Source organism: Falco peregrinus, chromosome 1 (genome assembly GCF_023634155.1).
Source record: "Falco peregrinus isolate bFalPer1 chromosome 1, bFalPer1.pri, whole genome shotgun sequence".
Classification (NCBI taxonomy): Eukaryota; Metazoa; Chordata; class Aves; order Falconiformes; family Falconidae; genus Falco; species Falco peregrinus.
The window spans coordinates 114366406-114427353 of record NC_073721.1 but is presented as its reverse complement, the minus strand read 5'-3'; the positions used below and the strand labels follow the sequence as shown (position 1 = coordinate 114427353).

The 60948-nt window shown below is 36.5% G+C and overlaps 1 protein-coding gene across 1 annotated transcript; it reads left to right on the top strand.

Annotated features, from left to right (window-relative positions):
• The first annotated feature begins 21971 nt into the window (after positions 1-21971).
• LOC101920378 (aromatase) lies at positions 21972-37204 on the top strand. Its single transcript, XM_013302440.3, has 9 exons — positions 21972-22330; positions 24082-24232; positions 26657-26811; positions 28593-28769; positions 29460-29574; positions 31439-31553; positions 32217-32379; positions 33812-34053; positions 36953-37204. The coding sequence occupies exons 1-9, from the start codon at positions 22186-22188 to the stop codon at positions 37202-37204; spliced, it is 1515 nt and encodes a 504-aa protein (XP_013157894.1). The 5' UTR covers positions 21972-22185.
• The last annotated feature ends 23744 nt before the right edge of the window (positions 37205-60948 follow it).

Here is a 60948-nt window from a genome sequence, read left to right as displayed (position 1 = left end):
TATTACCACTCCGGGAAAATGGGGTACTAAGACCTTATTCAGACACATTTCCTAGAAGATTGTCTCTATCTTCAAAGATTTTATAATCTCAAGGCATGACACAACACAAATGGGTACCAAGCAAGGAAGGGAGATGGAGTCCTTATATACTAGATTTGTATTATTAGATTAGACTTTAAACTTAAGTAGGTGTTTTTATGTAAGTTATCTAGATGCACAATTTTCAGGAAAGCTGCACATATAAGTCAATAATAGAATGTAAACACATAAAACTGTATTTTGAGTATTTTGCCCTATTGAGGGGAAAAGTGTGGAAGGCACTGAGGTTTTTCCAGGTGGAAGAAGGGACATACTCCCTCCTCTTCTCCCAAACACCTTTGTTTCAGAGCTGTGTGTCTTAATTTGCAGAGCAGAAAAAGTGTAAGTCTGTGCAGATGTCAAAATGGCACATGGCTATGACACAACATTCAAATTGTTCTGGGAATACACGATGGAGGGGGCACTCTGGCAGAATACTTAGTTCCTTTACAGGCATTGTAGCTACAGCCCACGTAAACAAGCAAGCAATTGGGCACATTCCGTGTCTGGGAAGAACCCCCTCAGATTGCACTGTCTGAATTTATCTTCCTTGTCTCCACATTAAAAGATCTGAAGATACCACAAAAGGATACAAAATGCCACAAACTGTGACTCAAAAAAAAATATTTCTAAACAAGTAAAACAAATCAGAAAGATTGCACTCTGTTTTCTATTACTATTTTTCACTCGGTTTTGGATTATGTTCTACTTGTCACTTCTTACACACACAGATTAAAGTAGAAAAAAAAGAAGAAAATCATTGCATTTCCTTTAAAAAAGTTTTCGCTTCTCCTCCATAACAGAAATGATCACAAAATTTAGTGTATTTCTTATCTGTATGTAAATACAGATTTTACAACTAATGTTAGGGCAGGTTTAATATCAATGCAATTAAACATTATTATACAGTTCCTTCAGGTGGCAAAGCTGGATATTAGTACTTAAGTTACTAGGTAAAGGAAATATAGCAGTAAGGAAGAAATGTAGCACCTCCCCAGCCAAATCACCTACATTAAAAAAAAATTAAAAAATTGACAGTTCTAGAGTGATTCACTACAATACATTACTCTTCCAGCAGAGATCAGATGCAGCCCGATTGTGGGCTAATCCTGGGATTTATTATTATTATTTAAATATTGATTTTTTGATACAATTTGGAGGCTGATGATTGTTTTTGCATACCTAAGTGACTACGAAAAGCTGCCTGGGTCTACTAGATACCAATTTTAAAATTCATGCTCTTATGCATAAGTGATTATCATTTATATCTTATCAAATTAGCTCAGCGTCTATTACAGGTATGTAGGGAGTCTGCTGACAAGCAAAGATGGGGATTACTGAATGTATAAATTTTTATATGAAGCAAAGCCACAATGACAGGTTTGGTTACTCACTAAGAAAGAACATTCATAATCTGGACACTCTAACCTGATTTTCCTGCTTATCACGCAAGTCTTTGACCACTTATTTACTTGGTTTTTATAGAAGATCTACTGGACCTGGCATCTCCTCCACCTAAATATATAACCTAAATCATTAAGAAATATACAGACCAGACTTCCTCTTGATTACATATACCAGCCATTACATCTGGAACGGCAAAGCCAGTAGTTTCAGCCATCGAACCCCAGCAGAGAAACTTCCACGTAAGAATGTTTACCAAGGAGAAGACCCATCACAGGCAGAGAGCACCCAACTAACACGGTGACTCTCCTAGCAGCTGCCAAAGTATTGCCTGATTCTTACCGTGCAGTACTGCACTGTGCAGTGATGTCGTGAGACCATTTACAAAAGCTTCATTTAGAACTGCTAAAAATCCTGAGTGTTTCAGGTATTCAAATTGACTAGATTCCAGCAAACACTCTGCAGAGAGGATTTTGCACTGTTTCCGTTATGCTGCTTAGAAATAATTCTCAGCAAACATGTCTCTTCAGGTGAATAAGTTTTAGTATTGCTTCTTCAATTTGGGTTCAGCTTGTTATAACTAGGTTTTTAGAAAATACGTTGCATTTTACTTCTGTACACACACCACTAATTGTGAGCACTTTTGTAATGGACAGGTTAACGTTCGTTGTAGGACTAGCTGATCAACACAGTTCCAGGAGATTCAGAAGTCATACCTGTGCAGGCTGCAATAAATCCTGCTTTGTTTGCATTTCATACCCTGTCAGAAAGGACCAGATGAAGCATACTTGCCTTAGTAAACAATTCTACAGATCACAGCGTTTGGGATATATTCTGGGTCACAAACAAAAGTATTCCCTCAGAGCTTGTGAATTCTGTGCCAAAGGGCAATTTTGGTTGTTTTGATAATCACATCTAACTATTTTGGTTTTGCCATCAGCTGCTTCTGCCAAAAATTGCAATTATTGCACTGTGTTGTATAGCATGAAGTTGTAATAGTCCATTAAACACTTATATGAGAGGGCCTAAATACACAACATGTGTTTTGGCAAAGCTGACTTTCAGCCTTTACGAGGTAAAGGTAATACTGAACCTCTGAACAATATATTTCAACACAGAGGGAATTAATTTAAAGGAGCATTTGCAACCTGAAATTCATTAATGTTTATGGGGTTTTTTATCTCTCCATAGACCATTTCAAAACATCTGCTTCTTGTAGTCACTAAAACAGCACAAATGGAAAAAACCTAGCACTTTATGAGAAGCTGATCAGTCACAAAATCCTTTATAACTTGGACTGATGTACAGGCATTTATATAACAGTAAAAACTACTTACTGAAACCCCTCTTACATAAGCAGTAATTCCTGTCTGCAGAAAATGTTTTTGCAAACCTGCTATGACTTCAAGCAGCGCAATGGTTAGAAAGCGGGTGTAGGGGCTTCTCTGAACCCTCTCCACTTCAGCTTGTGCAGCCAAGGCTGCCTTGACAGAGAAATCAGTACCATTAGCGAAATAACCCACGGCACTTGAAGAAGCAATTTAGAGGATTCAGAACAACTAAGAGTGGTTGGCAGCACATTCCTTTGATTATTGCATACCTTCTTTCCAAGCAAAACATGAGTATTGTACTGATTGTTTTAATTCTACTGAGGCAATGCCTCCAGCACCTTTAGCACTGAAAAAGTTCTGCTCTGTAAGCACTCTTACAATGACTGCTTTGACTGGCTGAGATTATATGCACTAAAGGTTTGGCTATACTTTCCTTTTAGCAAAAAATTAACATTTTTGGTTTGACCATTGGTGGAAAGCAGCCCTATTTGTTAAAAAAAATGCCTGAAACATCCCACAATATATCCAAGTGACCCATAGAAAGAATTCTACGTGATAGAACAAAAAAACTTCTGTTCCCCCTATAATGGCCAAATAACAGAAATTTGCTTGGGAACATTAAGGGGGTACTGGAGCATTTCTCTAAAAGTGGCAGCAATAGACAGCAAGTGTATTCAAGCTGCTGAAGTCATCCCCACAAGAACATTAAAGGCCAGTGGCCTCTAGTGGATCCATTGCCTCCTACCATACCTGGAATGATCACAAGCAGTAGGAGGGTAGGGCCAGCACCTGGCCAATACACAGCAATTATCTGGCCAAACAGCAAGAAACTACACTTCAGTCTTCCTTCGAGTCTGCAATCCTATCCTTCCCTTTTAAAAACAGGTCAAAAAATTGGAATTACAATGTAAAGAATGCTCAGTGGCAGACACTCCCAACCTTCCCTAGTTTTCTACAGGATAAAACTGATAGGAGTTAGGGGAGGGAGGTTTGTTCACAAGTCCACCAGGTAGGTATAATTAGGGCAACATGAAGAGTGCCTAGCAATTTAAACTTTTGAAGAGACAAGCAGCAACAGACAAGATCCAGAAATCAGGAAAAATCTTAAAAATGGAAGACAGACGTGCCTACCAGCACTGCATACTATCTCTTCAGGAACTTCCCCCAAAAGAAAGACAGAAGAACCTGAATCCTGCCAACAGGCTGAGAAAAATATGCTCAAACTACATATTATAGAAAAAGAAGCTCCAGCCATTGCAGTGGGCCCACACATATACGCTTAGTTATATTAATGTATCACAAACAAGCTTTTAAACATATACGTTCTCACATATACACATACCTTTCTATAAATGAAAAAGTTGACTATAAGGAATGAAAGTTCTAAGAAAAGATTTTTCAACTCTTACATTTTCCAGCTTTCTGATGAAGAATCATTTTAAACATCATGTGCAAAAGAGGAAACAAATTTACCGGCATGAACTGCTCAGGCATTCAAGCAGTTGCAATGTAAAGTAGATAATATTAACATTGCATGAGTGTGATAAAACCCTGAGTAAATCAGGTTCTTACACACTATAATAAGAAATACTTGTACAGCACACATATTACTTTAAAGAAAATAAAGTGGAATAAAAAGGCAGAAGTGGTTTAGAAGTTCAATAGAATGTACTCTGCCTCTGTGGCTGCACATTCAAGTACAAGTTCTGTAATCACTTTTATTGCAGTCATCACATAAGAGAATGCTGCACAAGACTTGCAGAGGTAGTAACTCAACTGTGGCAGCAGAGCTTACTCAAAAAAAAAATATCAAAAACCCCAAAACCCAAGAGTATTTAGCGGTCAAAGCAGCCTGTAGCAACCTGAAGATTCATCCTAAATTACTTTGAACAGCCTGCGCATTTTTCCATAACAAGGGAATAAATTGTCTGTCAAAGCACCTTTCCTGACACCCAAAGAGCTGCTCTCAAATTAGTCTTATATCCATGGACAAAGAGAAAATCTGAGATAGTCCTCACTAGTTCCTGCACATCAAGGACAGAGTAGTCTTCACACACCTCTTCCTTTTTCTTGCCAGCTGCAATACCAATTCAGGAGAAGGAAAAAAAACATAAACAAGTTGAACAGCTAACAAGCTGAAACCGTAGATGCCCAGACACTTAATACAGAGTTAGTTTTAGATAGCATATGCCTGACCTGTTCCTGTAATACTTCATTACAGCTGCTTCTGTCTGTGACAAGAACACACTGTCCCCATCTTCAAAATAAGCAGTACTTCTTGAATTAACAAGTGTAGTCTACCATAGTCTGAAGATCTGAACTTATATGCAGGCAGACTAATAGCAGAAAAACATCCATATTGTTAACTCTTTCTACTTTGACTTTTTTAATGCTGTTCTACCAACCTGATGTGGACAGAATGAGAAGAGTGACTGGGAGTCACCAAGAAAATACAGCTTAATTTTATTACAAGGTTTAAACCCAGCAAGCAGAGTGCTGAATAACAGATATCTAATGCCTGCTGCAGAAGACAGTAGCAACACAAGCCTGCAACAACCCTTTTTTTTTTTCTTTTTTTTTTTTTTTCCTTCTTCAAGGAACTCAAAGCCCAGTACATCCATTCAGCCCTAGGACCCCTTTTGATCATTAGAAAAAAAATACTAACCTTATTAGATGTATTTGGAAAACATGGCAGATAAGAGATATTGTTTTCTATATAACCATGAATTAGTATGAATTATAAATTAACACATGCCACTAGCGCATGCTTTATTTCTGAGAGAAGATTTTGAGGTAAAAATAGGCAGAGATAAGTCAAGCCTTAACAATCAAACTTCAAAATCCATTTCCTGGAACCTTATCATCCCTTCATATACTTTAAAAGACACCTTATCCTATTCCCACTGAAGTTAGGACGAAAATCCCATCATTTCGAGTGGAAACTCCATTGAACTTTACTGTCTTTTTAGTGCTCCATTGAGTATACAGCCTTTTATATTCAGTATAGGGAAAACTGTAACTACAGGGCGAACAGCATCTCCCCAGCAGAGAGTTTTTACCACATACTTTAGTCATACGTTTTGTGTGAGTGCTGCAGCAAAATGCTTTAAAAATGGCAGACAGGGACCACAGCACACACAAATTCATAATCTTTCCTTTACCCATCCTCTCCTTCTTTCCTACCATACCATTTCTCCTCAAAAGCTTTCCATTAATTTATCAGCCTATTCTAAAACAATGTATTTTTAGTGTTAATAAAAAGCTATTCTGCTGTTAACCGCCAGAAGCATGAGAAATATAACAAAACACTATTAACAGTTACCCATTAGTCAAGCTCTCGAAAGTGTGAAGAAAAGTCAAAATTATCTCATTCATTAAACAAAAGAGAAAAGGATCCATTAATCTGATAGTCAAACAGTACACACCAATACAACCTTCATAGGTCAGAATCTGGTGGTTTTGTATCGACTAGCAACTTGTCCTGATCAAACACTGAGGAAACAGCCCACCACTTCCATACCGTTATACTGTAGCTTCAGAAAGGTTTTCATGTTTTGGGAGACCTGACGATCACCACCTCCTACAAACAACTAGATAACCATGAATTAGTATGATTATTACCAAGCAAAGAGATGGATTTCTTCGTAAGTATTTCAGTGAAGTATTTTCACTTCACAATGAATGCCATTACTAGCCCCTTCACAGAAGGGCTGTTAAATGTTTAAATATTTTTTTAAATCTAGTCAAAATATTCCAAAGTACAGTCCAAAACAGTAATCTGTTCATGTAGTAGTGGTTGAGAGAGACAATTCTCAAGTAACAGCTAACATTCTGATATTAATACCATGCCACAGTGAATTATGTATTTTTTTTTTTTATCAGTAACTAAAATACCTATTCACCAAAACCGCCATGTGGTGTGTGCAACTCCTCCTTCAAGCTATGTGATGTAGGTTTGGGGTGAAAATGTCCCTCAAACGAATAGGCAAATTAGCCCGCTGGCTCCTGTGCAGCTACACACAGGCATATTACTTGGGGAAACAATGGTTGTAATGAAGCACAGAGCACCCGAACACCAAGTGAGAGCCATTCTTAAGAAAATAACATGTACACAAATGGCTCCTAAAGAAGCTGCGTTCAGCCATACCACCTACAGTTTTTCCTGCATCTGTTCCAGATAAAAGAAATTACTGAAGAAATCTTTTCGAGTGTTCACGCCCACGTAGAACTTCTTTTATAAAGCCCTTTTCATCAACAACAGAAGCAACCAAAAAGCCCAACAAAAATATTAACAACAAAACTCCAAGTCCCCAAAGATGATAATCTCTGATGATTTGTACCTATCCTCCAGGCAGTACAGGCAGAAAGGATTTCAAGAGGCACTTACTGTTTTATACCTGACAGTATAATGACTTCTCCCAAAGCTTTTCTTTCTTTTGGTACTCTTTAAACATCTCTAAAGATTTTTCAGCAGGAGAGATTCTGGGGAAGCATCCTGTAGCTAGTGGAACGATGTGGAAGGCCTGCTTAAGAACACTGCACTGAACACACAGATATTTTGATTTTTACATGCAATATATTAACAGAGTAGCAGCCAGCACAAATATTTAGCTGCCACATACAGCAGTGTTACATCAAGCTTATGCAGAAATTTTCTCTTTGTCAGTTACAGAGTAGGAGACGGTAGTCAAAAGTCTTGGCAGAGTCAAGTGCTGAATTATGGATGACAGAAAAATGGGATATAAAAACCTCTCCATCTCTAAGCCACTGGTATAAGGTTTAAACAGGTTGTTGGACTGAGACAAGAGAAGCTGCTGGGAAAAACTCAGATGAATAGGGCCACAAAAAAATTAAGGTTGAAATGGACCTCAGGAGGTCCTTCCTCTAGCCCAGCCTCCTGCTTAACTCAGGGGCAGCTATTATCAGAGGAAAAGGTTGGTCAATCTAGGATGATTTGACACGGAGAAGTGTTCGCTTCGCAGAACCCACCACTGCATAGAGTGACTTCCTCAGGTCGGGAAGCGAAAAGCAACAGATTCTGGATTGCCTTCTTGTTCCACTATGGTGGTCTTTCCATGCCATAGTGGATGCAAATTACCTGGGGAGCCGCAGGGAAAACTAGGATTGTTTCTTCTGTTATTTATTATTCTTCAAGGGGAGATGAAGATACATATTATATGACTTTTTTGGCTGATTGGACTTTTTTCTAACCTGTTTAAATGCGAAATAGAAACTTAAAAGGCAGAAAGCAGTTTGGGCTTACATGTTATGGAAAATACTAGACCTCCACGGAAAGAGCAGAAACAAGTGCCTTTATGGCGTGCATCTAGCCCGTTCTTTGTTGATCTAATTTACAGGATAGACTACTTTTATTACAATTGACAGAGTGTATAAACCTGGCTAGCAGTCACCACACGCAACAAATCCATTGTGTATAGTGTAGACAGACCAAATGACAAGTCTAAGTTACCCACCTGTGATATTTTTCTTAACTAAATTCTATAAAAAGCTCACTTTCTGCATTCCCACCAGAAAGCTTATTTGCCCAGAGGGCCAGATAGGAGGCGAGTACGAGTGACTCACAGCTAGTTTAGTAAGCCAGGCAGAGAAATTCCACCAAGAGTGTTTTCCAGTAGAATTTCTCTGTCAACATTACAGCAGATGGTTTGATTTGCATAAAGTCTGACAAAACAAGAGGAACTATTCTGGCTTCCCAACATATCACCTGCTCTCCTTCTCAGGAATTGATCTTGTGGGTCAAAGTGAAGTGATATAATTTCCTGATCAATAGTAAACGACCACACGACCAGGCCTGGACTCAAAGATCCTAATTCTTTTTAGCAGACCCCCAGATAGGGATTTTAGAGTTTACTGGGAGAAATGGAATTCCTTACACAACTACATTTTGCTTTAAAGTATGTGTATTTTCTGCCATTATTAGTCTGTTCACCCAGCACTAAAAAAAATAATAATTTAAAAATATTCAATTCCTAGTATCCAATATCCAGAACAACAGGTAATGTACTTTACTGAAACAGGGAGCCCAACGTGCCACTGTAGATGTTGAACATCCACACACCCCACTTTCCCACACCCTCTAAAATTTGAAGGTTTAGGAAGATAAGGTAAAAAACGAATTACAAAGATCTGAGAAACAGAATTGCCAAATCAGCCTCATTTTAGAATTGCAAACAATATAGATCCTTCTAAAGCGGGGCATTAAAGAAAAACTGTGGGCAGTATAAATGGATTTCAGCCAATTCTGTGTTATAAGGGTCCTTAGGTGATCTTTTTAAGATGGCATTAGCTAGAGAAGCCCAACTCTATTAAGAAAACTTTGCTGGGGAGGCAAAACAGAAGATCACCTCTGCACTGAGCGTAGTGTCAGAACAGCCAAATAGACCAGCTCATTCCAAGACACTCAGTAAGAAAAATTCATGCACAAAGTGTCAAAGTAATGATTTCCACTATTGTGTGCTACTAACTCCCTCAAAATACATCTGCATAGGTACACACTGTTCTTCGAAAGGGTGAATTTATGACAGTGAATAGATACGTTATTGTAAAAAGATGGAAGAGTAACTCACAGAAACACCGAGGGAAGAGAGATAAACATGTTTCAGAGTGCAGTAGATGCCAGCCAAATGAAGGAGCTGCTCAGAAGCACTCAGGCACCTAGCAAGGCAGCGCTGCAACTCTTGACTGGAAATGAAAACCATGGATAAAAGCAGATTGCCTGCAAACATTCACCTGTACTTTGCGCTTTACTAACATTTATTACTTTAACAGTGGACTGAAAGAGAATCAAAACAAAAATTTCAAGCAGTTCACCCAGTACAATTTTAAGGGCATTATACGCTTTGACACATCCAGTGTACGTTTCATTGAACTATTTTCCTCGCCAGTGAGAGAACCTGACAGTTTTAATATTAGCTATTCCCACGGCTGATACACACTTCTAAATTATAAAGTAGCACAGGAAGTATTTGAATACAGATACTTGCAGCAGTCTCAGCTTTCTTAGTACTTGACAACTGACTTGTTTAGGATAACAGGAAAAGAGTACATGTGGGAAGGTAAGAGAAAAGGTAGGAGTAAAATGCCTGGTTAAATTACTACAATGTCTTTCTTGAAGTTCCTAGAAAACACAGGTAGCCATTATTGCAAACACAGGGGTGGCTAAGACTGTCACTTTAAATTCCATTCTCCTTAAACAGTAGAGGGAAGCTAGGAAGAGGAAAGTATATATATTTGCCCAATGCTTATACTCTCCCACTGGGCAGCTGGTTTTGGCCGATATCTGAGATGGAGCACTGGGCTAGATGGATTTTTAGCATGACCTTGTGCTGACAGTCTGTTGTTCATACAGATGCCTTCATTTCCTTTTATCCTAGAACAGCATGGAGTATCCTGGGGACAGATTTATCAGTGGCTATCCATCCTTGGGGTAAGGTGAGCATTTATCTCATAGGCTAATGACTGTGGTGAAACCATCAGGACATAAAAAGAATTAAGATCTGAGCCTGATCCCATCCTTCTAGTTTCACAACACGGATTCTTATAGTATGATATGGAAATTATTTAATTTCCACTGATTTAATTGGAATTATTTCATTTCTACACAGTTTCTTGATCAGATTCAAGCCCTTATTACTAAAAGAGAACTCTAATAAATTTTACCATATGAGCCACAGGGTCCCCACAGGGTTGTGTACCCTTCTGCTCAACTATGAAGAGCATTTTACATCCTTTTTCCTCAAAAGTCTATTGTAAAATATTTAGGAAAAAAAAACCCTGCCTTCTTTTTAATGGTATAAAAAAGAACTTTGTTAATTCAGTGAATGCCTACTCAGGCTCCGAAGAATTTGTAGTATTCAACCATAGATCTTTGTAGTGAACAACAAGTCCAATCATTCTGGCTGCATTATACAAAGTTCCAGGAATTCTTTGGCATGGAAGAACTTAGGCACATTTTCTCTGGTTATATAGAAATAATATTTTATTTAAAGATATATCCCACAGAAGCCAGTCTTGACAAAATGTATTTTAACTATAAACAAGTATTTTCACATTATTTAACTCCATTTGTGACTTCTTCATGACCAGCTCAACTGGCTTCTTGCCTCTGAATTACGATTCATGCACAAATTCTTTACACCAGTAAGTAGATACATAGCACTGACAGGAGAAGGAGCTCCAACAAAACTTCATCAGATTTTTCATTTTTAGAAATCAGTGCTTTTGACTAAATAAATGATCATGGAACAAGGAATCAAAACATGTTTGTGTTGTAAACTGGCCAGGTGATTCTTGGACTCCCCTAAACCTCAAGCAACACATACTGACAAAGAATGAAATTTTATTGTTTTTGCATTCCTTGTATTAACTTCTTATTTTACCAAACTCCTCATTCTGAGGATTTTAAAAATAATACAAGTAATTTATTCTTGCCATTTGCATGTATAATAAAGAATATCTAAGGATATAGGTCCTTTCAAATTAAGCTAACTTTTGTTTTAATAAATAAAATAATTCAGTAATAATGAAAAGGCTCTTTTTCCAATACCCATGTTATTCTTTAATGCTACAGCCTGACCCAACAACTATCAAACAATACACCATTTCTGGTCAGTGAGTGACAGCTGCAATCACATAAGGGTTTGAGGTATCATAATTTCCCTTTATATCCTAGACAGAACACAAAAGCAAAGATGTATGTGCAGTGGCAACAAATACTGAGTTTGACTTTTGATTAAAATATATGGGGAATTCAAAATAAAACACAAGGCAGCTAGCAACCAAAGTTCAACACAAATTTACTCTTCCCAGCAGCTGAAATCAAAGCAACACTAAATGCAGTAAACCTGTTTCTAATCATGGAAAAGAGCTGGAAACGTTCTATGGTAACTTTCTTGTACTGCTACATCAAGCTTTCTTAATTTGGTATCCATGAAACATCCACCTACTTCAGAACTGATCATTCATATTAGTTTGTCCACATTAACAGCATATAAGAAATATGCCATGAATTAGACCAAAACCAGTCTCAAAATCTAGCTCCTCCAGAATGTAAATATCCCCAATCTACAAGCAATAAAAACATACAGCTGGCTTGTTAAAACAAAAAATATTAATGCATGACTTCCCCAAAAAACTTTTAGGTAGGTTTAAAAATTAAAGCCACCTATCATCTCTTTTTGAAATAATATAATTTTAACACTGTCAGAACATCGGATACTATGCAACAGGTTTTAACCCTTATTGTGACCAGCTCTAAATACAGGACACAAAAGAATTGTTCACTGAAGTTCTTCCCATTTCTGCTTGTACTGTAAACAAGTCTCTGCATAATAAACAGATATGGAAGAGCGCGTGCACGTGGACTAAAAACAAGAGTTCAGTTCTCAGAATGAAACTGTTGGCTTCTGATTGTGTAAGCTGTGTATCTTCAATGAGGTTGCAGTAACGCCGGAAGCATTTCTGGGTGAATTCAGCCCTTATTCTCCTCAAACTGTCTGTGTTCTTTATTTACTTACTTACTCACTTAAAGAAAGGCTTCTTAAAAGAGATTTCACATTCAATAAAATTCTAGGCCTCTTCCATCCTTCCCTGAGTTAAAAATATTCTATCACTAGAGCTATTGTACATAACTCTTAAACACCTTTTGTTCCAAGTGAGATCATAGTCCTTTAGATATAAGACCCTTTTACCCATTAGATGGGTTTTCTTATTAAAAGTGCTCTAAATGCTAATGCCTTGAGTGAATTCAGAAAAAGAAGAATGAAAACATTTTATGGGAATTTTTTACATTTGCGGCATGGCAGTGAAAGACAAGGATGCACAGAGTCTTACTGCCAGAGGACATAACACACCCTTGCTGAAAACAGACTTGAGTGACTGCATTTTCTAAACTTGAGAGCACTAAGCAAAAAAAGATGATTTTGACCTATTTCACAAAACCGTCTATTTGGACTCACAGGGGTAAATTTCTAGAATAGGCAGCTGGGTCAGCTAAGGATTTCCCATAGCAGAAATTGGGAAAATTCAGACTACTTCTGGTGTTTCAAAACAGCAGGTAACAGGCACAAGTGCCTTACTCATACTCCTGTGTTAGTCTCATCTTTTAATAACATAATTACCTTTTCCTATAGATCTTTGGTCATTATTTTAATGTTTCCTGTAATTGCTTAATGCAGGTCTTGAAAACATTTTCATTTTTGTAAGTTAAGTTTGTTCAAGTTACCCAAAGCTACAGCAAAAAAAAAGAGGAACATCACAAAGCAGAGAAACCAGCCTTTAGTTTGTATAGTAATTCCAAAGATTTATCAAACCAACTGGGAATAAAAAGGAAACAGTAAATACAAAAATATATAGGATAGTCAGTAAGACTTTTCCGATGTCAGCGCAGGGTTGTATCTCACAAAAGCTTATTGAAAACTTTGTGCACCCTAATTTTAGCATAAAACTTTTAGACTTTTCTTCCTCTCTGTTGGAAATTAAAATTACATTTAGATGTGCTAAGCAAAGAATTAATATCATTTCTTCTACTTGCACCTCCAGTTAAATAACAGATGTCTTTCCTTGATACTCAGAGCCATCAAAACTTTGTTTACTTTTGTGTTTTACTCTCCAGTTACAATTCTAATCACCATTAGGCATGTGTATCTCTATCATTGGCTGTTTTGCAGCAGATACGTCGAGCTGTAAAGGTAAAATTACAAAATTTTCTTTTCAATAGCAATGGCCCCTGATCTATTACAAAAAACAAACTTCCATCTCTAAGCAACTGATCTCTTAGCAACAAGAAGCACCTGCATAAAAGATGCCACTGACAGTGATCACCAGAAAACCTACTCAGATCTTTAAAAGGAGCACAGCAGTAACAAAGATAGCGCTCTTCAGTAAAAATCAAGAAGTAACAAGGGGACACAGGTAAATTTTTAATTAATATTCTAGCATTTTTCTTCAAACAGTGTGAGTAGGACATTACAGAAATGTTTTTTATTTTGCTTTTAAGTGGGAAGTATGCCTTCTGGAGCTGCTTTGATCTGAGTTACTGTAATTAATTTTGTGTAAATTTTATGTTGTCACGATCTAAATAGAGATATTCTATTTTAGTAGAAAATCTGCAGGTCTTAAACCAAATTCTTGGTATTAAAACAACAATAACATGTTATATATTTTGTAAATATTCTACAAAGTTTCTTTTTAAAAAGATGCCATAATGTTCTTGCAGAATATTCATCCTTAGAAAGTATTCACTTCATTCAACCTTTCAAACTGTTTCTATTGCATCAAGAAATACTAAAACTTCTGAAGTTTTATAGGTACAGGCTCCACCAATTAAAAAAATCAAACCTGTTCACTGTTTCTGTGTTTTCTGATTTCATTCTATCTACTTTGAAGTGGATTTTGTTCTAATCACTACTTTTCATGCAAAGATGTGTACCATGACAAAGTTAATTTAGAATACATAGCACAGCTTGGACACTGCCAATTGTTGACGATGTACAGCAATGTAGAATTACTTGGAAAGTGAGTGAATTTGGACAATACAACATTTCCAAGCATCATGGTAACAGCAGCAAAAAATGTATTATTAGTGAGGTTAACAAAAGGTCATCAGGTAGAACAAGTCTGGAACGGACCCAGAGAATTTGTTTACTCTGTCATAGCTTGATCTCTCTCAGTTGGTGCCTTGTTGTGGAAAAGTGCTGTTTTTCTTTAAGCTACTACATCTTAGTTAATGATTATTTCTGATTGGAAGAATAGTTTAAGAACAGTCATGCATTATTCCTTAGTCTTCTTTTTTCAAATACCCAGATAAATTTTCTGCAGGATTCATTTACATACTCTGATAGAATACTTGGAATTTATAGCCAAAAAAAAGGTCAGAAAAATTTAATTTACATTTCTTACAGACTGTTCCCTTCTGTGTCAACTAACTTTTTGCTTAAGTTGGTCAAAGTATTTGCTAGCAATAAAAGTACTACAGCAGAGTCATAATTATGGCAGAGTGCGCTGCCTTCTATCTGCCAAATTAGAAACAAACCCACTCACCCAGTGGCAATAGCAAACCATAAAAAACATGTTAGAAAGGAATCTCAGTTGTCTATCCCACAACTCATTTTCTAGTTAGTTTTGAGTTAATTGAGGTTTATGTTGTTTTGAGGAAACTTTGAGGTAGACAGGCAGTAAAATGTATTCTTACCGACACTGCAGAAGTTTGCGTATCTCCATAGCTCTTTTTGATGGCTTACAAGCACTGACATACCTATTCTGCTTCAGGAGATGTATGTTTCAGATTAAACCCTTTTACCATCTAACGGGGCTAGTACTTTTCATGGACATCATGTTGGTTCCTAAGCAACAATGGGACCTTTTGTGAAAGGTACTAAAATTGGCAAGTTATTTTTCAAAATCATACATCAGACTGCAATTAAAACCTCAGAAGAGGACATAGTCCAAATTCTAATTTCAGATCATTATTCTTCTGAAAGAAAATTCACCATATAATTAGGTTGTTCAGAAAGCAGAAACCCTTATTGTACAGTCATTTGGGAAGCACATAGTGTACCTTGCCTCGCACATCCATGCTGTATAAATAGCTACAAGAAAGTAGTATGGACACTAGCCAGAAAGGAAAGAGATGACTACCGAATTTTGAGTTACACAGAGCAGGTTACCACTCCAAGTCTTGCTTGCTACAGGCAATCGTGGTTGTACGACTGGCTAGTTATTTTGAAGGCTTAACATTCCAGTAGAGCGTGATTTTTCAGGGTGTGAATATTCATCCTCTGAAGATCAATTTAGACATCTAAAGTAACTAGCAATTTCTAAAAGGATACGTGTGAATCAAGACTTTCTGAATGACAGAACTCTCACTAGCTAGCCCCAAAGACAACAATCCAACCAACCTGACAGTATACTATAAATACTTTATTTTGGAAGCTCATTAAGTTCCATGATCAATAGCAACATGAAAAGCTTATTTAGCCATTTCATTGATAATTTATCATCTTGGTCGGTACTTGGTTATGTCAGCAACATCAGATCTTTGGCATTAGGGAACACTAAAAGAACCCAGTAACCTCTTTGGAATGTTTACAGGCAGGACTTATAGCTCCATTGCACCAGAAAACCCATTTGCATAAATCACAAGGAGAAGAGCAGCCTGTAGGATACCTATTTGACTATCACTTGCAGAAATTACAGCTCCAAGCTCGTTACAGTGGCTTCAAATGGCTTATCCATGATACCCTAATGTGTGTGTAAATGACTCCCTTTTTGATAGATAGCAACTTCTGATTTAACCCCAAAGATATCTCAGTAGATGATCTGGAATGCCTGGCACAAAGATGGTAAGTTCACAAGATGAAGGTTGCAACCATCATGTAAAGGCATAGAGAAGAGGCATTGCCTTTACTGCAGTTACCCAAACAAATAATAATATGCAATGTAGAGTCCTAGATTCATAGAAGATATCTTTAATGTATTTGTTTCCCTGTCAATGGGCTCAATCTCCATTGACCAGTTAAGTCTCAGACACGCTAGTACTAGCTGGTGCTCAGGAAACTAACTGACCAAACAGACTCCAAACAACAGGAATGTCTGCAGCATTTACAACAGCACTGCAACTCCAACTTCTCTGCGCCTTGCAAACTTACAGTACATTTTGAGTAGGAGGGCTGAAAAGAAATCAACTTCAGTGGCCACTGGGGCAGGTGAGAAAAGCCAAGTATCATTTACAGTGTGTATGAGCCACTGGTGGCCACCACTAACATACAACAAACATACGGTAGCATTTTAGACGTGATACTGAAGGCTGACAGAACTTCAAAATGCAGAGAAACATGCTCTAGGGATAAAGCCTATTCAGCTGTGAAACAAGGTAGCACTATCATAAGAAGGCTCACTAAAATTAAGAAAACCACTATTCCAAATAATAGCAGAGCCATCTAATGTAACAATCTTCCTTATCTCACAGTACAGACATTTTTTCAACACCATGAAACCATGGATATGTTCCGCATTTCTGTCTCACTTGCCCTCCGGCACATTAGGCTCCCACCTCCTCCTTCACTTGTCAAGAGACCCTTTAGATTGCCAGGAGGATTGTTATTAAATTCCCACTTCCAAGCTTCTGCTGAAAGCTGTCCCCTCTTCCTTCCCTCTTCCTCTAACCTAAACAACAGAAATTTTTATAAGTGCCCTTTAGACCAGACTTCATAATAAGCAAGTAGTACCAGATTACTCTACAACGCTACAATGACCATTCAACGTTGCTAGAATACATTTCCATAGTAATTAGTTGTGATAGACCTCTGCGACTATACAGATTCTAGCCCACTGACTCGAACTCTAGAAATGGCTGAAAAAGGCAACTAAATGCCATACATTCATTCCCTAATGTTCACATTTTACCATAATTATCTTTCTTTTAAGTTGCAGAGGATTGAATTAAAATAGAAAACAGATCTAAACAAGCCAAAGTGCTTTCAAAAGTGGATTAATAAAAACATTAACTTTAAAAAGGCTGTTCTGCACATTGCAATTGCAAACGGAACCATTTATAACGGCTCTGGAGCACAGGATCAGACTGCTAAAGCACAGATTCAGAGCAAGTGAGAAATGAATAAGAGAAAAAAAATACTAAAATCAAAGAATGTCACAACAAGAGTAACACAGTATCAGATGACCAATAAATTGTGATGGAAATCTCTCAGTGACATCCCCATTGCATCCTGAGAGAATTGGCATTAGAAGAGATCACAGAATAGCAGAGAGCAATTTCCAGGGTGACATAAATAAACACACAACCTAATGTTTACAAGAATAATTGTACAGCTCAGTTTACAAGGAATGGTAATCGCTCTCAAGTTTAAAGAAGTATTTTGATGCGTTCTCAAATTTAAAGCCCACAGACTTTCAAGGGAACAAGACAATCCCTGTATCGAGGCTTATGTGACACTTGGTGATGATCATCCACTTCAAATTAGTTAATTTTTCAAAAGGAATGTAGCCATGTAACAAAAATGTAGATTCTTTTTAGTGGTTCTTACAATAGGTTCCATGCAAGTACAACTGCTTTTACAGTAGTTCCACATATGTCGTCTTATTCAACAGCTGGGAAAAGAATTTCTGACTTTGCAATAAAATCCACAATTTAAAGGTAATATTAAAATACTTGCATGGTACTCCTTCAGCACTAGTTCTATTAAAGGGATCCGGCATGCCGTTAAGACTCTGACAGTTCTCATCCTATGTTAAGTGCTGTAATCCCAATACAATAAGATTGTTACATGCCTAAACCTAATTAAAAACAACTATTTGTCAGAAGGTACTGTGTTCCTTTTAGGCTACATCAACATCGGCAAATGGGAGCAGATCTGTAAAATAAAACAGATGGCAATGATCTACTCCCTACACTATACACATTTCCTGGGAGTTCGCTTCAATGTAGATCTAAACTGGTTTTGTCATTTGCATCCCCATTAAAAACTGGTGTGCATGAGACAGCTTTGGAGTACATTACCTGATTTATTTTATTTTTAGTTTGCATGCTCTGAGATTGCTCTGTAACATGTACCAAAGCATGGGAATAGGATTAATCTGAAGGTTTGCTATCAAAGCATGCCCCTGATACAAACTAAAACCCTGGTACAGACATCATGAGCCACCATCCTTCTGGGCTTCTGCACGTTCAGGCAGCACCCACAGAACAAATCCAAGAAACTTACGCTGTACCTAGCTGGGCATTAGCCTGCTCGGTTGTGAAACACACAGCAAAAGCTACCTACATACTGTCACAGAGAAAACTGAACCTTTACAGTCTGCGTGAAACCATCAACCAGAACTGAGTGAAAACAGGCAATATATAGAATCATTTTCAAGAAAGAAATGATTTTGTCAGATCTGCCATTAAATGTTAATACATAAAATAACGTTAAAATACTTGTACGTTGCTAGCTCTATTAAAGGGATCTGACATGCTTTGTCTGAGAAAATAAAGACTTACTGGGCTTACATAAGCCAATAGATTTATTTCTGTATTAAATCAGTCTATTTGAAATTTTAGTTACTCAAACCATTTAGTTAAAACCGGTCAGTTGCTTCAGATGCTGCTAATACTGGTCACTAACATTTGGGGATTTATAACAAGTAGAAGATATTTTTCCCTTCATGTCTCTCCTGAAAGATGTACTACTACTGAGGAAATAATTCCAGCACTCAGAAATAGATCTTCAAGAGTTTTCAAGCAGTTTTATGAGCTCCTTGTCAACATTATCAGAAAATTTTAGCTCCAATTCTACAACACGATGCATAACTTGCTCTTTTACTGACACAGTCATTAAGTACAAAGCTTTAACTGGAGTAAAAGGGTTCAACAGAGTAGTCCTTTAGATATATGGACTTTTTTCTTTACTGTGGATCCTGTCGTCATTCGTCAGACCACCTTTTGCAAGAAAAGGTTAAACTGAACCTAGAAATTGCTCACACTGCTTTAGTCAAGGCCTAAAGCCTGAAGGGCCCTCTGTTGGCAGATGCCTTCCCAGCTGTTAAAATCCACAATGTCGGATCAGGCAGCCTGTGCACATTCCTCTTTTTTGTCGCAAAAGCATTTCCTTATTATAAATCTATTTCCTCCCACTCTTTGATTTTGAAATATATTTTGCCTCAGCTTCGTCCCCCCTCTGCCATATAAGTAACAATCAGAACCAACAAACCCCTCTGATCAGGCACCTGCCTCAACCAGCTGCAAGGAAAAGGAAAATTACATATAGAAGATTTCAAGACAAAACGAGCAAGAATAGTGAAAGTTTCTTTCACACACAATGGGTACTCTAGCTTTGTTCCATCTCTAAACTTCTGCAGTCTATTCAGTGACTACTTACTATCAAAATTTACTTGGCTGAGTTTTTATTAGAAGTGATTTACCTCATGGACAATTCTTCCAAAATACAATGGGTACAAGCAGGACGAGCAGCTCAGTTGAATTATTTTTAAAGTGAATTTTTCATGGTCTAGTTGCCTTTTGCAATTAAAAAAACATCAGAAAAGCAAACTCTGAAGGTCTGCTTGGATCATACTCATTGAAATAAGGCAAACTTCTCAATACAAGAAATGTCAATTGTTTGTTTTAAGAGCTTTAGGAGCCACTTTAACTAAAACCAAGACTGTTTCAGATCAGTTCAAGAGTGTAAAAATGATTCAAATTAATATAGTGCCTCTTATCCACATGAAAACATAATCCAGCATATAAAAATTACAGATCTAACAGCAAAGTTCACACTGATATATTGGGTATCATACCACAGCAAAAGAGATTTTATTCTTTTACTAAAAGATTATAAAATTAAGAAGTTGGGGTAATCTAGAACTGAAAACCCAATCCATTACAATCTGCGTATTTTGAAAAGGAAGACACCTGCCTCCATTTCTCTGTCAAAACAAAGATAAGCTTTAGCTGTGAATAACTAATAACTGAGCAAGATCAAAACTCAGGGTCGAATTTTAGAAACGAAAAGGGGCAGACTCATGCTGGCAAAGTACACCATGAAACATATCAGCATCTTGAACTCGTAGCAGGGCTTAACCTACAGATACAATATTCATAGACAGATACACGTTTGTACGTAAAGGTGTGTGTATTTCATACCACCCAAATGCATAACCACCTACATAATTCTCTTTGTAGGGGATATGAGGCAGAAAAACTACTGTACAGACACACCCGAACGTCTTGAAGACGAGACAAACAACAAAAAATAATGAAAGTCAGAGTCAACCTGTGGCAATGGAGTACAAAGATGAAGTTCATCCAGATCCAGAGAGAAAGCAACAGTAAAGTGAAACTATATGCCCTAAGTGTAGTTATCTCCTTCTATAACACCGTAAGCGCATATAGCAGAAGGGACTGAAAATAATAAAAGTACTTACATATACACACAGGCATGCTTTTATTGTGGTAACAAATAGTATTCAAGGAAATCTAAAGCTAGCATTTTTACTTGTACTGAACAAATATAAGTAGTGTGCAGCAGTATATTAGTGAAACTAATAAATAGCATTACACGATAAATAAATGCCTGTGATTACAAAAACATTTCACAACATGCAAGTCAGTACAGCATACACAAGATGTGATATGTACACAGACACTTCCAGAAGCGCTAGCTTTTGGAATAGCATGCATGTTTATAAAAGGTCACCTGGCATATTGTGTCATGGTCATGTTGGATCACCACCATACCAGGAGCCTTGCATAGCAATCATCCAAAATAGCGGAGCATTGCATGCACCTACAATACTCTGAGCCACTGCTTGCTCCCTTCCCCAGAGTTTTCTCTGTACTCTGTACGTTTTCTACTTCGACCATAAATACCAATCTTCTTACTATTTAGAAAGCATCTATCACATTCTTGGCTTAGTTTAATATAATTACAGCACTGACGGTTACTGACAGTTGCAAAGAAAGCTGTACTACTGCAATGTGAGACCAAAGCAGAAGATAAACAAGAAAGCACTTGCTGAAAGTAAACTGCAACAAAGAGTTTCCTATTAAGTAAATACATCCCTCAATTATGAAATAGTTGCAGGAAGGAACAAAGCAAATCTATTCTTAATTATTGTCAGAGCAAAATTAAGAAATTATTTTGCTAAGAAATTACTGTGCAGATGCAAGCAGTATCTTTCTGTGGGTATGTGAGTTCTCATTCATACACTATATTTTTCCAAGTATTTAGCAGAAGAACTTAAAGAAATGCAATACATTATATCATACTCAAAGGCGGACAATAAAAAGCTCATAATACATTATTTCAAACAAAACCCTGGGGTATGCTCTATCTGCATAATGAAAAATTAATGCAGTTATTCTGGAAATTCAAGGACTCTGGCACCACAGGCATGCAGGAAGGAAAAAGGCTAAGGAACAGAGACAAAAGGTTGCAAGTGAACTCAGTCAGTGCTTCCACATGTGCTGAAAGTTTAATTTCTTGTGTTTTGGTTAGAAATTTGCAAGGAGTAAACCTCAGTATTGGCCAGCCAAGTCAATATCAGAGATAAGAGGTCTGTCAGCCAAAGTATCCAAAACTATGCTTCAACATCAAGGTCAGAAAAGCTTTGTTATTTCCAAACAAAAAGTGCATCTGCTGCATGCCTGTTTCAGCTTGTGATGTAGCTTGTCCTGGCAAGCAGTCCAGGCAGTCACTCATTATAAAATAAAGCTACCTCAGGAGCTAATTTGCTCATTTACAGGGCTTGCAAAGGGGTTGAGAGGTACCAGCTAAAGCTGAATAGATCTTTGAGCTTTGAAATCTCTGCATCTTTCCCCTTTCTCTCTAAATCCACGCAGAATCTCTTGGAAAAGATGGTGCTGGAAACTCTGAATCCAATGCACTACAACATCACCGGCCTCATACCGGACACCGTGCCAGTGGCCACAGTGCCCATACTCATTCTCATGTGCTTTCTGTTTCTAATACGGAATCATGAAGAAACCTCATCAATACCAGGTAAATTAACTTTAGCTATAGTATCATGTAAAAGCTGTCACAGCATGGGGTTTTTTTGGTTTGTTTTCAAAAGTAAGTGCAAAAGCAATGCTGAATAATGATTGTATGCAAAGAAAGTTTACTAAGAGTCAGTTTAAATAATACCATTTTTTTAAAATAACTGATAAAAAAGCAATCAGGCTTGCTCTAACCTCAGAACTTCCATAATAAACCTGGCTTGACTATATAAATATATGACGCTTAGTTTTCCACTGTATTATGTATATGCTAGAAAGATGTAATACCATTTTACAAACTCTAGTTGTTCACATTTTCACGTGCATTATAAACTACTTTTTACATGTTTTAATTTTAAAGCTTCCTAAATTGTCTTTACTAGAAACAAACCATTATTATTTTTATTACTGTTATTAAAAATTCTTCAGATTTTAAGTAGATTATCAATTTTTCTCTCCGTGTTTGACACTGAAGACCCTACAGAACAAAACAACATCAAATTACTTCCCTTTTAGAGGGCCCCTTCTGTAATGTTTTGAGGGCTTATGGTAGATGTTCCTGATTCAGGCTGTTTTTCATTAGATGCAATGCAATGACCTACCACACGAATGAGACTGGTGTATACATCTCACAAAGGTGTTTGACTACAGGAATAATCCTAAACCTACAGAATAATCCTAAACTAATGCAGTGGCACCTAAATGAAATTAAGAGAAAAGATCCTTGCCAAGTATCCTGCAATATGCTAAAACTCTTTGAAAGTCAGAGAACAGGGGAAAGTATTCACAGAAGGTTATGTATTCTATTTGAATACTTGATCGGATCAATAACAAGACAGAACTAAATTAATAATCTTTAGATTTACAGGTATTTAAATAATCTGGGGTCTTGCAGTTCCTAGCAGTGGAATGTATGTTGAGCCATATGCAACTTCTAAGTTATTAAACAGTATACAAAAGTTTTCTGAGTACTTAGTTGTATGGAGTTAGATTTATGCTTTACAAACAAAAGGGGCAAATTTAGCTTTCCCTGATGAAGGAAACTTCCTTTTAAAAGAGGTAGTTATTGGCAAATTCTCTCCGGCTGTCTCGGCTTTCTCCTTTTTGTTGTAAGAGGAAAATCTGCGAATTAAAGGATTTGGTTGAGAACTTTGTTGACTAAATGCTTATTAATCCATTCTTAACTCCTACTGAAGTATGTTTTCATAAGTTTACAGCAGTAAAGTACTTTTCGCCTTAAATATCTGTTTACTCACTCTAGTATTAATGACTTTAAAATAAATGTAATTAATTACATGTACTTACATCAAAAGGATATCGACTTTTGTAGATGTTACTATGACACTTCAACACAAACTCAGCCAAGGTCACTCAAAGGATTTGTTAAAATCACAAATTAATAAACCATATGTATTTTTTCTAGATCATGTCTTCTTTCTAGTATCTAGCCATTGTCCCTCAACATGTAAGCAATCTCAAAGCAGCAGTCTGAAATTGTGCAAAGTAGTAATGAGTGTCATTAGTTGTATGTACATTGAAAGAACTTTAGGCTTCCGTAGATACTAAGGAGGCTTCAACAATGTAGATGCAAGTTTCTCTAAGACAGAGCTTCAGGACAGGGTTGTTACATGTGAAGTGCCCAATGCAGACTTTGATTATCATGTTAAAAAGCTCCTTTCAAAAGGGTGATGCTCAGAGGTATGTTTTTGTCAGTGAGCACTGCTCAGACAAAACTTTCCTTGCTCTGTTTCTTAGGGCCAGGATACTGTATGGGAATCGGTCCCCTCATTTCACACGGAAGATTTCTCTGGATGGGAGTAGGTAGCGCCTGCAACTACTACAATAAGACATATGGAGAATTTGTGAGAGTTTGGATCAGCGGTGAAGAAACATTTATAATTAGCAAGTAAATTCTTATCTTCTATCCTTAATAATATGAAGAGCTTTTTCCACATTTTTACCACCTCTTTGCTGCTTTTTTCCTAAAGTAGAATTAAAGTTATTATGTTCAAAATTTATCCTAACATACACCTTTTTCTTTCTGCTGTTCACAGACCTTTTTCTAATATCTTGTTTCTTTAAAGACTCTACTATTGAAATACATTTGAATTCTCTCATTTTCTTCATGGAAAGGAAGGTCAAGCACTGTGGGTCAATCTTAAAAAATGTTTACTGTCTCTTACTATTTCATTTAATATTAAGATTACATGCTATACAGGAACCTAGACTGCGAAGCAAAATTAAGCCAAATTTTATTTTCCTGTGTTCTTAAGTATCTCCTAAAAATGGGAGTAACGCTTGAAGATTACGGCTCCAATTCAGCAAATTAATTAAGCAAATGCAATGTTATAGGATTATGAGTAATTCCACTCCAATTAATGGGATTACTCATAGACTTCAAATATACACAGTATTAAACATAATGCTAAACCTCAGACCATCATTTTATTAGCTCCAGTGGATGGTTGCTTTCTTTTTACATTGTATCTTCTGGATGCTTATGAGTTATGCCATGAAAGAAAAATAAACCAACACAGCAGTAAAATTTTACCATATGTAATTGATAAAGAATCACAGCCTTTTTATTAGCAATATCAATCAATTCATACTCAGTTTTCATTATGTAGAAGCTTTTCAAAGACAATGTAGCATAGAGGACTATCACAGGACTTGCCATTCAAAGCAAGTCAGCTTCATCTCTGCTTATTTTTACCTCTGTAAAAAGAGATAATGTGACAGCAAAACTATTTACATTCCTATCCTACATAGGTGTTGTCTCTTTTCTTAGACATTTTTTGGTTAAAAGCATTGACTGTACACAGAGAACTAGTATTTAACTTAAAAAAAATGCAGAATAAAGTTTTCAGTGGATCATAAATTCACTGCAAAACTAAACATAACCTGAATTTTGTAAAAGTATACTATTTCCAATGTCATCTGACTTTTTACCATCAAACCTAATCATACTGAGGTGCTAACGCACAGAGACGAGGACTTGCAGTCTTTGTTACAACAGTTATCTTTTGGAGGACTTCAAATAGTTTCATAAGGAAAATCTGCTTATACAAGGTTTTATGTCAAAATCCTTCCTTAAAACAGTATTATGCGTCTCCTATGTTGATGTGTGGAATAAAAGGAAGCACAATGAGCCTCCTGCACCTTTGCATTCCTGGGGACAGCTGTCATACTCCAACACCATCTTTTCATGCTCATGGAAATACGGATGATGACCTTCGACATGTAAAAAACTTTCTAGGGAATTAGAAAAGAGAGCACATGTGGGGAAGTGTAGGGAAGAGAGAATGTGCTGAGTTCCTTAGAAGTTTGGACCTGCAGACAATCCTCCCTGTCTTTACTCCGATCCTTAGTCCATGTTTGTCTATTTGTACCATATGGCATCTCACTGCTAACTTTACCTCTGGTCATGCAAATCTATGGTGAAAACCCAGCGCTGCCGAAGTCAATAGCAGAGTCCCATTTACTTTGCCTGAGGGGAAAAAATAAACTAAACCCATGTAAGAACTCTGGGATTTGGCCCACAGAGTATGCTACATGGTAAAGTAGCATATTGTTTCATTTCAATCTCTGTTCTGAATTTCCTTGCCTTTGTTGGATTTAATTTGATCAGGTTTTCATCACTTTTCTAACATTTTTAAATCAACATTTCTAAAATACTAGCTCCCTCTAAAGGAATTTATACCCCAAGGCAATAATGCTGGTCACAACCTGTTTGCCAGCATGTGTAAATAAACCTTGTCAACTGTAAAAAGAATTACACATATCATGGATTTCCCTAACACGTCTATTTAGGGATAGTTATCCCACACATACATCACATTATGAAGTTGCATATTTAAATGATGCATGTATATTTTTGCTTTCTATATGTGTCGGGGAGTGACCAAACAGCTACAAAAGTATAGCTGCAATTTAATGCACATCATGATGTAATTATCAACTGTCAAAATATTTTTCACCTCATCTTCTGAAATATCTGACACTGGTCATTGCCTGAGTTTATCATATATCTACATGTTTCTATCTACACAAAATATTCAAATTAGAATCTATGTGGGGGGGGGTACTGAAAAACAATTTTAAATCTAAGCAGAATATGTTCTTGCTCTAATGTACCTTCTGAAGGTATATATCATTGAGATTTTTTAATTATGTAAAAGGAACAACACTTAATGTCAAGCATCGTGCTTCCTGCTAAATTCGGAATGCAAGTCACCACTTCAACTACAGATCGTCAGAATAAAAATTCTGTGTACAATCTATAAATAGTATTTTTGTTTTGAGCTTTCCTCTCCCCCTGTTTCTTTCACAGATCCTCAAGTGTATTCCACGTAATGAAACACTGGCATTACGTTTCTCGATTTGGGAGCAAGCTTGGATTACAGTGCATTGGCATGTACGAAAACGGGATCATATTTAATAACAACCCAGCACACTGGAAAGAAATCCGTCCCTTTTTCACCAAAGGTAAATCAGTGTACATTAAGACACTGCGTCACTGTAGCACACCATCTGTCTTTTCTGAAATGCTGTATGTCCTCTGCATACTTACAGAAAACTGTACTCTCTATACATCCCGTAGAAATACATTATTGCACGTGTTCTTTCACATTTATCTTTTAAGTATGCTATTTGAAATGGTTCTGAAGTAGTTCTGCAGATTCTTAATCTCATCCAATTAAAACAAAAGTAAATTATGCCCACAAGCCAAGTTTTTAAATGCTTTTATGTTTCAAGTCCAACATTTACATTAGCTCAACTGGCACTTCCATAAATGTAGTTGGATATTCCTATCCCAGCCTCCACTAAATTCAAAGACTTTTCTGCCTTGTTCTAAAGGGGGAGGGTGGGGGGTGTACTTTAGTTTCAAAATTAAGATAAGCACAGCAGAACTGTTTCTTAATCCCTCTGATATACATGGAATCAATGTAGTAAGAGAGAAAAAGACTGAAGTAATTTACATCACTACGTTGAAATCAAATAGAAAATTACAGAAACTCCAACTGTCACCATTTCATGAGTCTGCAATTTTTTGATTCACCTTCTTTCCATGAACTGAAAAACTTCAGTATTTGCATATCATTAGAATTGGCTACTTCCAATGATCTTACAGCCTTGCTAACAAAACTGCCACACTTGTTCTGCAAGTTCTACAGTTCCGAAAAGATTCTTACCAGCTGAGACTGCAGCAGTTAACGACAGTGATTCTAGTAATGAAAGTAAAAGAGCACCTAAAATAAATTGTTTATCTGTTAGTTTAAATTTTCTGTTATTATTTTGGTGATGCAGCTGTGCTCCTGTATAACACTAGGACCCTTCCTACATGATTTTGCTACCGAAAAATATCAGCAACTTTGTAATGGTTGAAGATGGCAGGAAAAAATATTTTTATTTTACTAGCTATCCCTACAACTACCAGTTCTCTCTATTTACAAAACAGGCCAACTCTGAATTACAAACACACAATCCCTCTCAACACATATTTGACAAAATAATGTCCTTGAGGCAATTACAGCAATAAATAAAGTACTTAGGGCAAGGTCTCCAAAGTAATTCAAAAGTTATCTGAATCCATTTCAGCTGGAGCCAGTCAAAATCCTGCTGAATTACATCACAACGGATCTGACCACTGCTTTTGGTGGCTTTGGCATTCTTAAAATGCAATAAATCTGTCATGACACTATCTCCACTCTTCATAGGTGGATAGACTACTGCCAGGCTAGGCTTCTGTAGGTCCACAGAGACACTACAGGTCGCCAGTACCTTACTGCAAAGCTACCATGCTCTTTAAGAGCGCCCAGGAATTATGTTTTCAGAAATGCCCATCATCCTCCCCCACCAAATCCCCAAGCTACCTTCCCTGCTCAGTGTCACTACAAGCAAATGTGACAGGACACCCACAGGGCATGCAGTGCAGCAGGGGGCATGGACACCCTCCCACACAGAAAGGCAGCACAAACAATGTCAATTATCTTTCCTTAACACTGTACGAACCCGGGACAAAATCTGTATCTAACATACAAAGCGGCTGGATGCAAAGAAAGCTTGGGCTTTGAGTTCATTGCCATTTTAACTCCAATGTTTACGTTTTTTCTTTCAAAAGATGTTAAGTCCCTAAGTTTCAGAATTGTTTTATTCTAGTCGCTCACAGAACAATGTTTTACATTTTGTTGACACCATTATCTCCAATCAATACCTAAGTTACAAAAGCTAACCAACCTTCTGATCATTTTGCACATGTATCTCAGCTCTGTCTGGTCCTGGTCTGGTGCGTATGATAGCGATTTGTGTTGAATCAACAATTGATCACCTGGACAAACTAGAGGAGGTAACCACTGACGCAGGAAACATCAATGTGTTGAATCTTATGAGACGGATCATGCTTGACACATCTAATAAGCTTTTTCTTGGGATCCCTTTGGATGGTACGAACAGCTTTATTTTTACCCCTTATGATGGACCTAAAGTGCATATCCAAGGAAAACTCACTGACATCGCTCAGCAGTTTTGTTTCAGAAAACAGTGCAAGAACAGACTCCTATATCACCAGATAATTAATTGAAATTGATTTATAAGTGATTTTAGTTTGAATGCAGAATATTATATGACCACAAATATACACTAGCTTGTCACACCCACCTTAATAAATAGTACCATTTAAAGAGGTTTTTATGCACTGAGTCGGTACAATCCCAATATTATATGCACTTAATCAGAATTTTTTCCTCAAAATTAAGTGATTGCCTTGAAAAGTTCACCTGACAATTTAAGTCTTCTGTGATTTCTTCATCCTCAAAACTATGACAGAAATAACATACCATGATGTCTAAATTACACCATTTCAATATGCTGTAAGAGTTCTGCTTCTGCTCTCCTGTGGGAGACTATTTGGCTCTGGTCGAAACACCACTATCTCCCCTTTTAGCTAGCTGAGAGTTTTCACAAAGATCTATACCTTTTCTACAGTGTGCTACAAATTTTTCATAATGTTATCTTACCATCACTAAGACCAGTCGTTTATCAAATTCCTGTGAACCTTGTTGGAGTATTATTAATTTGTGTTACTTGACTATTAAGGTTTATATTTCTTACTTTTTGTTAATGTTTATTTTCAGAACATGCCATTGTACTTAAGATTCAAAACTACTTTGATGCTTGGCAAGCACTTTTATTAAAGCCTGACATCTTTTTTAAGATTTCTTGGCTGTGCAAGAAATATGAAGAGGCAGTGTAAGTATCAACAGTTTTATACATCATTTGCATAAGATTCTTTTTCTGGGAAGGGTATCTTCCTTGCCTTTTAGAAAATAAATTGTGAAACTTGCAAAGCTGCGTGGCTGAAGTCCCCATCTGCAGACCCAAGATAGCAACAGAACAAGATTTGCCACTGATGTTACATGTGGCTGATCTCAGGGGCGATTTAAGGCGCTTGTCTATTCAGTCCTAGTTTACTCACCAAAATATTAGTTAATGCCAGCTCAAATGCGACACTAAATTGAAATCACTGGTTCAGTTCAAACAGACAAAGAAAAGCCATAACATGTGGTGAAGTTATATGTGCTATCTAGTTGAGGACAGTCAAACATTAGGCTACGCTTCATCAAAACAAAAAAACTCATCTGCATTCATGGCACTGTCCCAGAAGAGTTAACCCCCAAGCATAATCCTATTTTTTGGTTCCTTCAATGCGCATTTTTGAGTGAACAGTAATTTTTTAATTAAAACTTGGTGCTTAGCACGATAATCCATTTCAAGGGTTTTTTATCCTAAGGAACAAATATGTTTTGCCATCTTCCTCTTTGCAAAAGTACAAAACGCCTTTTCTATTTTTATAATCTGGTTTGCCATCTTTTGCCAAAAGAGGTCTGGCTATAAAAAGAATCAGTAATGAGTTTGTTAATTTTGGATTTGGAATCCATCTAGTGAGAGTAACTCCTACTCATGAAGCATATGTAATAAATTGTTTTGATAGTGCTATATAACGTATAGGCTTTAAAGAAAAGATGAAGGTTCATCTAAAGTAATTGAGAACTCTTATGAACTAGACACAAGACTTACCTTCCCTAATATGTGCTTCCTGGTTATTATTATGCCACTGATTAGTGCTTTATTCTGCGATTCTAATAATAGCTAAATACAGTGGCACAATTACTAGAAAGCCCCTGCAGGCAAATACAGATGTTTCAAAAGCAATCCCATTAAAATGGACTTATTCATAAATTTCTACTGGAAAAGAAAAAAAAATAAAAAAAGATTGATGGACTTAAAGCAATGCAAAGAACGACTACAGGATATGACGACTTCCAATATTCTCCTGATAAAAGTTGGCAAAAAGAACCTTTTGCTATTTCTAATACATAAAAGATGTTATAAATAATGAAAGCTTTACCAGGTTTGAAGTTTTAAATGCATTTACCCCTACAAAGCCAGTCAGATTTTCTTTCCCAACAATAACAAACACAAATGGATAGCCTGAGGATTTTATTAAAAAACTTTTCAAAATATTTTTTAAACTAATTGCCCTGAAATCTATAGCTTATTCAAAATTCAAAAAAAAATTATAAAAACTGGTTTATGTTGCTTTTTTTCACCACTGAAATACAAACTGTTGACACATATTACTATTTAAATATGAAAACTTTAGATCAATTCTACCTTCAAGACAGTACAATTTTTCTAACATTTATCTATATTTTTCTAACAATTAACCCTCACGTTCTCTAAGTTCGTTTCATTCACTGATAAAATACAGTATAAAATAGAAGGAAGTACACAAATTCTTTCAAAACATTAACAAATCTTTAAAACCTCTATTCATCAACAGGATATACAAACTTATTTTCATCTTTTTCAGTCTCCCTTATAAGAAGAGAGTAAGATTGCAGTCCAAACTAACAAGGAATTATTTAATAAAATACACCTTCCATGGTATTACTACTTTTGCAGAGAACCATGTAACTACTCTTAGGAATACTTAATTTCTGCCATTCTTTTATGTTTTTATTGGTATAACCTCTATGCTTTTAGTCATATTCTAGCGTATCCTACAAGTCTGCAGATATTTCTCAATACGTTGGGTTTAATCTGTTTTCAGCAAGGATTTGAAAGAAGCAATGGAAATCTTAATAGAACAGAAACGACAAAAGCTTTCCACTGTTGAAAAGTTGGATGAACATATGGATTTTGCATCCCAGTTGATTTTTGCACAGGTATTGGCAATGTACTCAAAATATGGCTTTTTTTAAATTAAATAACTTTAATTTTTCTGACATTCTCCTGTCACTAACACCACAGGCTTTGCAACTTAAACTTCACATGTCTATCTAAAAGTCATGTCATAGTAACGTGGTACAAATTAGTGGGTTCTGTGGAGTCCCTAATGGTATTTCAAACATTCAGTAGTTGCGTTTTCTGGAATAGTTGCATATCTGATGTTTTTCATGGCTTAAACATCCTTAAAACTCTTCCATCTAAGCCTTAATGTCCTTCAGTTTTTCCCTAACCCCTGTATTTTATCTTGATGTATTGCCTTTTGTTTGCAAAGGCTTCAAACGCTATATAAATCCTATCTTGTATACCTTCTGACAGCTCACAAACTCTGTTTGGAAAGGCACTAAATCAGTAAGAATCTGAGCTAAGAACAACCTCTTGCTTTTCTGTAAGATAATACACACCCATCAAAACAAGTTTTCTGGTTTTGTCCAAAAGACAAAAAAATAAATGCTATTTAGCATATAAGATAGACTGACAAGATTTTGACTTTTCTTTAAAGCAGATATTCTAGGTCTGTCCCATCCTACTGCTATAGGACCTTTGCTGCCACCGGAGGTCAGCAATCAACATTTTTCCCCAAATTTCCAATTTTTTTTCAGAACAGAGGGGATCTGACTGCTGAGAATGTAAACCAGTGTGTGCTGGAGATGATGATTGCTGCTCCTGATACTCTGTCTGTGACTCTCTTCTTTATGCTAATACTGATTGCAGAGCACCCCACAGTGGAAGAGGAGATGATGAGAGAAATTGAAACTGTTATGGGTAAGCAGGAGCTGCAAAGCCAGTGATGCGGGAATATAATTTTGCTTCAGCACTGATCTAATTTCACTCTTAAAACTGAAAGGCTGAAAATTGTAAGTGCTTTCTTCTAACAGAGGCATTTGCTGTAAAATATATGAAACACCATTATATGTAAAAGATTTTATTCAAGGTCAGAAGAAAGAAGATGAGGGATTTGTAAGATAAATTCAAATAGGAATCATCAGAATTTACTATCTATTAGAAAGAATGTGTTATATTCACTCCTCAGCAACAGCAGTAGGGATCAGCACTCGCCTCATAAGTTCCATTGAAATTATTTTCCTTTTACTTTGAAATAGCAAAAAGGGACACTAATTTCAAATACTTCTAATCACCAATATTTCTCTGTGTATATGCAGAAATTAAGTTTCACTATGACTGCAGAAGGGAAAGATTAGAGAAAATCATAATTATATTCTGCTGTCATCCATTTTGATATCAAACTGGTCTCCCCTTTAAGTATTCAAAATACAATCAAGATATTTCAAATTTGTATTCTTCCCTTCATCAAGACTTCATTCAAAACTTGATACTGAACTACTGTAGAAAGTAATTTCATCCACTCTTATTCAAGAGTTCCTTCTGGTCAGTTTAACACTGGAAAATGTATAGCAGGTGCTTTAGTCTTTTTCTAATAATAAACTTTATCTTATTGTCCTCACGAGAATTGAGTACTCTCATCTGCCCTGTTTCTTTTGGATAGCCTTGATTTCTAAGGCAGTAGAATGTTGTTGCCTTTTCCTTAAGCAAATGACCAACTGGGGTAGCAAAGCTGCCTTTTATCTTAAAATCCTGCCACTGCAGCTGTCAGCCTGTAGTTTCTTGAACTGCTTGTGGCTTGAAAATTAAAGTAAGGCTCCCACTGGCAGTACATCATGGCGCTGATACCGCTGCTGATGGAATCAAGCTGGGAGGAAGTTACTCATGGTAATGGAAATAGTCAGGCCACAGCAAGACCTAGCGGTAGACCCAGCCAAACCCAATCACATCGCGAAAAGTTAAGGTCCCTACAAAGTTATCTCCCATCTGCAGCCTATTCCCAGATTGCATTTGGTGTCACCTCTCAGAGGATTTATTCATTGGGTCTTGTTGCTTTCAGTCATAGAGAAGTCAGGAAAGGATTTCCAGAGTTTTTTCATTGACAAGAAAGCAGAACAAAGACTCAAAATGTATTAAGAACAAGGTGAGATCATAAATTGATAAACCAGGGTTTATGCTGATGAATAACATACCGGATTCCCCAAATATGTAAGGCTACATAAAACTCCTTAGAAGCTGTTGGACCCTTCCTGATATTTCAGGACCTGAGAACTTTTCAAAATGTTTTGGTATTTGTACAATGAAGCTATGGAAGTCATAACCAACTTCTTCACCATCTGTTTTATTCCACAAGGTGACAGAGACATACAGAGTGATGACATGCCAAACTTAAAGATTGTGGAGAATTTTATTTATGAGAGCATGAGATACCAGCCGGTTGTGGACTTGATCATGCGAAAAGCTTTACAAGATGATGTAATTGATGGCTACCCTGTGAAAAAGGGGACAAACATTATTCTCAATATTGGACGTATGCATAAGCTTGAATTCTTCCCAAAGCCGAATGAGTTTTCTCTTGAAAATTTTGAGAAAAATGTAAGTTTTCTATCTTCTTTCTTACAGGAAATCGGGTATTATTTATTGGCAGTATCTCTTCCTTTGATCAAGAACATTGTGACCATAAGGCTGTTTTACCTTTGCCTAAGTACCTAGTTAGCTATACATCCTGCTTATTACTATTATTATTATTAAAGCCAGGCAGATATTTCCCTGTCAAAGTGCTTTTTAATTAAAAATTTATTACAATATTGAAACAAAGTTTTCCCAGACATCTTAATTTTGATTAAAGATTTCTGATTAAATTTGTCAGACACACATAGTTCCCATTATAAACCCTGACAGAGGACAAAATAAAGAGCCTTTAGGGAGCTAAAGCCACACAAGCAGTACCACACAGAGCTGAGGCCACCTGAGGATTTTCTGGAGAGGTGAAGCCGTACAGTAACCCCTAAGAGACTGAAAATTAGGAGACATTTTAGTCTTTCTTTTTTTGTTGGTTTGGTTTAATTTTTAATTAAATTTAAAATTAAAAAAATAAACATTTTATAGACCAAAACGGAAATCCTAAGTTTCAACCAACTCAGTACTGCAGATGTTGAGCAATTCAGTCTCAGCTCAGCATTTCAAATTATATACTAACTCCTAAAAGAACTAGAATTTTCTTTAGTCTAAATTATAGATTCCTATATCAAAAGCAACATGTGATTTTTTTTTTCCTACTTGTAATTCCCTACTATTGTAAATCATCCTTCAGATCATTTAGTTTCATTTAGACTCCCACTCTTCTGATTACTGATTAAACAAATTATTTTGCAAAACTGTTGTTCAGGAATAATCATCTGGAGAGATTAAGACTGTACTGAAAGAAAACAGACTGATGCTATGGCACGTTTGACTCATTGTTTTTGACTGTTAACCAGTGCAGATGGAAGCAGAAGATACTGCTACCCATGTGATAACACAAAATATGAAATGCTAAGGTCAGGTTAGCACGCCTGTGAGGGAATTAAATCTCCAGAATAAACAGTCATGCAAGAGCGGAGGGTATAATCAACTTAGTTCTATGAATGGAATCTCAACTGCAGAACATTAGCCTTGCTATCACAGATGCACCCATTTTCCTGGCATGCGAACCTTTGCCTACATTTTCTGGTGGCTTGTGAAATATTAAGCTTGAATGGGGTTGAAGCTAAAGGCTTAGTGCTTTCTACAGCTGTCATACTTCTCATTTTATCTAATTAAAAAAGTAACAAAATTTTATTACCTGCCAAGATTTTTTCTTTTGAGATATTAGAGATATTAGAAGCTGTGCACATAAGTGTCCAGTCATTTCAGATTTAAATAGATGATCCACTTTGAACCACTAAAAGTGGACTTACTAGTAAAAACACCTGAAGAAATAACTATGAAAATAAAGAAGAAAAAGATATGAATGTTCAAGCCAGAAACACACCTCTAAGTTTTACATTTTTCCTATTAAAAAAAAAAATCTAGGAGTACCATGTATGCCACACAAATAAGTGCTAAACAACCTGGTTAACATCTCTAAACTGCTGTTCGATCACCCATAGCAAATTCTGCACATGGTATTATAAACAACAGATCAAGAAAAAAGTAACTGTAGAAACTTCAAGAAGAGAGTAAGTGATTAAGTTTATTGAAATAACTATTCACTGAGAATAGTTTCCATTTTGCCACTCATTATTTTCATTCTAAGTATTTCTATCAAAATGAATTTCTTGCTTATTTTGTAAGTACACTTTGCTACTAAAAACATTTCCCCTTGACCAAATATTTAACCACACATTTTCTATCTGACTTGATGCATTCTGTTTCCCACATAATTATTCTAGCAGGCACAATTTTCACACAGTTCTCTAAGTGAAGGGCAATCCACGCCATTATTTAAGATATGATGGTATTGTTAGAATCTAAACATTTTTCCATTTTCCCAGGCTGCGCATTTGCCATTGTGCTGTACTGCCAGCTGCTGTACTTGCTCTGTATTATAAACACTTGCATTTACCTATCATTTCTCAAAAGAATTTAAACAGAAAACATTTTTCTCAATATGAAAATGAGACAAAAAGACAACTTTTTCTAGGTAATTTGATATAAAGTTACCTTTTCTACTTTTCTTGGGTTAAATAAGAAGTCAGAACACAGCAAATACCTTACTTTTTAAAAAGGAAGCTACACAGATGAAGAAAAATAATTTATGGTAGCTAGACTTGCTGCTTCTTACTCATAACAAGTACCTTTGTAGCTCGTTAGCAGAACTACTCATGCTGTTGGGACTGTCAATAAAAGCAGCAGAAACTAGCGATGCATTCTTCAACAGTTCTGGGAATCCTGCATTTCACATTTTAGTTGATAGGACAGGGATAATAATTTTTCTGTGTTATCTCTCTATCAGATATCAAATCAAATTTTCAACATTACGTTTTATGCCAAATTAATTCTCAGGAACACTAGCTTTTTAATTATAATTGTAGTAGGTGTATGGCTTTATGATTATCTTTAGACAAGGCATCAGCCTTTATCTCAGACATTTATAACCTCTGCAACGAACATTTTCTGAAGAAGTTTTTAATAAACTTTAATGCATATTGAAGAGCAAAAGCTTCATTCCATTTCACAGCTTGTGGTAAAATCCCTGTAGCTGACAGGATGAACAGGCTGAAATACATGGGCAGAATTCAGCTGGCTAACTTTATAATCCCTGCCTTCCAAATGGCATACCTTCTGTAGGCGTCTCTGTATTGCAGCTGACTTGGGTGGGAGGTTCTGTTCGGAGTAAATGAACATCGATCCTAAGAGATTATTTCTGCAAGTTTTTTCAGAGTATAACTGCTACCAATTTCCATCATCATTTTGGCTACTTTTATGAAGAAGAATTTGTCTTAAAGTTTATTCCTTATGTTATTCTGTGCAGGTTCCTTCACGCTATTTCCAACCATTTGGATTCGGCCCTCGGGGCTGTGTAGGAAAGTTTATTGCCATGGTAATGATGAAAGCAATTCTGGTGACTCTTCTGAGACGGTGCAGAGTACAGACAATGAAAGGAAAAGGCCTTAACAACATCCAGAAAAACAATGACTTATCCATGCACCCAGTAGAAAGGCAGCCTCAGCTGGAGATGGTTTTCACACCAAGAAGAAACACAAACAATAGTCAGGGTAACTAAAATGCATCAGCGTCAGCGTTAAAGTTACAGGGCTTTCTCAGCCACAGCCACCGCCACCAAGAAATACCCATCACTCCTCCATAAAGACATCTATGTAAAAACATTTTGTTGCCTCTACATGATTACAGCTTCAGATGCCAACTTGTTCAACCAGGTTCTGGCCACAGCTTCAATGTAATAAAGAAAGACTAAAATTACAAAATAGCCCTGTTGCTAGGTGATGCCACATTACACTCGGGGTTCCCAGCTACTTTTAAAAACCATTAAGTTTAGATGAAGTTAAACCTTGTTTTTCAAAGAGTGCAAGTTCAGAGGTTTGAGGGTTGCAAAAGGACATGCCTAACATGTTTAATTCTAGGACTACACGTGTCCCCCTTCCCCCCACCTCCCCGAAGCTGAACCTTGCAGTATTTAACTACTGCAAAAGTATTTAAATACTGCAAAATTATCTGGTTTTGAAAACACCTCAATGAATAATATTAAAGGTGATTTTAAGACTATGGAAATGAAAAAATTTAGGACATACATAAGTTATACAAAATGTTTGTAGAAGAAGTCATTCAAACGTTTTTCTTTACTTTGTTTTGTTGTCATATGAAACAGATACCAAAGACTTACAGTGTCAGATTTTACTGATGGTAGTAATTTTTAGAGTACTAATAACAGGTAGTAATAAAAGTTGAGATAACTGTTCTATGTTTTTAAAACCCAGAGTCCTGATACAGAGTATGTTACAGAGGATATGTAAACATCTTAGTAAAGACCACCTGAGAATAATGAACATGAAATGTTACCGCTAGTAATATACAGGGGGTGTGGAGCAACACTCAGCTCCACCTCAACTGGTTAACTGTAGAACTTTCCCACCTCACCTGTTTGGTGAAGAATTCAAATTCTCTCTAGGCTGCCTAACCAAGTCCTGTTTCAATCCCATTTTAATTGCTCAATTCTGCTTCAGAGACTAAGATACAGAGTTGTTGCCCATGTTCCCACACCACAGCACGGGAGAAAGTCCCTCCCTGATTTTGCACATAGGACTTACTGCTTGTCTTGAAAGAGCACTGGGCTGTATCCTGCTCTCCAAGCATCTTGCTGCACACCCTGATTTAAAGATAGTAGCATAAGAAGAAAAACATTGATGCAAGAGGTAAACCTTTTTTTAATTATTATTCAAAAGTAAAATGGGCTTTTCTCATCTACTCAAGGTAAGATATAAGTTTCATTGGGTAAATGCTCATTTTTGTAGTGGTAAAGAAGAAAAGTTCTGAACTAACAAGCAGATTTCTGTAAAACATTTTTTAAAGGGTTTTTGCATACATGGATTTTTATTTTAATTATAAATTAGGCTTAATTTTATATTTAGTCCTTAACAGGAAAGCAACGTAACTACCCAACGTTTCTTGTTGAAAATGGACCTGTCTTGCAATCTGTAGAATCTCGACATTCATGAATAACACTACTAGCCTAATGAGTTGTTAGTTCGATCAAGAACAAAAAGATCTTCCTGGCCTAATGACAACGTTCCTTGACAGAGACTTCCCATTTTCAGTATGCTTGAGTTTTCATACTGTGTAACCCAAAGTTTTCTGGATATAAGAGCCTTGATACAGCCAAAAAACCAATGTACAACAGGCTTTCTATTAACCTTTTTCTTGCAAGTCAGTTAAACTATAAGAAAAAATTGTCTATGTCCTTAGAAAATCTAATTAAAATTATTTAATTAATCTGTTCCCTAAGACACTGCTCTCAAGGTCCAGCAAAGGAAGATAGAAAAAAAAACCCTGCATAAACTCAACAAATAAATACATGTTCCAGCCAAAGGTAATCAATTAGGTCGGGGTGGGACTGGTAATGAAGAGATGCACATTTAGATCATTTCACAAAATAGCATGTAAATTTTCTAAACTAATTTTTTTTTTTAAAAAAAAAGAAAAATCAAATTTGAAAGCAGAATGATTTGTTGTAGCTGTTACTTTTAATGCTTTCTCCCTAACATTTGCATGGTACCCAAAAATGACAATAGTGAAGTACAATCCTGTAATACGTCTAAATACAGACAAAACTGGGCATTTTAAGATATGTAGAAATAGGATTTAACGGTTAGACTCGGTGATCTTAACATTCTTTTCCAAACTAAGTGATTCTATGATTCTAGGACTTCTATTTTTTAAGTCATGAAGTGAAACAGTGCTATGAATCTTTGGAATACCTAATGTAACCTCTGTTCCTACATCATCCATAGCCTTTAAGCTAGAAAATTGTTAGAGCTCTTGGGACAACGAAGAAAAAAACACCACCACCCCAAAAAAAACTTGACTAAATTCCATTCTTACTCATTCTGTATCATAAACCACCAAAAAGGGTGTTTCAGTGGACAAGCATTTCACATTTGTATAAGAACTTTAAGAAATCCCCTGAAGGGTCTTTTTTCTTGGGAATAAGCTACTATTTTATACAGGGTATGCATCTTCACTTATTTCACACACAAAAACATTTTTATAGGGATATTTTACTCCAAGACTTTCCATCTCGTAATTATAGGTCTCTCCCCAAGTAAAATTTTTCGCAAGGATGGAATTAATAAATTATTTTTATCATTCAAATTTTGAAATAATTGTATGAAATCATGTACATATATAAAAATGCATGCTGCTCTGATTTCTGTAATGTATTACATATTATTGAATTTGTAGGCTGGGATTTCAGAAACTTGAGTACTATAATTATTCTATGGAAGAAATGAAGCAGTTTAAATTTTTTACTTTTTGTAAGCAAACCTGCAGAATTATTTCCCATTGTATTTTAATAATATTCTTTCTGACATACTTTGCACAGTGTTTCCAGTCCTCAAATTTCTACAGTACTTAGTTTTTTTCCACTTTTGGACAACAGACCTGTAAATTAATCTGAGCCCCATTTTTTGTATCTTTATTATAGCTGTTATGCAGTGGTCTATTTGCATGAATATCTGCACGATAAGGTCCATTTCATATGTTTGAGAAATGCAGTTGGTGAAGCATTGTTTCAAAGCTTGGCATGCTGATATATACAGTTCAGATCTTTTCAGTGTATACATGCCACTGTACAAAACAGAGCTCTAGTTTTAAATGGTTTTATTACCAGGTACTGTAAAAATTTAAGTGACTTTTAAAACCACATCAAGTCTACTGTCATCAAGTGACTATTCCATTAATGCTCAATACATCAACATAGACCAAGCTTGACTATGTTCTATAAGTCACTGTGATTATGGGATGTTGTTAGAAAATAATCATCAAATAAAAGTTGTATGCACAAAACCAAGTTTTAAATCATGTTTCATCATGTCTCCCCAGTATAAGAATCACAGAAAAGCATTTTAACATATGAATGTGTATGCATGCATGAACTGATTAAAGTATTAGAGGAAATTTGGAAAGTTCTAAAATCAAATTTCCCACTGATTTTGGAGGATATACGATTGCAAATATATTTTTAATAATAGAAGAAGCAGAAATAGGTTAAGTAATATAAGTTCATACAAGACTGCTTGCCTAGGAATGCATTTTATCGAAGCTGCTTAAGAAGGGAGAAGAAGTAGGTTTTGGTGATTCTTAGGACACCAGGGATTTGTGAACGTAACAAAAAAGCTTGGCTTGATGGCACAAAGGGCTCAGCTATCTGTGAGAAAAGTGCCTAAGTAACACATGAAACAAAGCAAAGAAATAATCTACATAGTTCAAAGTAAATTTCATCTCTCTTCCTACTCATATCATGATGGCATGACAAATTCAGTTTGTATATTTATATATACATATATAACTAATGTGTAATGTATAACTAATTTAACTTCACTTTCAAATGAAAGCCTTCAGAGTGATAATCCTTGAATTTGGCTGACAGAAAATTGGATGGTAGTAAATGGCACGCACACAAAAAAACAACAAATCACAAGAGCTCTCTAACACAGCTGCAAATGGATAGATTTTTCAGACAGCAACCTGATCACGAGACACCTGAGTTTCATTACATAAGACAGTGAAAACATTTTTCCTAGAATTTTACAAGCTTTAGTAGTAATTTTTAAACATTAATAAACAATTCTCACTTTATTAGATTATTCACTTTCTGCATTCTCCAAAACAATCCAGTGTTACAGCCTCAGTTAATATCTCATTAAACTTAATTTTTAACTTTGAAAGAAAATCCCAATTGAAAGTTTATAGCAGAAAGAAATGTATTACTCTTGGATAGAGGAAAACAGTTAATATGTTGGGCCAAATCTGCTCTGATCTATAGTGAAATAAATTGTTCGCTTATCTAAGATTGGAATTTGCTGCTGACTTACTCATTTTAAAGTGGCAGTTACTCAGGACTTGAGAGGCTAAGATTGTTAGGGCTCAAAACAACTTTACCTATCTGCCATTATTGTAAGCCTTAAACTTTATGATATCTATTTATATAAATGCTGGTTTTGCATAGTGCTGTACGTTCAATGTTTTCAAACACAGATCTTTAATTTTACAATATAAACATTCAGTTCCACAAATCTACACTGCCGTAACAATAATTCCATTCCAATGCATCAATGCATTAAAAAAAATAATCCAGAATTCTCTTTTACAGAATTACATATTGTGAACTACAGTCACTCAAAAAGAATCTACTGCTTTCATAAAGTGAGATGATGTTGTGCTGTTCATATTTTCGCTATCATCTCTTTAGTTACAGATAACTTTAGGTACAAACATAACTGAAAAGATCTTTAACACTGCACTCTGTGCAGGATCCAGCAGATGGCACACACAGAAAATTTATTCATGCACAAAGAACAGCTTATGTATTATGGAAGACCCTGGTGCTATACAAAAGCTAAAAGCCAATAGACTCCTATGGTCTTACTCAGTTATTAAACGCTGCTTTAGGAAGAGGTGGAGTCATTCTAGAGCCATTGAAAGCATAGAGGTGGAGAGAAAATTAACCACCAATTGTGTGGGCAGAAATTATTGGCGTTATTCCAATTAATACTGCCATTAGGACTTTTTTTCAAGTACCACCTTTTACTAAAAGCTTTCTCCGAGTCTACTTGAGTGGAATCTGTACGTATCATTTGGCATCAAGATTGATAGAACCCTGCTTAGTAAGTTTCAAAATGATTTCTGAGAAACTGTAAGTCTCTGCTGGTATTTTAAGTATAATTTAGCTTAACAATTAATTTGATGCATTGATACTAACTCACTTTCTCTTAATATAGTATTTTTAAATGATATTTTTACCCTGTTGCTTGGTTAATTTAATTTAGTGCCTTTATGGCATTCCTCCATAGTCTACAGTAGAACAGGAATCTCTAATGAAACATTAGTCTTTGAAGGACAGTTGATGTTTGCATATTGATCCTTCAATGAGTAATGCAAGTTCCAATACTTCATGCAGCCTCAGCATACCACTAGAGTAGTTACGAACTTATTCGTCCAAGAATTGAAAAGGTCTTCATAACAACTCTTTATTCTTTAAATAATTGCTGGTCAAAATCAAGATGAGTCAACTCAGCTGCAAAAAAGGGTACATTTGGCACAATGTGCACAACTCCATTAAACTGCCTGATTAGAGCTGAAAATACCTCCCCATTGGATTTCAATCATTTAATTCCTCTTCAGTTTTAGAAGAGCTGATTAGCATCTCACTCAATGCTTTATAAACTTATCCTTACCTTGTAATGACATGTAGATGGAGTTGAATTTCATTCTCCATTTAGCAGCCACTGAAAGACACTTGGCAAGTAATTACAGACCAAAATAGCTATTCAGAAACTGCACCTTCTAACACCTATGTGCATATTTGTATTTATATTCGTGATTTTTCATTCCAGCAAATGTTAGAAGATATTTTTCAGTGTTAAACAATAGTTCAAGAGAGACATGAGAAGAGTATAAATCAACATTATTATAATATTAAGTATGGTGCTAACTCCATTAAGAAAATTGCCACTTACTTCCATTTCAGAAAGTACATAATTAAATTTTGCAAAAGGATTAGATCCAGCTACTGAATGAATACTAAAGCAGCTGCAAATAGATCTTTTTCTGTTTGATGTGAAGTGAAATGTTTTCAAATGAAGTTTCACCAGCTCAGATGTATAAATACAAATGAAACTATATTCACTGGTCTTGTCTTCCTTCTTACATGAATAATGCAAAGAAGACAAATTCATACTACAGAAGTTTTATCAATCCATTATATTACTTCACCTAAGGATCTCAAAGCATGTTATAAGTATCAATTAAGTCTTTGAAACAGAGCTCACCTGCTAAACCCACGCCCCAGAGAAAGGTTACAGTAAAAAACAGTTTACTGCGTAGCTCAGGAACTAATTTTCTGAGGGCCCCTTCACTCATAGGGCAATCCTTGGTCAAACCCCCAAGATGCTGGGACCATAATCCAGTTAAAACACCTTTGCTTAGATGCTGGGATATATGGCCAGAGTCTGCATCTATGAGGAGGTATGCATGGTGTGAGTAAATAAGATTATGTATACAGAAAATATTTCTCTAACACTATGTAAATCATACAAGGAGACCACTTCAAGAGGGATATATACAGGTTCCTAAAATATACTGGCTGTGGTTTATTATTGCTTGCTTACTGTTATTAACCAGGTTGCCAGTAAATTATTGACTATACCATGTGTTTTCCTTCATGGCTGGTAAGCATCCTGTTTAAAATAACAAGTGTAAGAATCTCAACATTTTTTTGATTGGTTGGGTTTTTTTAACAGCCACTTTAAACTGTATCAAGGAATGACAGCTCCTTATTCTCAGTTCCAGCTACACACTAGAACTTTTTGTCATAACAGGAGAACGTCACCTAGCAAATACAAAAGCCTGTTGAAAGTCTTAAATTTAAGAGTCATTGTACTGGGTCTGGCTGAGCCCCACAGCAGCCCCTGTAGCCCTGTGCTTTATGTTGGTAGCCAGAAAGGTGGTGGGAACACACCAGCGTGTTGCTGCTGCTGAGCAGCGCTGGCCCAGCACCAAGGCTGCCTCTCCAGCATTCCCACCACCACCCCCACACAGGCTGGGGGTGGACAGGATCTTGGGAGGGGACACAGCCGGGACAGCTGACCCACGCTGACCAAGGGGATATTCCATTCCACATGACGTCTGCTCAGACATAAAAGCTAAGAGAAAGGAGGAGGAAGGGGGGCACTTGTTATTTACAACATCTGTCTTCCAGAGCAACCACTAGATGTACTCAAGCCCTGCTCCCAGGAAGTGGCCAACTGTCACCTGCTGATGGGAAGTGAGGAATAACATCTTTTTGTTTTCCTGTTCTTACAGAGGCATCACTTTTGCTATTACTTCATTAAACTGCCTTCATCTTGACTCACAAGTTTTTTTCCCTATCTTATGTTCTCCCCCCAACCTGTTCTGCTGAGGAGGGGAGTGATAGAGCAGCTTGGTGGGCACCTGGCACCCAGCCAAGGTCAACCCACCACAGTCACTTATCATCAATCATTTCTGAGAAGTGCCATGGGAACTGTATCACAACCCAACAAAAGATAAATTGTTTTGGAGAACTACATCTTTACAGGGTTAAAAGGTTTTCATACAGCATGGTAGTACAAAACATTGGCATGAGCTAGTGAGGCTTGCAATTCACAGGACAAGGAAGTTTAGGCAGACTACACAAAGATGACATACTCCCTAGTGAGTATTTTCTTCTGGGCTCTCTGTGCTCTTTGGAAACTGTGCTTATCCTCAAAAGACCTACGGAAGAGCTCGAGTTTAAGGCTGTCAAGGCTCTGCAATTTAGCTACTACTGCTAACAACAGGATCTGAGTGCATGTAATTGTTAAAAAATAAGACAAAGAAACAAACACACCAATCCCAGCCCATCATATTTTTTGAAAAAGGGCAATGACGCAGTATGCAGTATTGACATGCAGGAATAGTCTCCAAGTATTATAAACTATTGAAAGCCCAAGCTTGCGATGTTCTTTAAAGTTGTCAAGCTATAGATCATCAATTTGTGAGCAGCTTAAAGCATAACATTGGACCTACTTACTTTTCAAACCATTTATTGAGTTTTCTGTTTGAAGTCTGCTAACAAGAATCTGTTTCTGTATTTTTTTTATTATTATTAAATTATTAAATTCCCAATTCTCCTCTGAGAATTCAAGGAGTTCTCTGTAGAAATGAGCACAGGGACACAGCATGAATAGAGCAACAGGAGATTAAACCAATCCAAAACGTTGCTTCAGTATTTGGCTTCTGAAGAGGCTGATTAATTAGCATGGTGTTTCTGTGACACCATAGTCTTTCAAACAAAATACCACAGACTTGACTTGGATCAGAGTAAAAACCCTTAATGAATATTACTGCAGTGGAGCCTTTGCGAGTCCAATGACTATTTATATATTAGTCCACAGTTTGAAAAGTTAAAAAATAAACTGAAGTGTGACATTTATTCACCAAGCCTTTTTAGAACTTACAATGTGTGGCTTACAGGGGTTCATTTCAGTATTCTGAGCAAGTCTAATGAAATTCTAATGAAATATCACGTAAATTCAGTGGGATTTAGAAGTGTTATGATTGCTCCTGAGAGCAAGGAAAAATTCTAAACATATTTTAGAATTAATAGCAAACACATGTTATTCTAATTGATTAGCAATAACTAGTAGTACCTATGTACAACGTGAATCCTAGAGTAACAGTCTTCCTTCAGCCTGTCATATGAGATATTTTATGCTTCACCTCATCTGCAAAGCATTGCCATTATTAATATTTCAGAATTAAAATACTGTGAAAACTAAGGCTGTAGTTTGTGCCACAATCTGGTTTTATCCACCAAGTCCAAACGTTTTCTATTCTTTTTGCACTGGTCATTCCATTGCAATACATATTTCACTATAACTACTTCCTATTTGCAGTTTCATCGTGCTATTTCATTAAACTAATAATTTTTCTACAGCATTCCAAACCCTTTCATTTACTCAGCCATCCATTTTGCAGTAACATGACAAAATGTAGCTACAACAGCTTAACTGATTTATCAAGGCAGAAACTGTCCAAAGCAGAGACTTTGGCCACATACTACATGGTAATTAGTCTCTGATCTTTTTTTTCCAGTTATGAATGTATGAAGCAATGTAAGTGCTGTACTGGAGCCTTCAAAACAGTATGTTCTTATGCATAAAACTACACAAAACTAAAGGGTTTACTGCATGCTTTGAAACAAATATAAGAACATGTGAAAGATGTAAAAACTGTTGGCATAATAGAGAAAACAAGGCTTGGATTCTGGAGGACATTTATTTATCACACTATCCCTCTGTCCTGGACGAAGCTTTCCAAAACAAAGCCAAGGGACAGACTAACATTACTACAGCACAGGCAATCAAGAAGTCTCATGCTCAAGCTAATTCCTTAGTCCTCTCCCTTAGCAGCAGACAGTTCCTAAAATCAGGGAGTTACTGATGCACAAGAAAACATTGCCAAACATTCAGTCATTATCATGCATTGTGAATGGAAGAAACCATAAAATTCATCAGGAAGAACATGTGATAAGAAATAAAATACTTTAATAAATAAGGTGTGATAAGAAATAAATACACAAATAATTAATAGAAACACAAAGAAATAAACACACAAATAAATACAAAAGGTTTTTTGTTACCCTTAGGAATGAAGTCCATTTCCAGTTGAATTCACAATAGTATCTTTTCCCCCCCTCTACTGAATTACTTTAAATGGCTTTCTGAGAAAAGAAATAAAACCCAATAAACCCGAAGCCTTTCTATATAAGCCTAGATAGTTTTCTTTAGTTTTGGTTGAAATTAGAAAGAAGATTTTCAGACTAGCAAGTAAAAGAGGTTCACATTCTGAACTCCCTTTGAGAAAAAGACACTCATAGCTGTTACTGGCTTCAAATCCATTTCCAGTGGATAAAAGAAACGTAAAAGAATATTTAAAACTTTTCAGCTCTGAGATTTAACTTCAGGTTACGTTCAGTGATGTATTTTTTACAGGTTCTTGTAGCAGCCAGACATCTACATTAACCTCTGTTTAAAGTTTAAAACATGGCTCTAGCAAAACTAAGAATTTAATTAACAGCTCCTTAACAGCCATTTCTGAAGTCACCATATGACCACAGATATGTTCTAACCCTTCAGTATAATTTTGAGCTTTGACGTTACAGAAAATGCAGAAATGGTTATGCATTAGCTATGCAAGACTATAAAGCATATGGTCTCCTGATTACTTTAAAGTAAGCACTTAGAAGTTTAATGAAGAGAAACAATTGCCTTCCCTTTAATAATCACGATTCTGCTAGGTTATTAGAAGAAAATTGATGCATCGCATCTTTTCTATGTAACCAAGTAGGATACTGAAATGGAGAAACATTGATAGTTTTACCTAGTACATGCATAGGTAAGTGTGGAAATCAAAGAATGGCACATACATTGCTAATGCCATTTACTCCAGAAATAAGGATTATACAGTCACACATTTTTATTTGTGTGCTTTCTTCTCAAGTAATTTTGCACTAAAAAAAAAGAATCAAGAGAGAAAGGGAAGAAAATTTTAAAAATATTTTCAGTCCTACAAGTTTTCTAAAACATGCAGCAAGATAGAAGACAGAAATGCTGTAACTGAAAAAGAACCCCACAAACCACTCTAACTTATTAGACATCGGAACATGTCTAATGAACATGTGATGAAGCCTCCTTACATAAATCCAACTTGCTCACAGTTCATGAAACACAAGAAAGGTCAAGAAATAAATCTGACTTTCCTAGTTCTGGTGCCACAGAACTCTCTTTGGTTTCACCAAATAGAATTTTTGTGTCTTCCTTGCAGCTCTTAAGGTTCACATACCATGGAGAGAAACTGCCTTTGTAAACCCCAAACAGCAGCAGAGACAAAACTGGGATAGCTAGATCTAAACCACTGAACAAAAGGAATTGCTTCTATTGAGAACAAACTGGATAGACACTTGAACCCACCTATTATCTCTTACAAGATGACAGAGCACCATGTGGATCAAATACAGCCATCAAGAGTCATGCTTAGACAACACACTTCCCAAACAATCTTCAGTTTAATAATCCCTCAGTAGTGAAAATACCAGGTAATAAATCCAGACTGTAAAGTAGGGCCAATTGTGCATTCAAAATTAACTGTACAAAAGAAGCTACATCAGGACTTTTTAAAATTAATTAGGGAACAAGTTCTTTCAGTTCTATTTTAAATCCCCAGCCTCCAATACCTCTTTAGAATTAAATTCCTTTTAAAGACAAACAAGAAGAACAAAACAATCATTGCAAACTGGCTTAAATCATATTTCAGCCCAGGTTTCACGTATTAATAGCAATATGTTTTTGCCAAGTGGGCATAATATCTTTGGGCCTAAAACAATGACTCACTAAAATAATTATTTTTGTGTAGACTGATGCTTGTGCACAAGACACAGAGCTGGTAAGCAACAGAGTTGTCCACAACAACTATACTGTTAGGTTATTATTAAAGAATATCAAAGGACTGATTATTATGGGGTGGTGATTATATTAAGTGCAGTCAACAGCAAAACCCTGTCAGACTTCACTGGATGCTTCTCAGGACAATTACAACAAAAATACTTCTTGGAGAACAAAACTTTCCCACTCAATTTTGCACAAAACACTGGGGAAAAAACCCCCACAAGGTCTCAAAAATGTTTTTAAAAATGCAGTACGGTTTTTGCCTCACAATAGGCTGTCAAACTAGACTAAGACATCTTGACAGTATTTAATTTTAAAAAGAAAGTAAAAAGCAATACAAAATTCTAACCAGATTTTATCTTGCTCCTATTTTAACCAAAACAGGTTTTTCCAGTACCTTTATTAAGGATATGATGTGCTTACTTTTGCAACAGGAAAGCCTTATGTTCTCACTCAACTCTGCGGCAATATTTTCTCACAATATCCATGATATTAGGGAAGTACATCTTCCTATAGACCTCTCCTTCACACCAGTGAAGTGCCTTTTTGATATTTTCATAGCTAGAATTGAAGCTGAATGCAACTCTCCATTTATTTGCTCTAAATCTGCAGTTTTAAGCCTTTGGGAAAAAATATTGAGGAAGCTATAATTGTACCTGAACCAAACGAGGCCTTATTTACTCATGCAAAAAGCAAATGTATCTTTAATTCCAATATTTAGCCATAATTGATAGTATCTTTTATTCATCATCAGCTTTCAAACTTTGGAATTTTCACTTGATATCTAGTGGTGTAAATAAGTAACATTGCCAGCAGTGTTTAAATAAATTCATAAAGGCACGAAAAAACCCCCCAACCCCAAAACCCAACAAAACCCAAAATACTCAGAAAGACAGGTTTTTACTCTTCCTTAAAAATGTAATTGAAGGAAAAGTGAGATGGATATAGAGAACTCAAAACAAGTAACAATGTTTCATATGAAGTTTTAAACGTTTTGATGCCTAATATTTGAGAGGGAAGAGGAAGAAAACTGAGAAGATGACACATTTGGCATTGCTCCAATGCAGTAATATGGCATGCTGTACCTCATTCAGTTCCAGTTGCTGCTCTGTCAGAGGAAGGGAAACCTTGAACAGGATAAAGAGAATGACTGTGTGAAATTAAGGACTTGTGTTGTGGTTGTTTTGGTAGTTCTTCTGTTGTTTGATGGGGGTTTTGTGCAGCAAAAGTTCAACTAGCCTATGGACAAGACACATTGTTGTAAAAGGAGTTATGCAAACTCAAACCCATAGATATAACCAACAGTAGAACATACTTTGAATCATGTGTTGAGATGGATTATTGAAGAAAAAAGGCATACTCGTCGTAAAAGAAAAAAGTAACATTAGACCACATTTACCATAGGCACAGTGTGCAGGAAAACATAGATAAGATCCCTTTTTCACCTGTAAGGATGGTATAAAGTTTCTTTATTGGTACCCGCATTTCTTTACTGGTACATAATGTCTAGTATTGCCTGCTATGTTAAGTTCAATGATTTCATCCTAAATCTCAATTACTAGCAGTTACGACAAAAAAAAATCCACGTGATTATCAAACTCTGTTCATAAAGGTCTTGGAGTGAAAGATGAAAGATCTATTTGAGATCAAGAACTGGAAAAAATATGGAACAAAGTTCTGAAGTCCAGTCAGGATTTTTCCTTTTAGTCAGGAAAAAAAATGTATATATGTATATTTTAATTATTTGTTTTCCCCACCTTTTGAAAGGAAACCAAGCCTTTTCTTACCAGGAAAGATTCTTTTTCTTTGCATGCCATCACATGTTTGAATACACGCAGTAAATCAAACTCTTATTTGTAGTCATATCCCTTATGCTCATACACTGGAATTGTATCTTTCAGTATTAACTGTTCTACAAGACAGACATCTTGTCCTCATGCTTTTTCTGCTAGATTAATCTTCTTTTCACCTTTGCAACTGTTATTAACTGAAAATAAACAGGGAGCTAAGTTTACATGGGACATTCAGTTCCAAGGAAAGTCTAAACCATCTGGAATGGATATGAGAAGATTCCTGATGCTTATTAGACTCCCATAGGATCTTGAATTAGTCTCCTATTTTTTGTTGGCTAGGAAAGCGACAATATACCACAGCAATATTTTCTGCATCAAAGCTCATTTGCCCCCAGCATTAATGTGTTGTACTGTGAAGTACATGACATATTTTGTTTATTTTACTTTATCTGGTCTGCCTGGTAATGCCATTAGAGATAAATACATTCATTATTTTTTTTTTGCATGCTAATATTCAGAATCACATTTTTTAATTACTGTCTTTCAGTCACTCTGCATCCTGACAGGCTGATTAGTAGCAACAGATGCTTCAAAACAACATTAGAAAAAGATAATCTTATCCTCATCTTTATAGAAGCCAGATTTACATACCTAGTTCTACTGCTATGGTCTAGCATAAATCCACAAGAGATTCTAAAGCCATTAAAGCTTTTGAGAAACTTTCCAAACTAGAGATCAGATGTAGTAACATCAGCAGATATCAATGTTTTCTCGCCTTTCACTGTTACGATGCATAGAATGCACGAAACATGACAACTGAAAGCCATTCAGTAGTAGAGCAGTATGCCATGTTCCTGCTTTCCAAAATGTTTACAATTCAGGGGGGAAAAAAAAATTGCTTTTAAATTTTACAAAACAAAATTGAAAATGCTTCCATGGAAAAAGTGACCACTTCATAAAATTCTTCTGCAAATTAATGTTTCATCTCCATGCCTACTTGAGCACAGCATGTTCACAGCAGAGACATAAGCATTAGCTATCCTCTTCAGCTGAAAACAGAAAAAATGTGAAACACCCTTGAAAAAAAGCAAAAGCTTACTAGAAAATATCTTTACTAGAACAACCAGAGATCATAAATTCTATCTCTAATGATCCTTGTTCTTAATAATCAAATACTGTTCACAACAGGGGTTGCATGAAGCTTGCTGAAGGCACAAGAGACTTTTTCTTTTGCACACTTTAACTCAAGCGCTGTGCGTTTTATAATAATAAGAGCAGTGATGAGTGACCAGGTGAAGGAACAACGGAAAAGCATCAGATAGATTGCAGGCATCTCCTGCACTGCCAAATGCTCCTTGAAAAGCCTGAACAAGGCTCCACTATAACTACCAAGTTGCTTGCAGGAGCAGATATCATAACATAGCATTTTCCAGGAATGGGTTGCTCACCTGTTGCTCAGCTGTTAGTTTTGACAGCCAGCAGTCTAATTTTCATCTCGTCTCTAGTTGTTGATTTGTCTGTGGCAGACCCTTACTTAGGGTTATAACATGGTCAGGGCATTGTTCTCTGGATAACTAGGACACACGGGCCCTCCTCACAAGCCATGCCAATGTCAAATCGATAGTTTTAATAATATGCTTTGGAAATAGTATGGGTTTATTCTAAATTTCTTTAACAGCTTTACCATGCCTGCCAATGACAGAGAACAGAACTATTATCTTAATCAAATGAGATCGGTTCCACCATAGTGGACAGCTGAAGAATCAATCAGTAGTAACTTACACTTTGTTGTCAAAAAGTCTCATAAGGGTGTCCTTGCCTTTCTTCATGAAAGCGTGCACCTCTGTCTTCTCTGCCTACAGTCTCAGAAACCAGGATCTTTTCCTATTTAACACATAGTGTTGACACACAGAAACCTGAGGGCCTGTAGCTGGGAGATAATGTATTATTTTGCTTTGTTCAAGTCAGCTAGCAGCTGGCAGACAATGGCTGCCTTTCAACAGTACTAGGAAATCTTGTGGAGTGTTCTTTCCTGTCTTATCAAAGTTCTCCCTTTTGCTACTTAGACATTTCAGACACTGGTTGTTCTTAAACCTTGGTATTGTATAGGACATATTGTACAGATCTCAAAGTCTGATGGCACTCAGAGCCATTATATCACCACAGCAAGTTGTGAAAGGTTCTTTTATCAAAATTATTAAAGACATCCCTTGAGTCCTATTGGAACAATGTCTCTAAAAAAAAATAAAAAATCCTTTTGCTCCTGACTGTCTGGTCCTAGTCTGTCTTTTGATGAAAAGTTTTCACAGACTCTAATCCTTCCCCATGCTTTTCATCAAAGCTGCTGTTTGATAGTTCAAAGATCTTTTTGTCTCACATCAAACCTCAGACACTTGTCCCATCACAGCAGCTCCTGTAATAAGTGATATTTCACATAATTGTCAGGTGTGGGTCACAAACTAGATGTAAAATTCTATGCAACCCAGTAGACAAGACCAGTAAATTATGTAAAATTGATTTATTAGACCTCAGAAAATCTTGCTGAAACAAGTATATAGCAATCAATAGTTCCCTCTCTGCCACCTGCGTCAATGTAATTCTGTCATAATATAGAAGTATTTTAACCTAAAGTCAAAGACAATTTCCATAATGGGGAATATAAACCTGTCATCAAATACTAAACACTGCATTTTTTTCATAAGTGACAAACACTAAAACTTACTTTTGTAAATTCACCAAGTTTTACTGATCACAAGGAACTGAACCATTAGAGTCCAGTGCAGTTTCATTGAAATCAAAGGGTTATTGAAATGGTATTGAATTTTTACTGGGAGTTTGATACATTGGGTTTTTTTTAATGTTTCTTTCAAAACTCCTGCACTATATTACCAAATGATAGCGAAGTTTTAAATTTTTTAACCACATTCTAGTTATTCTTGGAAAATAGGACACTAAGCATTCAAAACTCTTGCAGTTGTGAAGAACTACAGGCTAATTTATATTTCTTTTCTATTGTTCTCCTATAGCACAGTATCAAGTGTACCTATTATCACAGTTAAAGGTTATATTAACTACAGCTCTTTTCTTCCCAGAACTCCATATATGTACTACTTCATAATGCTTCAGCACTTTGAGAAAAACAAGCTGACAATTGTATTATGCTTTAAGCCATTTTATGCTTATATTAAGGTTGTCTCTAAAGGTTAGGCAGTGGATCAATACATGCTTAGTTGCCTGTTGTATTTCCGATGCTTCATAAGTGGCAAAATATTGCAGCCATATTCAGTGCAAATGACATTTGTATACAATACCCTGAGCAGACTAATATTTTAGTAGGAGTCCTTCTAGAAGTAAAAAGGGAAGGATTTTCCTCGTCCAGGTTCTAGCCTAATACACATTCATATTCAAATCCTTTTCTTATAAATTAATCTATAAAGTCAGTAAAAAATAATAATGAATAGGACTTAAAACATTAGTATAAATTATATAGCAGGTCGTTATTCTAGACTTGCGGTTCATGTCACTAAATTACTGGGTGAAAATCTTTAAACTTAACTGCCTATTCGTTACATTAATATCTACAAGTTATTTGGAAGGAAGGTGTGAGCATGTTTTGTCCATGGCTCTGAAATGGAATTGTGCAATTTCATAGCTCCACAATGAACCCACCTCTGAGCTAAGTTCTTGTACTCATCGGAGAGAAAAAAAATGAAAAAAAAAAAAAACCCCAACCCAAGTAGTATTTTGGATATATGGTAGAAGGTACAGAAGTATCACAGATACCACTTCCTGATGGCCAAAAGTACCGCTGTCCCCCAAAGACTCAAGGTGTAAATCACATGGGGATATATTTCTGCAATAACTGTCTTTTAGGTGGCCTGAATCTGTCCTTTCCCAAGCCCTATTCAACAGGGCTTCCCCAACACTCAGACATAATGAAAGGAGGGACTTTAATTAATTTCTTGCAACCAGGCACAGAAATGGAAATTTTCAGATAGTCTCTGGACAAAGACCAGATAATCCAAAAACTCAACATGTCAAACTTCCTAATTCTTTTTTTTTCAGGCAGATGTTCAAAAGTGCTGAAAGGGTAAAATTTGAAACTTCTACGTGACAAGGTAAAATGTGCATAACTATGCTAACACAAGTCCACAATATCTGCCTGAATGTAATGAATTATCAAACTGAAAGCACTGAAGTGCTCAGAATGATTATATCCAGGAGAAGGTCTAATTAATGCAACTGCTATATAAAAGGAGTATTGCATCTTTTGATAATTAAGTTTCATTAGAAATGGAGAAGAGACATAGGATTAAATTGATTAGATTGATCTGTTGTTTTATGGATGAGAAAGAACAATAGCTAAAGCTTGGCACTTAGAAAAGGAATGATAATTTTTGAGACTGAAGCATAAGACTCCAATAAACCTTGCTAAGAGAACTAAGTGTTTCTAGAACAGATTGAAAAAATAAAGAGAAAAAAAGCTTTACCTTGCATTGTGAATAATCTGCTTAAATGATTTTCCTTGTTGGTCAGTCATCGCAACAGTTAACACAGCATTTTCCTACCTACCAAGAACAGACATGCCAACTTCTCAGACTAATGTATAGTTAGACAACCCATAAAGCATAGATCAAGCTGTCAAATTCTGATATCCTGGGCTGTTATAGGTAAATAAGTTTATCCTGATGAGCAAAATTAATCTAATGTCCTTGACTCCACAAGTCTTAAAAAGGATTGATATTCAAAAATCACATTGATAAAGAAGCCAAAAATAATTATTCAACTATCATTCCTTTCTGGGCACAAAGTAATTGCTCAGTTGGGAACAATTTAGCAATATCTTTTTCGTTCATTCACATGAAAGAATAACCTGCATGACAGAGTTTTCATGCATTTTGAAGACAGCCCTCACTTGTGAGTGGTCTTTGAATCATTGTCTCTTCAGAATGACACACAACGTGAAAACAAAACCCCCAACAAGGTAGCAAAGATCTACACATTAAAAAGGGCTTTTTGTGGCATCTCCTCCTTGAGCGCTCTGCTGTGATTATTGTTGACCTGAGAGTTCAATATTAAATAAGGAAGAGGAGATTTGGATGCTAAATATGTATACAAGTTTACTTCTGAACTGTGACCTGTACATTTACACAGCTAGCATGCATAAAATTACTCACAAGTTTTCAAGAACTGGGTACACAGTGGGTTTCATTCGATCTGATACTGATTTTTCCTCATCTCTAATTGAAACGGGACAGGCCAAACCTGAATTCATTTATCTAAACTTCCAAATTTTCCAAGTTCTGTCGAGTTCAAACAATTTCACAGAAATGAAAATTTAATGAGATAATGGCTCAGGGAAAGAACAAAGTAACAATGTTCTGGAACTGGGATTATGTTGCATGCCTTTATATATTGCATTTATACAATTAAGAGTTGTGCTTTGGAGATTAAAGGTGAGCTCAATTCATCAGCAATTAGGCAAAGAAAACAAATCAGCAAATGAAACTGCTACAGGATAAAAATGAATGCATCGATTGAGCTTTTTTTACCAGTTTCTATTTTTATTGTGTTCCTGTTTTCCTCTTTGTTCAGTAATGAAGGGGAGGGGATGTAGGCGTCCAGGCTTGAGCCCCCATATGTAGAACAAAGTTTCCATTGCTGTGCATTAGCAAACTGGGTGTTAATTTCTTCCAATTTTATTTAAACTTTGCCATGGGACATCTGTTCTTGTGTGCTGTTTTATATTATTAACACTTTCTACATACTTTTACAGGAACATGGACAATAATTTTGAATGAATGTTTCTGCTTTAACTTAAGTATTCTAGAATGTGCTTTTAAAAAATTAAAATGCCAGCACAGTGCTCTCATTATGGTAACAGCTGAATTTCTATTTCTAAATTGAGGATGTAAGAAGAAACCAGATGCAGTACAATATGCGCTGCAGTGACACACTTAGGTACTTAATGGTCTGTGTTATAAAGAACAAATAAGAGATACTTTCTCCCTGCTAAGTCCTTGGTATTTCTGAACAACGAATTATTTTGAGCTGGATCCCATTTAAGGTTCTTTTTCAAGAGCCAAACTCCAAAACCCAACTGCAGCATACATTTCTCCTCAATTTCTACTGAAAGGGAGATTGGCCAAAGGCAGAATCAATCATATAGATTCCTTTTTCACTCAAATGTCAATGAACTTCTTTATATAACTGAGGCTGAACCCAAACCAGTTTTTGTCTGAAGCTTCAAAATTAACACTGCAGCAACAACCTTATGGTTTAACCCATCATACAGCATTAAGTTAGAGCTGCTTCTCAATTTCTAATAAGTATCTTTGTATCTGAAAATATCATTTCCTGAAACCGAGCATCCTCAGAACAGCAGCATTATTTGAGAGAAGGGAGACAGTAATCCCAAAAGTAAGATTGGTTTATTTAAAGCTTTTCTCTCTGTTGGCAGAAACTTAGATTGAAGTCTCTGAACAGCATTTCCACGCTCTTTTGTTCCATAGTTTAAAAAAAAAAGACAGTGTAAAAAAGGTTTCAAGACTAACATGGATTGTGCTAAAACTTGTCTGAGAAAACAATGACAAAACATTTTGACCACATTCCTAAATGTCAGTGTAAGATTGCAAGTGTCTTTCACTGATGAGATCTAGAATAATGGCATTGGTAGCTGAAACTCAAGGCTAATGTGCCAGATTAAATAGGTTCAGGGTTTATTACAGATGCATCACCAAATCCATCAGGTCAAGGGGCCAGGGCAGAAAAGAAAATAAAAGTCCTAGTTTCCAAAACATCTTTCTTTGAATTCCTTAGATACGTATCTTCTGTGTCAACTTGCTTATGCAGCGAAAAAAGGATCCTACACGTGAAAACATAGATATGCCTGCATTGTCCATGTTATAGGAAACAGGCTCTGGATTACTGTGTTTGCCTAATAATAAGGAGGTCATGAATACAAATGTGATTGCATGTTTTAGAACTGAAACAAACCAACAAACTACGTTAAAACCATGACACGTGCCATGCTGTCCCATGCAGCAGGGAACATGCTCTCCAGTCTGCTTTCCTCAGCCTCTTTCTAGGTCCAGACCTGATCCCTTTCTCCCCCTACACCACCATCATTCCCACAATCTCCCTTGATGACTCACTCCTTCATGCTGTGATACTCACGTCCCTGGTTACTCATGCTACAGCTTAATCCCCTGGTTGCTCATCATATACCACCACTACAGTGCCCCAATCCCTAGCGCCAGACTTAGCTAGTTACTCTATTTTTGTCATCTGCTGAATGATTGGTGTCCCTGCAGAGGGGCAGGCAGAGCACAGTGCTACATATACACACCATGCCCAAGTGACTGCTACATCAGAGGGTCACCCCCATCTGGTTTCCTGACAGGAGCAATCTTAAGGTTCCAGTTAAAGCTGCCCAGCCACTCCACTTACCCCTCACCTCCACTGCTCCCCTACAGCTTCTCCCACAGTATGCCACTGCTGTTTACAAATTCTTCTTTGGCTCTGAGCTTCAACAGTAGCTAGTGAGAGATCTAGAAGGCTTTCAACTGCTTTTGGACCTACATCAGGTCACAATCTTCCCACCTTTCTCCCAGACCAATATTTCAAACAAGTCCTGAGTTCCAGGAGCAGCTCCACCAGAAGCTCCTCCTGCTGTTTTCACCCAAAGAGTCATTGTGGTTTTTAGAAGAAACCTGACAAACACTTCAAGTGGTTGCGCTGAACTATTGCCACTCATTCCAACTTAGGCACCAAAAGAACTCTGGACTGGCACCAAAAACAATGAGTAGCAGTGCTTTTTGAAACAGATTTGGTACCAAGCAACAAAATATTTGCCATCTCTGTTACTTTGAGTAATAAGGCAAGCAATATTATTTCAGATTTTACCTTCTGATTAACTTTTGTCTTACAGTCAGGCCAAAAGAATCAATAGCTACAGGAGAACAGACACCATTACATCTTAAAGTTTGGGTTTGTTTTTTTTTTCCTTCTTTTCTTCAGAAAACTGATTGCAGAATTGTCCAATATTCCACTGAATAAGATTGCCAGCTTTTTGGCAGAGGAGTCAGGCCGTGTTTTATGCATTGTAAAGCCTCAAGCCACTATCAGCAGTCCCCCAAATGCTAAAGACGTACCTTTATACTATTATGTCAGATATGATAAAATAAGTGGCAGCAAAGCCAACGCAATATGTTGGCTTAAAGTGGGTATGGCTCTAAAGCACAATAGCTATTACTAATGAACAATCTCTATGGATACTTCTTTTGATGTAAGAGAGATTTACTCAAAATTAGGTTGTTCTTTTTTCTTAAGTCTGATACGATTGAAAGAAGAGTACGAGACAACTGAGAACTTTGGACCACGTATGTACAGAATGAGCACTAATCCTCTCCATCACAGGAGTAACACACATCACTAACATCTCTGTGTTAATCAGTTGTAGCAAGGATACAGGAAAGGTGAAGTACAAAAGTCTGACACATGAGCCAAGGGCTTGGTTACTATTCAAAATAAAGTACTACTAAATTACACCTTGCTGAACAGCGCACACACAGCTTTCTTGTGGCCCATACCTAACAAGCACTGCTTACTCCAGTACTTACATTATAGTTTATTCCAACTGATTTCAAGTTCATAAAAGTTTAGTTCAATTGGATTTACTTTAGCACTGAACACACTTCCATACTGCTTCTTACTGAAGGAGTTTTATTTTAGTGACTCCCACTAAAAACAAAAGTTTGGAAAGTTTTGGAAGAGTTCTCATGCTAAAAAAAGACTGTCAAACCTGACTGGATTTTGTTCTCTGCTACAAGATAAATGCACTGTGCAAAGAGTTAACATTTCCACTCAGAGACCCTCATTCGGACAAGAAACAAACTAATCAGATATGCCTTTAAACTTGCTAGCCAGCTGTGTTACAATGGCAGACACAATGGTATGGGAGTGACATCCCCACCATAATAAACAGCTAAAACAGAGACAATTTCATTACAAACCAAAATGAACATTTTGTCAGCTGTTACTATAATACACAACTGCTGAAAATAGGGTCTTACAAATAATGATAAATATTCATTAGGACATCATTACGAAGCTATGAAAAACATGGCTCAAATTGAGCTACCATTGCTGGTGTGTCCATTTTACAAGTCATTACACCTTATCTCTAGACGCTAACTCTCTTAATTGATCCTGAGCAATCATTTGTCCTAAACATCAGTAGGAAATGTGCATGTTTAGCATTGCACTGCATACTCTTGGTGCATCACAGGAGTAAGCTTTTAAAGAGGAACAAAAGGGGAAGAGAGTCTCCAGGCAGATGGTAGGCAGCCTGGGAAAAGTCATGCTGGGTTGGATGACCAGCTAAAAAGAAACAGAGGGAGATGGTCCAGCAGACCCATTGTGGAAGAGACAAGGGGAAAACGTGGGGAGGGGAGGATCACACACAGCTTGCTTCTGTTGCAGCTACCCCTATTCCCCAAAGGGCAAGGGGTCAGAACAAAGTGGAAATTGGCAAAGAAAATGGCAGCCTTGGTCAATTCACATACCAACAGTGCTTGGCACAACTGCCTCTTTCCTCTCTGCCAGTGTCACTGCTTAGGCTGCCACAGTTTCCGTAAGTTTTTGTACTGAAGTTGCTTTAGCTATTCAAGGAGTAAGCAGGTAACAAAATAAAACATAAGAGAAAGTCCCAGGCTCAGCATGCCTTAAAAGAAGGGATTGCCATATCAACAAGTATTGTGTGGATTTGACCAGGTATAACAATGTTCTTCAGAAGTTCCAGAACCATGTGTGTAGTCAACAATTAACCTTCATTATGAGAGAACTACAACTACTAGTGTATATTTACATACTTACATTGCTCCTGCAACTTTCATAAAGTACCATTAATTCTGAGCTATGCTGATGGCACCTTTTATGCATACGGAAAACTAAAACAGGAGGTCCTGTTTTCCTTTTCCTCGCCCTGATCACAAATGTCTGCCCCTTTCTCTCTGACACTTGTGTAATTTCAGTTTAAATTTCTCAAGGAACTAAATCAGTAGAAACCTATTCACTTTTATATTGGCAAGCTATTTTTCTGCCAGTTTAAGTCTCTTTACTGGCTCTCAGGAGGAGACAGCAAGTAAGCTGGACAACATTGTGACAGTAATGGCAAAAGTAGAGTGCCAGCATTTACAGAGGGGGAGAGGAGAGGAGAAGCAGGCCTGCCCTTTTCAAGTGACAAGAGGTCAGCTTCGCTCTGGTACCAAGCCATATCCCAATGTGCTGTATACGGAAACCTCATCTAGTGTGGTAAATCACACTGGTCAACATTTACCATAACCAAGGAAGCAAAAAAGCCCACATACCACTGCAAGTGTATCAAGACTGGCAGGTATATTTCTATTATGGACCTTTGAGTTTTCATGAAGCTAAAAAGAAATGCAGTCGACCTCCCCCCACTCCCACATATATATATATATCTTAACATA

Coding starts and splice junctions, on each gene's coding strand:
- LOC101920378 (XM_013302440.3), top strand. CDS start 22,186: ATGGTGCTGGAAACTCTGAATCCAATGCACTACAACATCACCGGCCTC. Junction 24,233..26,656: donor GAAACATTTATAATTAGCAA/GTAAATTCTTAT, acceptor TTTCTTTCACAG/ATCCTCAAGTGTATTCCACG. Junction 31,554..32,216: donor CCCAGTTGATTTTTGCACAG/GTATTGGCAATG, acceptor ATTTTTTTTCAG/AACAGAGGGGATCTGACTGC.